The 72,089-nt window shown below is 35.0% G+C and overlaps 1 protein-coding gene and 1 long non-coding RNA gene across 2 annotated transcripts; both read left to right on the top strand.

Moving 5' to 3' along the window:
• The first annotated feature begins 4,892 nt into the window (after positions 1–4,892).
• Positions 4,893–15,463, top strand: LOC147076574 (uncharacterized). The gene is made up of 3 exons (XR_015069322.1): positions 4,893–5,111; positions 12,327–12,479; positions 13,727–15,463. It is a non-coding gene; the product is annotated as an uncharacterized LOC147076574 (long non-coding RNA).
• A 4,317-nt stretch (positions 15,464–19,780) lies between these two features.
• LOC147076575 (uncharacterized) lies at positions 19,781–31,638 on the top strand. The gene is made up of 3 exons (XM_085940340.1): positions 19,781–19,988; positions 26,746–26,898; positions 30,049–31,638. Exons 1-3 carry the CDS (start codon positions 19,827–19,829, stop codon positions 31,237–31,239), a joined length of 1,506 nt encoding a protein of 501 aa, XP_085796466.1. The 5' UTR covers positions 19,781–19,826; the 3' UTR covers positions 31,240–31,638.
• The last annotated feature ends 40,451 nt before the right edge of the window (positions 31,639–72,089 follow it).

Raw genomic sequence — 72,089 nt, forward strand, 5'->3', positions numbered from 1 at the left:
GCAAACAAACAATAATTATTTTACTAAACTTGAAATTCCTATAATAGTATGTAATCTTAATTTAACTGATAATATTTTTAATTTTTTGACCATTTCCGATCCTCTCAATTTCCGGGCCTCCACAGAATCTTGTTTTTACGAGAAATGGATGTTAACCACTTGAATACGTGTATTAAATAAGGCGCTAAGAACCAAAAAAATAAAAACTGACATTTTATAGAAAAATGTTCTACATACCAACGCCAATAACTTCAACTATACCTAGTCTAAGTGCCTCAAGCAAGTCAAAAAATACAGCAAAATAATTAAACCTATCGACATTGTAAGTCCGTTGGCGTGTTTTATTTATAATGGTGTAAGTAGCACTGCAGTGGTCAAGGGCATTCAATATAGAATAGCTGACGATGGTGTGTTGACACTTGCGAGTTCTTAATACCTAAAATTATAGAAGCTGCCGTGATTGCTTCACACTGTAAAACTACATTTTTCAAAAGGTCTGCTTCATGAAATTTTATTGCAATGACTCAATATTTTGAATCTACAGGCAATACTACTTTTTGATACCTAGAGCCTTATTTTAATACACGTATTCACTTGTTCAACCTTTTATGCTCATAATCTGGGTCAAAACACACAACAATAATAAATATTGTAGGCATGTCTAGGTGTAAAAAGAATCGAACCTGGGACCCACGACATATTAATAAGCCGATACATTAGCCGCTCGGTCATCATTTAATTAAAAAATAAATGAATTCTAAGTAATTTAGACTTAAACTAATAATATTATAAGTAATAATTCCTTTTTAAACACATTGTCATAATGCACATGACCTGTAAACTACCTACTTTTACCACTAATGATAGCTGGATTCATTCATCCAAAAGCAGTTCGATTCCGAATGAAGTAATGCGAAACATAACAAATAAGGTACATTAGGTACCTAGGTAAGTACGCGTTGGGTACATAGAAACATTCAATAGGTACTCCCAGAATGACCTTCACTGGGAACCTTTCAAACCTTTTAACTGGTGATCCAAAAACTAAAAACAAACTTGTATAATTATTTCAGAATGTCTATGATTAATATTATTGATTACACAAGATACAAATAGCATAATATTCTTTATTCTTCTTTTTCGTCCAAGTCTACTCTAAAGTTGAAGCAAATTGACACAACATGGTGCCTTCAAGAATTTATTCCTGTCGCTCGCCAGTCTTCGTACGTCGTTCCAGGTTATACCAGCATCCCGTAGCTCCGCAGTATACACTATATAGATAGTTTTAGCGGCCTTCCAGGACTCCGGAATACGTTGGTTTAAACTGGAAGGTGATACGCAGAAAGAGAGTTATGAATGGGAACTTGTTCAAAAAAATCCAAATTTCAATGTGTCAAAGAGATCCTAGATCAATTCGGTCTAGCTTCAATTTTATAAACACTATTTTCTTTTTCTTTAACGGACAAAATGTTCTAAGCTTAAAATTTTCTGTAATGAAAAAAAAACCAACTGCTAAGTAGGAATCTGTCATAGTCAGTATCAAAGTGTAAGAAGAGGCAAGAGGTCAAGGTTTCTTTGATGGTATGGAGTTCTCTATCTTTACTTTAAGTTATTTTGATTAAGTTATTAAAGATATAAAAATATTTATTATTTGCAATTTGATATTTTATGACAAATAAATAGTTGACGAGTCTGCAAGTAATATGGAATACTTAATAAAAAGAGAATCAGCAGTTGGTTTCTTTATGTAAAAATGTTTCTATGGAAAATGAAATAAAATGAAAAGGAAGCAACTGGATTATTGAATAATATCTTAAGATACATAATATAATATTACTGTATTTTATATTCTTTTACTCGTAATAGAGATATATTAATAATAGCCACAGTATTTAATACTTACCTAGTTTTAAAATGTTCCATACATTTACATAAAGTATAAAAAACATGTACAGACTAATTTGAAGTTCAATATCTCCATTCAGCAATTTTGCAGTTGGTTCTCTTATGTTTATCTTAATCCAACTAGGGATAAGTAGAGTATGAAATTACCTACCTATTCTAAAATATTATTGACAGAAGTATATATTAATCGAATCGGACAGAAGGTATCGTTCAAAATATTATATCAATATCTACGGTCCTATTTTTATTACAAACTAGCTGACCCGGCGAACTTCGTACCACCTCAGAATCAAGAAATAGCTGAATTTAATTCAATTTTTATGAATACTCAAGGCATTTGCTTTATTGAAGCGAATACATATGATTCGCGTAGCACTGTTGCACTACTTTCTGTTAAAATATTTGGTGGATGGGTTGCACTCGGGTCGATTTCCTTCATTGAAGTAACTTATGCTATACGACATTTTTCGTTTTGTTGTCAGTGCGAGAACGAACAAAGCGGATGGTTTGCCGACACGTGATCATGCTACGTGCAATTGACCGTGAGAGAAACATTCATTTTCTAGATTCAGGCCACAGACACTCAAGGATTGGCTTTGTGATTTGTTAATCGTCATGGCGAATGCAAGACGAATCGAAATTGAATTCATTTAAACTCGAATGTGCATATCGATTGGGATCATTGAAATTCTCGGAATGAGAACTTCCTCACCTTTGAACATTCCTTTGATTATCGTCGCGTGAATCACATTGCCCATGAGTTTTCTCACCACCAAACGCGTTCCGTTACATTGATAGTTTTGGTTGGTTCAGATTTCAAATAATGATGACTACCGAGCCAACCTTCAGTTGTAAATTGTGTGGTGGCAAACCAGGCAGATCCAATGAATTTAAAAATTCAGTTGGATAGTTGGTTGCTTCGTCTTCGTTTGTTACACAGTCGATAGATTTGAAGGAATGCAGTGGACCAACGATTTGATTTTGAATTTTAAGTTATCCACATCTATGTTCTTGCCGCAAGAATGCTCGTTCACTCAAGTAATTGTGATTTTTGTGATAAGCATTGATGTTTGGTAACACTTTGTTGATGAGTTCGTCCTTAGTTGAGACGAAATTGCAAAAATTCAGTGGAAACGAAATCAATCCGTTCGATTCATCGACAGGAACACGGCCGTTACCGATAGTCAGCAATTGTTTGGAGAAATCTTCGGCAGATGGATCGTTTGGCAATGCAACTTGCATGTCTATCGTCAGCTAAAGTTTCTTCACATATCGCCACAGAGTCGATGATTTGAGGCAAGCATTTATTTCATTGGCAGCGGTCGATCTTGGAATGACTGGTAGGGTTTGGCGAAAATCGCCAGATAGTAGAATCATTGCGCCTCCAAAACTTCTTGAGTCATTACGCAGATCTTTCATAGTTCGATTGAGTGCTTTCAATGCGCGTTTGTGCGCCATTGTGCATTCACCCCAGGTGATGATTTTACTTGCTAACAAAACTTTGGCCATTGCTGAGTGTTTCGCAATGTTGCATGTCGGTTTTTCAGACGTTTGCAGGTTTAACGGCAATTTCAACGTTGAATGAGGCGTTCGGCATCCTTCTAGCAATGTGGCCGCAATCCCATAAGAAGCAACTGCTACAGTATTTTCGGATCTCGTACGAACAGTAGCCAAAATCAATGACATGAGGAATGTCTTCCCAGTTCCACCGGGCGCGTCGAAGAAAAATAAGCCACCATTTCCATCATCAATTGCCTTTATTAACGTATCATACACTTCTTTCTGTTGGGGGTTCAACAGTGGTACATTCGTTTGAACTGATTGGTTCAATGCATCTCGATCATATTCACGTTCACGTTCCTATTCTCGATTGAAAGCGTCGTTCATTCCACGATGTGGCGTTGGCATTCCTAACTTGACTAACAAACTGCCGCACATGAGGTAACACATGTATTCGATCAAGAGCAAACGCTGGTTATGTATCTCCTCATTCACCTCGAGATCGGGATTCCCTGAACTGACACGAATTCGATGTAAATTGTCTTCTGACATGTCATCCTTGTACCTACTTGTTCCATAGTTCAGTGGGTCTATTCTATACTTATCGAACACTAAATTGATAAATAGTATCAAACTTAGGGTAGGTTTGTATCAAAATATTAGCACTTATTGTAACAATTACACGAAGCCGGTTTTTATTGTTGCAATAAGTGCGATATTTTAACAGCAGCAAGATAGGTGCTGTTAAAATATAGCACTTATTGCAACAATAAAAACCGGCTTCGTGTAATTGTTACAATAAGTGCTAATATTTTGATACAAACCTACCCTAAGTTTGATAATATTTTTCACTTTATCACTTTAGCGGTCGATAAGCATAGAATAGACCCACAGGTGGATTCGATGGGAAGCATGTCGAAATAATGATAGCAAATAATGTGCGTATCTGACTTGGAGATGCAGAAACAATTGCTTCAGCGATTGTCATATCCCAATGAGTATCGTTTTCAAGCAAATTGACATGAAGCACGAAATGTTGGGCACACTACACCATTGACAGTTAGACATTTCGACTAGGTATCATTCTTTCTTTTGTTTGTTTGTTTCTTGTTTAATGTTTCTGTCATGTATCAGAAATGGCGTTGTATAAGGATTAATTTTTTTTGCGATTTTCTTTTGTTTTCAAATATGTGAGCTTCATCGTTCAAATTCAACAAAAAAAGTCAAAAGCCATTCCATACAAAATATATGAGCAAATGAATTTTCTTCATAATTTATTTTTTCTGTGATTTATCCAATGTTTTAATAGTTATTCTGGTATTCGGGACGGAGACAAATCCAACAAATCAAAGATTATAAAAATCGGTCCAGCCGTTCTTGAGTTATAAATGGTGTAAATACGAGTAACTAACCCGACTTTCTTTTATATTTATATAGATAGCAACACTGCTAGTTTGTATTCATTCTTATTGAACTGTCACTCGCCGATGACAATTAATTGTTGCGCTGCCTCTGTTCGTCCAATTTACTTAAAAATTGTAAACATGGAAATTAAAAGTGAACCTGTAGACTTTGAAATTGATCCCGGAACGTCGTTCAGTGATATCTATTTACCGATTAAACGTTCGCACAGCCCTGAAGAACAAACTGAATCATATTTTAATAAGCAAATCCGTGTCGAGCATTCGTATGCCGCAATTTTGGAGGTATGTATTATCATATCAAACCTAGATTGACGTAATACCCTTTCGCAATCTAATTGTATATTGTTTGAACCGTATAAATGAAGGCGCAGAACCAATTGTTTGAAAATCAACGCGTGGAATCATTAGGTCCTATCATATTATTGATGTTTGACTGTGACGTCCCTAGACAAAATACCGCCCCTAGGCAGCGTCAAAATGCCGCCCCATTTTTTTTATATCTAAGAAATGTGTTGTATCGATGCATTAATAACAAAATATATACCACTAAAACATACAAAATTAAATTTAGATATTAAAAGCGAATAAACATAATATTAGTTAGACACTTACCCAAATCACCAGAGTCTGAGATTCTATTTGTTGATATGTCTGACAAATTTGGTTTGCAGAGTACCATTTAGTAATAATACGCAGATGTATTATTTTCACACTATTTTTCTATGCTATTATTGTACAACATGTAAACAAAATCATTTTCCTTATCATTCATTATTCATTTAATATGAACATACTTTTAATCACAAATACACTATTAATTAATTGTCTCAACACTCAACCGTTACAATAAACAAACTTTCCTGGCCTTTTTTGTAGCAAAGTCCGTAACTATGTCATCCAAATCTAATTTATATGCCATTTCTGCTTCAATAGACAATATTGCAAGTCCATTTAGCCTTTCTTCGGTCATCCTAGATCGGAGATAATTTTTAATAATTTTCAGTTTTGAAAAACTCCTCTCTGCGCTAGCCACCGTTATTGGCATTGTCAATATTATCCTAATTGAAGTGACCGTATTTGGATAGATTTCTTTCAAATTATTATCATAAATAAATTTTAATACGTCATGTGGCGAAGACTTTTCAGTCACAAGTCTACACAGTAATTTTAACTCCTCACAAAGCTCCACTGCATCGACATCAGATGTGCCGTTTGCAGTGGGTTTAATTTCTAAATTTTGACAATCTTCCAATAAATTTTCAGGAGTCATGTTTCTTAAGAGGCTAATATTATACATAAATTTGAAAAATCTTCCATGATATTTTAATTCCTCAAATCGATCTTCAATTGAATTTATAGCCTTATCTACTACCTGATTGAAAAACTCGACTTCAAATTTTTTTTCAGGGTTATGTAGAGGCGTTTCATCACAACTCTCATACTCGAAATGTTTCGGTACTCTTCGTCTTCTGCAATCTGTTTCTTTGGGAAATTCTGCGGGTATTTCGAGGGCTTCTGCTAATTGGGTGCGATTATTTTCATTTGTACTAAGCCATTTTTTCTATAATTACGCAAAAAATTTAAAACAGCTTCAATGGAATCAAGCGCGCTGGTTATATTAAATTCTATCATTTGCAACTGTTTACTGACTGGATTTATAGAACTCAAAATATCATACCAAACTATGAGACAATTTATAAATTTAAAGTTGCATATATTTTTTGATAATGCGATGGCATCATTTTTGGTCTGCAAACTATTTTCAGTGTGTGAATTGGCATGTTTCTCTTCAATATATAATAAGGCATCGTAAATTTCTACCAATTGGTATCTAATAGGCCTGATTGCTTCGATTCGGGACTCCCATCGCGTATCAAAAACTGCCTTTAATGTTAATGATAGTAAAAATTTTAAAAGTATATTCCATCTATCAGTAGATGCCGAGAAAAAAACATGAATCTTTTGGATTAACCCAAAAAATGATATCGCATCTAAGTTGCATTTTGCAGCATCATTTACCACTAAATTTAGCGTATGTGAGTTACAAGGTACATAAAATGCACGAGGATTTATGTCTCTAATATGCTTTTGGACACCATTCTTTTTCCCCGCATATTCGCACCATTATCATAACTTTGACCTCTCATGTTATGTATATTTATGTTTAAATTTTCTAGTTCTTCAACAATGCGTTTTGCTAATCCTACTCCAGTTTTATCGTCAATTTCTATAAAACCTAAAAAATGCTCACGTACTTCCTCTGAGTGTTTTCGAACAAATCGTACTATAATCGACATCTGTTCTATATGTCCTATGTCAGGTGTACAATCTAATATTAGAGAAAAATATTTTGCCTCATTTAACATATTAATAATTTCTGATTTGATTTTTTGCGACATTATGGCAATTAATTCATTTTGAATTCTTGGTCCAAGATAATGAGTAGTGCGGGGCTTACAGCTTATGGTTTTCAAATGTTCTTTAATAACATTATCAAACAGTCCAAAACATTCAATTAATTTTAAGAAATTTCCATTGTGCAGTGTGTTGATTGTGGACTTAGGTCCACGTAAAGCCATATTCTGCACCGCCATGACTCGCAAAACTGCACATAATCGAGTTAAAATTGACCGCCACCGTATAATTTCTTCATTGAAAAGTTTTTGTTGACAACAATCAATTGTTTTATTTAGCTTTAATCTGATTAGAATATCTTGCCAGATTGAAAAGTTTTCGTGGTGATTTTTTGACTTTTCGTGGGTTTGTATAGTTTGCGACAAGTTTTTCCAATTATCATAGCCAACTGATGATCCCATTCCAGTTCACATTTTTTTTTATTAAATATTATACAGCAAAAGCAATACGCAGAATCATTTTTTACAGAATACACTAACCAAGTTCTTTCATATGTTTCGCCATTTTTCAACGTACGTTCATAATATGCATTGGAAAACTTTCTATTGCACGTATTGATAGGATAATCAGCAAGTTTTTTCTGTATAGGTCCTTTTTTAATATCATTATCCTTGTACTTTCATCAAGAAAACTTGGCCAAAAATGTGGATCATCAAAATTATTGTCTTCTTCTTTGTCTAAATAATCAAAATTATCGTCGTCTGAATTATTATCGTTGGCATCGTAATTTACATTCTCTTCTAGCGTTGTAGCATCTGATTCTTGAATTATTGGTTCTTTAGTTTTAGACGATAGGTATTCTGCGCTGACTTTCTGATTTTGCTTTTCACTCTTGATAAAATAATTGTTAAGTGTACCTGTATTATTTGTAGCATTTGCCTCCTTTCGTTCTCTTATCTTTTTATACGCTGCTCCTGAAAGTCGTTGTCTTGCACTCATGTTGATGATTTAAATAAACCACAAATCCACACTATTATCAGCAAAAGATATGTTTACAGAAAACAAATTAAAATAAGGTATTGTTATTCACAGCACAATAATTACTAACAAATAGTAGTAAACAGATGATATTATAATCTAGGTAGGTATCTACTAGTGTAAATTTTTATCACAATTAGCTGGTACTTAACGTAAATACCTATTATATGCACGAATACTAGATTATGTCAAATATCAATTTTACAATAGGTACATCCAGCAACTTTTAAATCTCGCGGGTGACTGGCAAAAATGTTTGGATAAATTAAAAAATACGGATGTATATACCCATAAATCTCCACCATAATTTTTATTGTTTCGTTACCTACGTTGACATATTGGTATAAAATATTATTTTGTTTCAATAACTTCTTAGCTCATTGGCGCCATATAATTGGCTTTTGCGCAGCCACTGTTATGAAAGGAACTCTTTAATCTGAGTAAATGACATTATATTATGCATAATGTGTCTAGGTGGCAAAAGACTCGTAAAAATATTTTTTATTGGCATTTGTATTACGAACCCGAGCAGTTAAAATAATAGAAAAAATCTCTGGCTGAGAGTGGTGACATCATACTAAAATCGCCGCGAATACCTACTCACTACTGGGTAATAAATAATATAATTAAAAAACATCCGGAGCCGTGAAGTACTACAAATATTCGGTGCTCCGGCGCCGTTCCTGCTCCGGGTAAAACCCCATTACTGCTCTGCTCCTGCTCCGAGCTCCGCTCCAACGCTCTGGTTATAATGTAACTAAGATTAGGTACCTAGCTATTTATATATAATACCAAATGATCCTCCTCGATTTGCCGTCCTTCGAGTATCTGCCGCCCCCAAGCGACGCTCAATCTGCCTACCCCCAAGGGACGTCACTGATGTTTGAACAGTTCACGTCGTCGTTATTTGCACTTTTAATACCACAATGCCCCGCTTTGTTTCTTCTACCAAAAAAAGTCAACATATTCACAGTTTGTCTGTCAGTGCATTTGTATACCTACTATAATGTTTTCTGTCCGCAGTCAAATTTAATATATGTGTATATTATATCAGTTGCGAAGGATTGAGGTGCACATTAATCTTTGTTTGTCTTATGTATTTGTTTCATTGAAATATGACTACAATCTACAACACTGATGGTGTTAGTTAGTTTTTCAAACTTAATTATTAACCCTGCGAAAGCCAAGCCATAATAAATAGTCAAAAAATACTCATCTCTCGATAAAACTAAATAATGCAATTAAATCATACATAAGTTTTGATAATTATAGATAACATATTAATTTTTATTTAAGTATATTAGTTTGATTTAGGCAAAGCTTAATAAATTTAAAAAATGAACCAACATGTGTAATATGTATTCTTAATCCAACGAAAACAAAGTAGGTATTTATGAAAAAGTGTGCACAGTTTTGTCGTATCGCCTGAAGTATACAAAAACTATTATGGTTTGGTTGGCAGGGTTTAATTAATTTTTAAAAACAAAACAACACCATCTGTAAATTGTAGACTTAGTTCAATAAAAACAAATATTTACGTATGACAACAAAGTTTAATGTGCACTATTTATGGCGGATCTTTACAGCCTACCTCCACCCTTCGCTACTGATATTGATGCAGATACCTGATTTTCTGCCTAGATTTTTAATTTCAATTAAACCCTGCTAAACCAAACCATAATAGAGTATAGTCAAAAAACACTCGTTTATCTGTAAAATATTTAAAATAATACAATTAAATCATAGACAACTTTTGATATTTTATAGATGAAATAATCTAGTCTAATATATAAAAATTTATATTTGTGTGTTTGTTTGTTCGTATTGAATGCGCAGCCATACCGTTCATCCGATTACGATAAAACTTTGTAAACTTATTGCTTGCACTTGCGCGAAGAGTATAGGCTATACCAATATATAAACATGAATGTCTGTCTGTCTGTATGTCTGTCTGTCTGTGTGTCTGTCCCGTATGTGTTCCTATACCATTCATCCGATTGCGATGAAATTTTGGTAAGTGGTTGTATGTACACCCATAAAGGTTTCTGAATTAGAAAAATCATCATCTTCTTCTTCTTCTTCTTCTATTCTATATTTTTCTATTCGTATGCGTTCCTATTCTTAGAAAATCATCTTTTTCTACTATTCGTATGCGTTCCTATACCATTCATCCGATTGCGATGAAACTTTTGTCAGTTGTTGTGCGCACACCTGCGAAGGTGAAGGCGAAGGTGAAGGAAAATTATATAAAATACAAAGTTTGTTGTTTGTTTGTTCCATCTAATTTTGTTTTTTTTTTTACTACATATTAATAACATTAATAACGTTTTCATATTTTGGATTCGATTTTACTTTAGTGTTCTTATGTTTGACCTTTTCTCCTATTAGAATTATTTTCATATTGCCATATTGTATTACACAGATATTTTAATATTAAAAAAATAATTACCTTTTATTATTTTTCAAATATCTAAGATAAATATAACCACGAAGCGACCCTGTGCGAAGCCGGGTACTTCAGCTAGTATTATATAAAAGTTTGGTTGAGTATTTATTAACGAATTAAAAAAAAAACAACCATTATTCTGTATATTAATCCAACGAAAACAAATAGGTACGTGTGAATGAAAAAGTGTGCACAATTTTGTTGTAGGTATAGCCCAAAGTATACTAAAACTATTATGGTCTGGCTTAGCGCTTGGCCGTAGTCATGGGGCGTGTACGACGCGGAATAGGCGCGGGGACGGGCACGGGTAGATTGTTCGTAGTAGCCCGCGCGCGTCCAGTCGTGTTCAGCGTCAAATCAGGGATAGGAAACCGTAAACACAGAAAAGTTTTTACTGGAAAACTCCTATTTGAAATGGCAAAACTTTGCAGCAAAATATGGGGCCAATGAAATCAATATGGAAAGCACTAATTTAACAGAAGAGTTTTATAACTTATACAAGAAACTGCGGAAACAACCAGACAAGTTTTTCGAAAAAGAGTAACATGAGAAAATATTTGATTAAGTATATTCTAATTGATCTAAGTTTTTTTCTATTCTTTTTGAGTCATTTTTTGCGATCCGACTATCGCCTTTTGGCATCTTCAAACACCACCAATGGTGAATACACACTGTCATCTGATACAGTTAATTCCTGTTTATTTGGTAAATTTATATTTATGAATGTAGTGTAGAATGGTGTGAATGTAGGTGTAGAATGTACGCTTCATAACTTTGCACCCCGGCTCTAGGATGGAAATGATGAACTTAATATATTTTATTTTTATTATGTTTATATTTATTTATTAAGGAAAACAAACAGTTACATAGGCTACAAATATGTATAAAATAAACTAGAAAAAGATATTGCAACAAGCAAAGTTTCCATATAAATTATAATATTTATAGTTAATCATATTATAATTTAAATACAGAGAAATTAGATAAAGAGATAAATGAGAAAGAATATTGAATAATTATAGACAAAAAAAAACATTTTTTATGTACCTACCTTTATAAATATAAGTAAGATAAGTATACAATATTATATGAGCGTTAAGAATTATTGAAATTTAAAGATATTATTTTTACATAATATATATTTATTTAGTACTACATATTATATTAATACAAGTGAATATCATTTGATATAAATTTGTGCGACGTAATAAGGCAAAGAGGCGTGTCAGTGTAGTAAAAAGTGCAAAGTTATAAAACGTATACCTACTTTACATCACTTCGCACTATCTATGCTTTGTGAAAATAATACCACAAATACACCAGACGCGCGCGGTAAGTTCATGATGGTTTGAGACACCCGCCACTCGCTCGTTTCCCGCGTCGGCGCCCGTCCATTCAGTGCGGACACCTCTATGCGCGCAGTATGGGAGGAGCTCGCCGCATGTACGATCTTGCCTGCGTCGAGCTAGACGCGCCAAAACAACACGCGCGAACACCCGTCCCCGCGCATTGTCTACGGACACGTCGAAATATGTTCATACGTTTGAAGTGCTGACTGTCTCGCCAAGCTCATTCTTTATGCGTCGATAGCTAGATATTACGAGTAGCTTCATAATAGTGATACTGTGAAATAATATTAATATTGTTATTATTTTCAGATCAGTGAAAACGGTCTGATGAATATAAAATCTGAAAATGATGCTGAGGGAGTCGTCATCAAAGATGAATTGCTTGACAGCGCAATCCGCCAAATCAGTAATGAAAATCCTCAATCTGGCTGTTCAGATCTGCAATACAGGCCCTTAGATCAGGTACGTTCATTAGCATGTAAGAACTTTAAATTGTAAAAACTAAAAGAAGTTATTTTATCATTTTTTTTTATTGGAAAGATCGATACCTACATTGCATTATCATTTAAAAGTATATACGGGCACATGGTCACCGCAGCTGTTCTTAACGATGCAAATTCTAATTTAATCTAAAAATCCCAATTTGGAAAACTTTTTCTCGAGCACTGCAGGCCGTATATCACGAATAACGCAAACAAGGTTGGCTTTTAATATGGAAATCGTTACTGGTTTATTAGCATATACTAGTGACTTTACGAAGCCCCACAGGAAATATTTCAAGGATGTCAAATCGCACGACCTTGAAGGCCAATTCACGGTTCCTTTTTCAATAAGTCGACGGTCGAAGTTGCCATATGGAAAATAGCGCCATCCTGTCGAAACCACTTATTTGTCAGATGTATCTAATCCATGTTTTAAAAATAGTGACTGTAGTTCGGTAACAAGTTTAATTTTTCAAATGAATTAACTCATTAAGACGGTATTTCAGTGAAACGGCAAATAATTTTCAACTATAGGTGCGACGAAATTTTGGACTTGCTGGCAATCGGGGAGCAAACGTCGAGCTGTGAACACGTCAATTTGTTTCGTGATGGCGATGGGGCTAATAATTCTTAAATCGTGTTAAAATTCTAAAAAACGTTACCCATTTACTTGAAAAAGAAAACATGTCAATGAATATATTTTTATTGTTACTCTTAGAACAATAAACAGAACATTAAATAGACGCATGTGTGATTTTTATGACAAATTGTATATCGTACGGCACGCGTCATTTGCACAATCCGCGCATCGCCTAGTCACGATCTTTTTAGATTATACCTCAACTGAGCAATAGCCTTAAGCTAAACTGAGCCTCATAGATAAACGCAATTTTCCGATAAAATGCAATAAGTTGCGCGAATCGACGACTGATTTTCAAAGTAAATGTTGATAATTGTGTGGCGTTCATTCTTAACTCTATTAATAATCGTTCGCCGGAATAGGAATAATAATAATTAATGTCAAAAACTGAGCGCAGTGTCACACATCGGTTTTACAGAACCCTTTCGCAAGTTCTATCTAAGCGAAGCAACATCTATCATTTTATGACAATTAACTATCAAAAACACACATAGTATTATATTATATTAGGGAATACAATTTTATTTTAAATATTATAATATATCTAATTGAATTGAATACGTACTTCAATACTCTTCCTGTTTTAGATTTCCACCCTGCAGTGCTTCACAGTACGTCACAGTAAACCAATTGACATCATTAGAAAAGATACAGTTGACAATAACCTGGTTTACAACAAAATAGCATATGCAACCGAGAAAACCAAAAGTATGATGATACAGCATTCAGATATAACTATAGATAAACAGAATGTCAAACAAGAAGTTCAAAAATTATACTTTCCGAAGGTGGTTCGAATTAAGTTGAGAAGAGTTACATATTTTCCACGAAACTTTATTTGCCATAATTGTTATGGAGTATTTGAATCTGTAAATTATCTTAACAGTCACTACATTGTGTGCATGAAGTCTCATAAGTTATTCAAGATGCATAACGGTTTAAAACATTACGACTGTAATGTTCGATCAAATAAAATATCGCAGCTTGGTAGGCACACAAGTACTGGTGAAAAACCACACCAATGCGATGTGTGTTTCAAAAATTTTCTGCTTATTTGTCAACTCAAAAGCCATAAAATGACACATACTGGTGAAAAAGCACACCAGTGCGATGTGTGTATTAAAAAATTCTTACGAATTAGTGATCTCAAAAAACATAAAAGGACACATACTGGTGAAAAACCACACCAATGCGATGTGTGTTTCAAAAATTTTCTGCTATTCGGTAGTCTTAAAAGACATAAAATGACACATTCTGGTGAAAAACCACACCAATGCGATGTGTGTTTCAAAAATTTTCTGCTATTCGGTAGTCTTAAAAGACATAAAATGACACATTCTGGTGAAAAACCACATCAATGCGATTTATGTTTCAAGTCTTTTTTGCAATTTAGTTCTCTCAAAAGACATAAAATGACACATACAGGTGAAAAATCACACGAATGCGATGTGTGTTTTAAACGTTTTTTGCTTATTAGTCATCTCAAACGCCATAAAATGACGCATACTGGTAGAAAAGCACACCAATGCGATAAGTGTATAAAAAAATTCTTACGAATTGGTGATCTTAAAATCCATAAAATGACACATTCTGGTGTCAAACCACATCAATGCGATCTATGTTTCAAATCTTTTTTACAATCTGATTCTCTCAAAGTACATAAAATGACACATACTGGCGAAAAAGCACACCAGTGCGATGTGTGTTTTGAAAAATTCTTACGAATTGTTGATCTTAACATTCATAAAATGACACATACTGGTGAAAAACCACACCAATGCGATGTGTGTTTAAAAAATTTTCTGCTTATTGGTACACTCAAAATACATAAAATGACACATTCTGGTGAAAAACCACATCAATGCGATATATGTCTTAAATCTTTTTTTCAATTTGGTAATCTCAAAGAACATAAAATGACACATAGTGGTGAAAAATCACACGAATGCGATGTGTGTTTTAAACGTTTTTTACTTATAAAACATCTCAAAAACCATAAAATGACACATACTGGTGAAAAACCACACCAGTGCGATGTGTGCCATAGAAAATTTGTGCAGCTTGGTAATCTAAGAAGGCATAAAATAAAACACATCTGTGATTAATCACAAATAACTTTTGACTTGCAGAAATCGATAAACGGGTAAAGTTGTTGAACCATTAGAAAAATAAATTTTAATGTACTCACTTTATATCATTCCTAGTAACCAACAAAATAATTCGGAAAACTAATTTATTAATTGAAAATGGATTCATAAATTATTTAATTCTACAGTATTTTCCAACTACATTAATTATAATCTAATCTGATAGTTAAGAGAAACTATTTGAAATAAAAAAATACTTACAAACTAAGAGGATTTTTATTTTATTGGTCCCTGTTTATCTTCGTGACCATACAAAAATATATTTAATTTTGCAAAATTACCTATGACCCCGTCCTATGCAAGTCGCAGAATAAAAAATGTCTTTCTAAACAGTTGGTTGTTCGCACTTTCGAATCCTGTATCTCGCAAATTAACTTATGTCATTATCTATAATATAATACACATGTAAATAAATGTTTGTCCCGTATACATTCCTATACCATTCATCTGATTGCGATGAAACTTTGGTGAGTTGTAGTGCCGCGAAGGTTTCTAAAAAAAATCTAAAGACTAAAAAAAATTTAAGTTTAAAAAAAAACGGTTTCCTGGACTATATTGCGGTTTTTAGAAAAGTGTCATATTTTTGAGAGCATATTTGAGGGACTTATGATTTTTTTTTTAAATATATCATTGCACAGTTGTATGTAATCATACACAGGGAATATAGAAATGGAATAAAATGAAAATGGAAAAAAGTGGACATTTTTTGTTTTAATGCCAAGCTTCAATTAAATTATGTTATTAAAGATTTATACTTAGGTACAAAAATATTTATTTTCAATTTGATATTTTATGATAAATAAATAGTTGACGACTCTGCAAGTCATATGGAATAATAAAAAGAAAATCAGCAGTTGGTTTCTTTATGTAAAATTGTTTAAGTATAATATTATGTAAAATTTAATATCCTACAATGACAAAGAACCAACTGTATTATTGATTAATATCCTAAGATTTATTACTGTATTTTATATTCTTTTACTGGTAATAGAGATATATTAACAATAGCCACAGTATTTAATATCCAGTTTTAATGTTCCCAACATTTACATAAAGTATAAAAAAAACATGACGTTCCCAGACTAATCTGAAGCAGTTCTTTGCAGTTGGTTCTCTTATGTTTATCTCAATCCAACTAGGGATAAGTATAATATCGAATTACCTACCTATTCTAAAATTATAATAGACAGAAGTATTAATCCAGTGTTCCCCAGCCTTCTTCATGCCATGCCCCACCGTAGCCTTTTCAAAAGTCAAATGCCCCACCGGCATCTTTTTTTAATAAAACAGCAGGTAAATTTTCACATCATATTGTAATATGTTTGTAAATATATGAACCCCTAATGAAATAATTAAATAAAACCTATTCTAATACATATATTATAACTGAAATTATTTCAAAACACAAATTGAAAATGTAATTAAGTAGAATAAAATAAAAATTAAAACAATAATAAAACACAAATGACAATTGAAAATTAGTACAAACACACACACATATCTTGACGCCTAATTCATAGAAATTCAGTTACGATTGCTACAAAGAAATTTTATGTAAGTACGGATATAACTTAGTTAAGTTCAGTCTTAGGTCCCCTCTATTAGTTATATCCAATCGATTTCTTTTTTTAATGAGTAAATCACTTATGGCGCTAAAACCACATTCCACCAAATAAGATGAGGGAAAGGGTAATAATAATTTTCTGGCATGCAAAGTAATATTAGTATATTTTGTGTTAGCTTCTTCGCAAATAGATGCCATTATTCCTTTTATATTAAATACATTTGTAATCGAATCATCATTTTGCATTTCTGAAAGTTCCTCTTGATACAGTTGTTCATTTGAAATATCTACCAGCATTGGTTGTGTTAATCATGCTGGAAAATTTATTTCCTTTAAATCAGCAAATCGTTCTTTAACGGCCCACATGCTCGTCGTAGGTCAAAATTGAGTTTTTATTGTATTTTCAAACTATGATCTCGGACACTCCTTAAACGTTGTAGATAATCTATTTATATAATTTTGAAGCATTATTATCCTTTATAATTATTTTAAACATTTGATGACTAAGATGTTTATCACACTTGAATGATTGAAGACATAGCTTATAATAAGTATCTTTAGAATCATCTTCAAATGTGTTAATCTTGCCGATTTTTTGAATAATAAAATGCCTAATTCTTGTCAAATTTGGGATCACAGAGATTATCAATATAATTTTTTATCGTAAATATTTTACTAAAATTATCTTGTCATAAATTATACTAATGGTTTTATAAATGCGATTAAAAATTAATAAATGTAAAAAATCTTAACACCACTGCACATTCATGTACCGAAATATGACTACCCATAGGTACCTATTCTAAAACATTAGAGCGTGAGGCTTAAAAGAATACTATTTTATGTAATAAAAATGCTTTATGCAGTCATCAAATGTTTAAAATAAATATAAAGGATAATAATGCTTCATAATTATATAAATAGATTATCTACAACGTTTAAGGAGTGTCCAGGATCATGGTTTGAAAATACAATAAAAACTCAATTTTGATCTACGACGAGCATGTCCCCCCAGTTTGCAGATGGTCGAAAATAACAAGTTTAGCATTATCAGTCACTTCATATTTTTTGAGCCAGTCAAATTTGGAATGTGGAAAACAGACGTTTTTTTATTTTTGATTTTGGTTGTTCACTCATTTTGCTAAAATAATACAGGGCCTTGGCCAAACCTGTAGCCATAATATTATGAAGTAGCTGTCAAACGTCAAACTTCGATAATCAGTATTGCCAGTATGCAAAAATGTATGCATTAAAAATGCAAAAAAAGAAAAACTTACAAAATACCACAATACAATTATACTCCTGCACAGTTTGTGTTTTTAGATAATTATTGAAAATAGAATGGGTTTCATTCTATTTTAAGTACAATTTGCGTTTATTTCAATTTTGTACATCTCAGGCATTTTTTGTATGACCGATGAGTATTCCCCTTTATCCTTTTATAGGGCAAAGGCCGAAAACGGCTTATTTATCGACCACCTCATTTATGAGCTATAAGTCATACACTAAATATGGAAATATCAACCTTAGTGCGTCAAGACGTTGTCGAGAACGTTCTCTGGCTATGAAATAAGCCATCTAATATGAAGTGTACGTCAATCGCTCGCAAAACATTATTTCGACGATTGGTCGATGTATCAGCCACTGCGCGTTTGCGGTCGCGACTCGACAAATTCGCGAGTGACACTACTTGACTTTGCAAGTCATTTTGTTCCCATTTTATATTATGTGTTGTGAAAAAAGGTATGTACATAAGTATTTAATATGCATTTATTTATCGATTTACATTATATTTTTTACAAATATATTGTGATAGAGTACTTGTTTCATCATTCTATTGCCAAGCGGGAAGTACATAACCTCAAATTTGCAATTCTCACGGCTGACTTCTAGAATTATTTTAAAAATAAAAAAGCGGCTTAGGCAGCTGTGTATAGTTATGTTTTATTGTGAATATAGTATACTATCATAAATATATTTTAGTTTTACTCAAAATATTTGGGATCGGAAAAGTTTTCAAAATATCCGCGAAGAAATGGTGTTTTTTTGATAGTTGTGACATCAATTGAATGCTAAAGTACTAAATTACTATCAATATCGCAACTTTCATGGGTTTGTATTGAATTATATTTGACTGTAGAAGTAACATCATCATCAGCTGGGGTTTATCCACTACTGGATGAAGGCCTCCCCATCAGACTCCACTTTTCTCGGTCCTTTCGTAATATGGTAATGTTGTAGGTCGGTAGGTACTGTTACGATAATATGTTTTATTTTTGTTTCAGTTCATGAGTAAATCTAGGAAAAAGAGCTGTCAATGTGCTTATTGTAGTATGGCTAGAGAGCCAAAACGTATATCTTATTTTTGTAAGCAATGTAACGTACCGCTTTGCATACTACGTTTTGAAAAGTATTACGTAAATGGGTGTAAAAAATAAAAAATGAATTGTAACTTTTCTTATGATTAAATAAATAATATGTACAACCATTATTTATTTGTTTTATTTGAAAAAAATATATCAAAAAATCAAAAAAAAAACACCTTAATGGGCACTGGTTGATAAAAAAACCATTATAAATAATAGTTTTTCCAAATTTCTGATAGATATTTTTTATTTTTATATTGAAATTATCTTAAGACATTAAATATCTGATGCAAAATGATAGAGATCGGTTTGAAATGAAGAAAAAAATGCTTTGCCCTATAAAGGGTTATATGTGAAATGCCGACGTGTCTCATCTCTGAAACGTGGTGCCCCACCTCTGAGGCGTCATGCCCCACCGTGGGAAACACTGTATTAATCGAATCGGACGGAAAGTATCGTTCAAAATATTATGATATCAATACTTTTCTAAGGCCCTATTATGACAAATAGCAACACTGCTAGTTTGTATTAATTATTGAACTGTCACTCGCCGATGTCAATTAATTGTTGCGCTGCCTCTGTTCGTCCAATTTACTTAACCATTGTAAGCATGGAAATTAAAAGTGAACCTGTAGACTTTGAAATTGATCCCGGAACGTCGTTCAGTGAAATCTATTTACCGATTAAACGTTCGCACAGCCCTGAAGTACGAACGGATTCTTATTCTAATAAGCAAATCCGTGTCGAGCATTCGTATGCCGCAATTTTGGTGGTATGTATTATCATATCAAACCTAGATTGACGTAATAGCCTTTCGCAATCTAATTGTACAATGTTTGAACCGTATAAATGAAGGCGCAGAACCAATTGTTTGAAACTCAACGCTTGGAATCATTAGGTCCTATCATATTATTGATTTTTGAACGTCGTAGTAATTTACACTTTTAATACCACAATGCCACGCTTTGTTTCTTCAACTAAAAAAAGTAAACATATTCACAGTTTGTCTGTCAGTGCATTTGTATACCTATTATAATGTTTTCTGTCCGCAGTCAAATTTAATATATTTGTATATATTATATCAGTTGCGAAGGATTGACGTGCACATTAATCTAATCTGTACCTCAGAGGCAGACGGATGCAAATCCAAATACCCGATTGTTCAGGAGAGCCAAAAAACAATTTTTATTTTAAACGAATACTCATTACTTCTAAGAAAACATACATAGAATGATCATTATTTTTTTTATTCTAATTCAATTAAAGTACTTCTGGAATATGTAAGAAAGGAATAAATATAATACAATTTTATATCTAAAAAAAATAAAATAAAAAACGTAGTGTGGATTTGCATGCTTCTGCCTCTAAAGATATTTTGTTAATGTGGATTTGTACCTATCTTATTTACCTAGCCAAAATAAAAATTTATAGGTATAAATATAACAAAGCAAAACACATTTTTTTTTAAATTTTTATTATGTCATCATCATCATCACCAGCCTGAATCTATTAACTGCTGGATGAAGGCCTCGCTAATCTCCAAGCTGATTCCACTTCTCTCGTTCCTGTGCGTTGCGTTGCCAAGTTTTTCCGCAGAACTTTATCATTTCATCGATCCAGCGGCCTCTAGGTCTACCTTGCGGATGTTTTTTACCTCTTGGATACCACTGGGTGACTAAATTTGTCCAACGATTGTCCTTTCTTCGAGCCATGTTCCAGCCCATTTCCATTTGAGGTTTTTAGCAAACTCTATCACATCATTAATCCTTGTCTATTCCCTTATCCACTCATTCCTTTTTTTGTCCTTTTGCGTTATGCCCAGCATGCACCTTTCCATACCACGTTGTGCTACTCTAAGTTTCTGGATCTCTCTTTTACTTCGGCTCAATGTTTTACACGCATGTGGTTACGGGAAGTACACACTGGTTGAACACTTTGCACTTTAAGCATTTTCGAAGAAATTATTCAGCCGGCCAAAAGCACTTCAGTCTAGCTTTACTCTGCGAACAATTTCATTAAATATACATCCATCTATATAACTTATTGTGCCAGATAGATGTAGTTTTTCACCTGTTCGAGCTGAATGCCATTGATGAGGATCTTTTTTTGGCCCGCAAAGCAGTTGAACATGACTTTATTCTTTAATACATTTATTTTCAAGCCTACTTTGTTGCTTACTCCAGCGAGTTACTGCATTCTGCTTTGGAAGCCCTCTGAGTCTTGCAAACTACTATTTATTGTTATCGGCAAAGCGTAGATGACTCACGTATTCTCCATTTATGGGGACCCATGTCATTCCAGTCAAGTTGTCTAAATAAGTCTTCAAATGTAGCTGTAAATAGTTTAGGTGAGATTGTATCACCTTGTTGGACTCTTTTGCTGATAGGAAATGCGCGATGGTTTATTGAGATGTTGTTGCGCTACTGTATATATTATTGAAAATATTTATATAGCGCCCGGGGATTCCTTGATTTCTGAGTGCATCGAGTATTGAAAATTTCTTTATGGAATCGAACGCTTTCTCATAGTCTATAAAACCCATGGATAGCGGCAGCTTGTATTCCTGTTACCGCTCTGATTTCTCTGATGACTTAGATAATATGGTCCATAGTGCTGTATCCTCCTCTAAAGCTCGTTCTCCTGGCTGGTTCTCGTCTAGTACATATTGCAGACGGTTTGAGAGAATTTTATCTTAGTGGATTATTGGATTTGCATCCTTCTGCTTCTAAGGTAGGTATGGCATTTGCATTTTTATGCTACGCATATCTTGGACTAGGACTTTCATCTCTCTGTTACTAATAGATAAAGCCTTTAGCATGACGATTATTAAAAAACTCATTTTCCCCATAAACCGAGTTGCATCCGTCTGCCTCTGAGGTACAGTCTTTGTCTGTCTTATGTATTTGTTTCATTGAAATATGACTACAATCTACAGATGGTGTTTGTTAGTTTTTCAAACTCAATTATTAAACCCTGCGAAAGCCAAGCCATAATAAATAGTCAAAAAATACTCGTCTATCGATAAACCTAAATAATGCAATTAAATCATACATAACTTTTGATATTTATAGATAAAATATTATTTTTTATCTATAATAGTTTGATTTAGGCAAAGCTTAATAAATTTTAAAAAAATTAACCGACATGTGTCAAAAACTATTATGGTTTGGTAGGCAGGGTTTAATTAATTTTTAAAAACAAACCAACACCATCTGTGAATTGTAGACTTAGTTCAATAAAAACAAATATTTACGCATGACTAACAAAGTTTAATGTGCACTATTTATGGCGGATCTTAACAACCTACCTCCACCCTTCGCTACTGAAATTGATGCAGGTACCTGATTTTCTGCCTAGTTTTTAAATTTCAATGGGGTATGCCTTGATGCCAGATCAGGTGTGCTTCCATTTGAAATGCTGAGTATGTCGACTATCCATGATAGCTCTGCCAACAAATCCTACCTCTAACCTCTCCGTGGGGGTCCCTAGGCAATGCAGCATGCTGTAGCAGATAGAGGAGGGTGCAAGGCGAATCACCAGCGCCTAAAAACTGGTACATTCTGGCTACGGGAAGGAAAACCCCTACAGAAAACCAGGGCATGTTCACGGGCCCTAAGGTGGCAGCCCCACCAGTGAACTCGGGTGCTGTGGGATGATCACCTGCACACCCTAAAACAACAGATTAATCCAAGCACAGGGAAGCCTCGGACCCCCGTTTCCATCTTGACGACCTCGCCTGAATTCGGTAAACGATTTTATTTTGGAACCTACAATATCCGTACTCTAAATGTCCCTGGAAAGGCCGAGCATCTAACAGAAATACTTTCTCAATACAAGTTAGATGTTCTCGGGATCAGTGAGTGTCGACTCACTGGCATTGGCGAGAAGTTTATTCGTGGGTTTCGTCTATTGTACTCCGGACACGCCACATTGCGACGTAGTGGAGTCGGATTGCTGATGTCCAAGGAAGCTTGCAAGTGCCTCACCAGCTGGGAACCTATCTCCGAACGTCTACTCCGCGCTACTTTCAAGACCAAGTCGGGCTCCATCACTTTTCTGCAGTGCTATGCTCCCACAGAGGCTGCTAGCGATGCAGATAAGGATACATTCTACGAAAGTTTGGCGGAAGCCGCTGGAAATATCCCCAGCTGTGATCATGCAGTTATCCTTGGTGATCTTAATGCCAAAGTAGGATCTGACCCCTCGCGTGGACCCTTTGTGCTGGGAAAACATGGCCTTGGCCAAATGAACGATAATGGTTCCCGTCTGGTAGATTTTGCCTCAGTGAATGGTCTTGTGATTGGTGGTAGTCTTTTCCCTCATAAGACCATCCACAAATATACATGGACATCGCCAGACGGTAATACAAGAAACCAGATCGACCACATTTTGGTCAAAGCGAAATACCGGCATGAACTGCTAGACGTGCGGACATATAGAGGTGCAGACATCCACAGTGACCACGAACTCTTGGTCGGGAAATCCCGTATAGACCTCAAACGAGTCCCAAAACCCAAAAGGACGGTCAGACTCGATGTGGAAAAACTGAAAAGTACCCGTGTGCGTGCAACCTATGAGCTGGAGCTGCAGAAGCGCTTATATGATGCTAGAACTCTCACGTCTTCCGTCGACTCGGATCCCTTAGAAGGAAAATGGATATTATTCCGGGATGCTATAATGAGCTCCGCAACTACTGCATTAGGAGAGCGGCATACGCACAGACCGGACTGGATGTCACCTCATACATGGGAGATGATTGAGAAGAGGAAGCTCCTGAAAGAATTGCGAGACAATGGTACATACGACCCACAGCGCAGCGCGGAATACCAGACAATGGACCGCGTGGTAAAGCGTTCTGCCCGCCGCGATAAGCGCCGACGCCTGGATGACCTCATTCGGGATGCGGAATCTGCTGCCTGCAAGAATAATCCAAGTGCTCTCTTCCGCATCACCAGAGCAATTTGCGGTAAGAAACGTCCAGTGGTCACTGCATTACGCAACTCTGACGGAGTGATAGTCACCGAACCTGCAAAGGTCCAGGAGTTATGGCGCCAACATTTCAGTGATGTCCTGAATCGCCCACCTCCATTGCATCCCTTCGATATTCCGTCGGAGATCACTGCCCTCGGAATCACTACTGCATCGGGATTCTGCGAAGATCCTCCGACAACTGCTGAAGTTAAAGAGGCTGTCAAAAGACTGAAGCGCAGGAAAGCTCCTGGAGATGATGGCACCCATGCAGAATTTCTGCTCTGCGGACTGAGCGCTGTATTGCCGTCCTTGTGTGACCTTCTGCACGAGGTGTGGGAAAGGGAGCAGTGCCCCAAAGCCTGGAGGGATGGTACCGTTGTTACTCTGCACAAAAAGGGTAACCCACAAGACTGTAATAATTACAGAGGAATCACTCTCCTCAGCGTTCCCGGGAAGGTGTTGGCGCAGATTCTCCTGTACAGGATTAGAAGTCCCATGCTGGACGTTTTGCGTGCGCAGCAGAGTGGATTTGTCCCGGGGAAGTCCTGCTCAGAGCATATTTCAACTCTCCGAAGCCTTCTGCAACAGTACCAAGAGATGAATATACCTGTCGCCTGCTGCTTCGTGGACTATGAAAAGGCATTTGACAGTCCTCATCGTGAATCTCTGTGGCAAATTCTGTTAGGATATGGTGTCCCACGGAAACTGGTCGCCGTGATAAGTGCTCTCTACACCAATACAGAGTGTCGCGTGAGAGCAGCCGGAACATCCTCTGACCTTTTTGAAATCACGTCAGGAGTCAAGCAAGGATGTGTACTTGCGCCCTTTCTTTTTATCATCATGATGGATTTCATAATGCGTAAGACGGTTTGCCCCGACAGTGGGATACGCCTACATCATGATGACACAAGCGATCTATGCGAAGAAAGACTGTGCGACTTGGAGTATGCAGACGACGCAGTCGTGTTTGACTCGACGATCGAGAGGTTGGAGGTGACCGTGAACAGGCTAGCCGCGAACTCGATGCGTGTGGGTCTTCATCTGAATGCCGCTAAGACCAAATCCATGTGCAGTGCTGCTTGCATCGACGCCGACACTCCTCTGCGGGTTTCTGGTCTGCCCGTCGAGCTGGTGTCCAGATTCAAGTACTTGGGTGCCACGGTTGCCGATGATGGTGGTATTTCTAGTGAGCTTGGAATCCGCATGGGTGTGGCGGGCTCTGCGTTCAACCAACTTGGAGTCGCATGGAGGTCAAGGCTGTATTCTGTGAGGACCAAATGTCGTTTGTTTAACGCGTGCGTGCTACCTGTGCTCCTGTATGGCTGTGAGACATGGCATCTTACTAAGCTTCAAGAGTCACGGCTTTTGAGCTTTGAGAATCGATGTCTCCGCAGAATCTTAGGGGTACATTGGTACGACCGCGTTACAAATATCCGAGTTCGTGAGCAGACACAACAGCCTTCGGTGATTGAAGTTATCACGAAGAGACGATTCACGTGGCTGGGACATGTATTCCGGATGCCGCCAAAGAGTGCGGCACTTCGTACCCTTGTGGCACAGCCTCAAGGGTTCCGTCGCCGTGGCCGGCCCTCCCTCACCCTGCAGCGATGCTACAAAAGCGACCTACGTGCTGCAGGTCTGACATGGCGGGAGGCACAGGAGTTGGCGATGGACCGAGGGAAGTGGCGCCAACTTGTGCTTGCCCTATGCCCCAATGTTGGGACGTGACAGGGTGAAAGAAGAAGAAGAAGAAGAAACCAAACCATAATAGATTATAGTCAAAAAACACTCGTCTATCTGTAAAATATTTAAAATAATACAATTAAATCATAGACAACTTTGGATATTTTATAGATAGAATAATATTATCTAAAAGTTTGGTTGAGTAGTTATTAACGAATTAAAAAAAAAACAACCATCATTATGTTAATTAATCCAACGAAAACAAATAGGTACGTGTGAATGAAAAAGTGTGCACATTTTTTTTGTAGGTATAGCCCAAAGTATACCAAAACTATTATGGTCTGGCTTAAGCAGGGCAATATTGATTTTTAAAAACTAACCAACACTATCTGTGAATTGTATGTAGTCTTATTTTTTCGGGAACTACCTAGTTATATTAGTATCTATAAAGATTGACGAATGTGGTAATACAATCTTCTTGGAGAAGGGTGAAGGCGCGGACCTTTCTTTCGAAGACATTTGAGGCATCGGGTTTGGCGAGGTACCACGCTCACACGTAGGTCAATAGTCACCGGGTCTACGTATTGTAGAAAAGGGTTTTTGTACGACGGTTTTTGATTGTTTTTATTCAGTATGCCAAATTTGTGCTATGTGGTAATAACGTTTTCAGGTGAGGGCTTGCGATTATAGACCCTGTACACGTGCTATGATTTATTGGCAGTGTGTAAATTATACTATCGCGATAATAACTATTTACAGAAAAAAGTACTGACTGTCTCGCCAAGCTCATTCTTTATGCGTCGATAGCTAGATATTACGAGTTGCTTCATAATTGTGATACTGTGAAACAATATTAATATTGTTACTATTTTCAGATCAGTGAAAACGGTCTGATGAATATAAAATCTGAAAATGATGCTGAGGGAGTCGTCGTCAAAGAAGAATTGCTTGACAGCGCAATCCGCCAAATCAGTAATGAAAATCCTCAACCTGGCTGTTCAGATCTACAATACAGGCCATTAGATAAGGTAAGTTCAATTACAAACGTTAGCCTGTAAGAACTTTAATTTGAAAAAACTAAGACAAGTTAATTTAATCATTTTTTTTTTATTGAAAAGATCGATACCTACGTTGCATTATCATTTAAAAGTATATACGGGTATATGGTCACCGCAGCTGTTCTTAACGATACAAATAAAATTATGGGCGTCCAATTTGGACAACTTTTTCTCGAGCACTGCAGGCCGTATATCACGAATAACGCGAACAAGGTTGGCTTTTAATATGGAAATTGTTACTGGTTTATTAGCATATACTAGTGACTTCAAGAAGCCACACAGGAAATATTTCAAGGTTGTCAAATCGCACAAACTTGGAAGATATTCATGCGTCCTTTTTCAGTAAGTCGACGGTCGAAGTTGCCATATGGAAAATAGCGCCATCCTGTCGAAACCACTTATCTTTCAGATGAATCTCATCCATGTTTTAAAAATATTGACTGTAGTTCGGTAACAAATTTAATTTTCCTGATGAACGAACTAATTAAGTAGGTTCTTCAGTGAAACGGCAAATAATTTTCAACTATAAGTGCGACGAAATTTTGGACTCGCTCGCATTCAGTGAGAGAACGTCGATCTAGAAACACGTCACTTTGCTTCGTGATGGCGACGGGCCAATTAATTCTTAAATCGTGTAAAGATGACTAAAGACGTTACCCATTTACTTGAAAAAGAAAACGTGTCAACGAATATATTTTTATTATTACTCATAGAACAATAAACAGAACATTAAATGGACGCATCTTGAATAAAAACTCAAATTATATTTCTTTCAGCACGCGTCATTTGCACAATTCGCGCATTGCCTAGCCACGATCTTTATAGACCATGCCTCAACTGAGGTATAGCCTTACAGCTATTGAGTTTTAACTAGAAATAAATATATCTTCCCTTACTAATTACTACGAATATATAATCTAAAACCACGTCACTGTTATTTATCTGTCAAACTAATAGACTAATGATTGTCATTTGTTTTCTTTTCTGAACAGCCTATAAACAAGTTCATTTGACGTGTCAGAATTCAAATTTGGAATTTGCAGGACTAATCGAAAAAATGTGACATTTCTATTAGTACCCATAAATAAACAATTTCAATCAAGACATTTTTATTGTAAGATGAGTTTTCTATTAATTAATAATCACGGAGAATTTTATTGATTATATGGTATGATGGTATGCAATCATTCCATAGATAACGTAATTGTATTCCAAATTTGTTTTTTTTTTAAATACTTCTTTGTGGCTGTTGAATAGTTACCTAAGCTACTAATTTCTATAGATTACAATAATTAGTCATATTAAGTTGCCATTGCAAACAATGAAAGAAATTAATACTAAATGTTATAGTTAACAAAATTTGTGATATTGTATAATATCTACTTATTATTATCATCCTTATCATCATCAATTTGGACCTATCCACTGCTGGATGAACTCTTCCACTCCTTACTTACACATGAATTATTATATTTATCAAAATCAGTGATATTATACTATCTATCTATCTATAATATTTATATTGCCATTATTATCACGAGCCTCAATAAATCCACTGCTGGATGAAGGCCTCTCTACGTTGATTGTATTCTTGACAGTTATGAATTTCATCATCATCATCATCATCAATCCACTGCTGGATGAAGGGTTCCGCAACCTGATTCTACTACTATCGGTTTAACGAATTTGTGATATTATACCTATTTCTATCGTCCTTATCATCATCGACCTGATCCAATCCACTGCTGGATAAAGGCCTCCCTAGCCTGATTCTACTCCTTTATGTCATTTGAATTGCTGTATTTATCAAAATCGGTGATATTATATTATATCTATTTATAATGCCATTATCATCATGAGCCTGAATCGATCCACTGGTGGATGAAGGTCTCTCTACGTTGTTTGTATTTCTGTTGGTCATATGAATTGCTATATTTATCAAAATTGCTGATATTATATTTACCCATTCATAATATCGTCATTATCGTCATCAACCAAGATCAATACACTGCTGGATGAAGGTTATCCCTAATTCTACTCTTCTTAGTCATATAAACTGCTATATTTTTTTTTAAATTTGTGATTTTATATACCTACCCATTTATATCGTCATTATCGTCATTATCGTCATCAACCTGTATCAATCCACTGCTGGACGAAGGCCTCTTTAAGCTGATTCCACATTTTTAGGTTTTGTAAATTCCTATTCTTATCAGAATTGGTCTATTCCTCTCAGATATAATATGTATTGCTTTATTATTTATTAACATTTGTCTCAATATGAATGTCCCGCACCGGGAAACTATATTGGCTAAGGTTAATTTTGAATTCAAAATTTGATTTGTAAATATTATTCTATCTTTTACATACATTTATTTTTTAATAGACAATGAAACAAAACACATGTTAAAATTTGTTTTTTATGCTGCTAACCTTTTCCTATTATGTAAATAGGACCCGAAAGAGATTAATATTTGGATATAATGGGTCGCTTTTTATCATAATCACATAATATTGCTGTATATTCGAATGAATGAGATGTATAATTATTTATCATATTTAAATGCACATACCTACACATATATTGTATTAAAATTAATATGTCATTGGTAGCAATCGGCGATTGTCAGCTGTTCTGCTAGGCCTAGCAGCCTGAAGTGGTGTCAGGTGATATTTGAAGGCCTGACTCCAGAATAGACTACGCATATGACTCCAAATTTGTATTAGCAGTGACGAGATGCAAATCGTAAAATTGACAAATCAGCGAAATGTCAAAATGTCTGACGTAAATGAAAATCCATCCCAAAGGGAAAACTATGGCGCCGTTTATGCATACTTCACAATTATATTAATATATAATACCGCCAAGCCGTCTGCAAGACCTAGCGAGACAGACTGGCGAGAGCCAGCTGGCTCAGCTAGTAATAATTAATGTCAAAAAGTGAGCGCAGTGTCACACATCGGTTTGATAGAACCCCTTCGCAAGTTCTATCTAAGCAAAGCAACATCTATCATCTATCACTGCTATTAGACTATAATATTAGGGAAAACAATTTAATTTATATATTTTAATATACCTAATTGAATTGAATACGTACTCCAATACTCTTCCTGTTTTAGATTTCTACCTTGCAGTGTTTCACAGTACGTCGCAGCAAACCAGTTGACATCGTTAGAAAAGATGCGGTTGACAATAACCTGGTCAACAACAAAATAGCATATGCAACCAAGAAAACCAAAAGTATGATGATACAGCATTCAGAAATAACTATAGATGAACAGAATGTCAAACAAGAAGTTCAAAAGTTATACTTGCCAAAGGTGGTTCGAATTAAGTTGAGAAGAGTTACATATTTTCCACGAAACTTTATTTGCCATAATTGTTATGGAGTGTTTGAATCTGTAAATCATCTAAACAGTCACTACATTGCATGCATGAAGTCTCATAAGTTATTCAAGACACATACTGGTTTAAAACAATATGACTGTAATATTCGATCAAATAAAATATCTCAGCTTGGTAGGCACACAAGTACTGGTGAAAAACCACACCAATGCGATGTGTGTTTCAAAAAATTTCTGCTTTTTTGTCAACTCAAAAGCCATAAAATGACACATACTGGTGAAAAAGCACACCAGTGCGATGTGTGTATTAAAAAATTCTTACGAATTAGTGATCTCAAAAAACATAAAAGGACACATACTGGTGAAAAACCACATCAATGCGATCTATGTTTGAAATCTTTTTTGCAATCTGGTACTCTCAAAATACATAAAATGATACATACTGGCGAAAAATCACACCAATGCGATCTATGTTTCAAATCTTTTTTGCATTTTGGTTCTCTCAAAATACATAAAATGACACATACTGGTGAAAAACCACACCAATGCGATGTGTGTTTCAAATCTTTTTTGCAATTTGGTACTCTCAAAATACATAAAATGATACATACTGGCGAAAAATCACACCAATGCGATCTATGTTTCAAATCTTTTTTGCATTTTAGTTCTCTCAAAATTCATAAAATGAGACATACTGGTGAAAAACCACACCAATGCGATGTGTGTTTTAAAAATTTTCTGCTAATTATTCAACTCAAAAGGCATAAAATGACACACACTAGTGAAAAAGCACATCAGTGCGATGTGTGTATTAAAAAATTCTCTCGAATTGGTGATCTTAAAAAACATAAAAAGACACATACTGGTGAAGAACCACACCAATGCGATGTTTGTTTCAAAAAATTTCTGCTAATTGGTGGTCTTAAAAGACATAGAATGATACATTCTGGTGAAAAACCACATTAATGCGATCTATGTTTCAAATCTTTTTTTTTTTGCAATTTGGTTCTCTCAAAATACATACAATGACACATACTGGCAAAAAAGCACACCAGTGCGATGTATGCAATAAAAAAATCTTCAAATTGGTCATCTCCACAGGCATAAAATAAAACATAGTGGCGATTAATCACAAATAACTTCTGACTTGCAGAAATCGATAAACGAATAAGTTGTTGAACCATTAGAAAAACAAAAAATATGTTTTAACGGACTCACCTTATATCATTCCTAGTAACCAACAAAATAATTCGGTAAATTAATCTTTTAATTGCAAAATGGAATCGCCATTAATGGATTCATAAATTATTGAAATTCTACAGTATTTTCCAACTTCATTAATTATAATCTCATAGGTAAGAGAAATTATATAAAATAAAAAAAATACTCACAAACTAAGAGGATTTTTATTTTATTGGTCCCTGTTTATCTTCGTGACCATACAATTTTTTTTTTCAATTTTGCAAAATTACCTATGTATGACCCAGTCCTATGCAAGTCGCAGAAAACAAAATGACTTTCTAAACAGTTGGTTGTTCGCACTTTCGAATCCTGTATCTCGCAAATTAACTTATGTGTAATTATCTATATAACATACATTTAAATAAATATTTGTTTCTTGGTTTGTCCCGTATGCATTCCTATTCCATTCATCTGATTGCGATGAAACTTTAATGAGTTGTAGTGCGCAAACCCGCAAAGGTTTCTGAAAAAAAATCCTAAGATTAAAGCAAACTAAAAAGGGATTTCCAGTCTTGCTTCCCGTGGATCATCTGTCATATTGACAACCTGTTTCCTATCTAATCCAAAAGATATTTGGGTAAAATACAAAGACTACATGAATGAAAACATCAAACACTTTCTTTTTTTGAGTGGCATTACCGGGTAGGTACTCGCTATTATTATATAATTTCGATGTCTTTGAATAGGTATAGGGTATGGCAGTCATAGGTTGACCGATAGGCTAACATCTTTTATTTAAGAAAGAAATCAAATAAAAGCCGAAGAGGACGTGGCAAAATCCGCTACGTGTAGATCAAATAATAAAACAAACTGAAATAGTTTTGGTATTGACTTTCAATATGATACCTATTTAAATACCAAAAATATCCCAAGAGTACCTACTAATTCAGTAGAAATAATACGCCTGCCATTACTACATCGAGCTGCTTTATCTGCTAATGTAAATAATTTTATGTAGACGGTTCGAAATAATTGAATAACTGTACTGTAACCCTTTATACTTATAGGTGTGGCAAATATACATGCCACTTTAAACAAAGGTACGAATTTCCATCTAAAATGATCTCTATGTACATGTACTATAGAGCAATGTTTCTTAACCTTTTTACATCCGCAGACCATAAAAAAATCAAAAAATGTTTAGCAGACCATCAACAATGAAATAAATTAATAAATATGTATATTTACACTATTTTTGAAACCATTGTCGAAATATTATACAACCCCACTTCAAATGTTGGGTTTCTATGTAAGGTGAGTAAGGGTAAGTGTAACTTTGGGGTAAGTGTAGCTACTAAGATATCTCAGTATATACAACAAATTGGATGATGCCATCTATGGAAAGGTGATAGCAAAGTCACCGATTTATAAAAATAATCAGAAATGGTGTCGATACCATGTTTTTTGAGGTGACTACATAGATTATTCTCCAGACGACATTTTAAAGTCGACGAGTGGGATGGTAGCTATTACGAAAATAATTTTTTAAACACGGAAATCTGCACATTGTGGTTGTAAAAATTGTAAAAGTTGTTCAATTATCAAATAAAGAAGTTACCAAAAGTTTAATAGAAATACCACTGTTACAAAAGTTTCCTGCAGAAAATATAGAAAAAACTTTGTTTGAAACACTTTTGTTGAATTCTATCAGTAGTAAGGCGCATATTAAGAATAAGAGAAAAATGGTTGCCCAAGGAGCAGAAGTGATTACATATTGTTATGATGTTATAGAACGAATGAAAAATAATGTTCCAATAGAAAATAAAATAAAGCCATTGCAAGAAAAAACTAACATGCAGAAGAAGGTATTGAAACCGATAAAAGTACACCAAAACAAAAAAAAGCACTAGCCCGTGTCATCGAAAGCGAAGATAATATGCAAGACTATATTAATGATTTGCTCGGCGATGAGTAAAACGATCTTTCAATTAATATGCTTATTATATCAATGTTTGATCAGTTTGATGATACTGCAGGTGCATCTAATTAAGAAATGTTAGAGATTGGAAAATGGATTGTAGTACAATTTGCTACAAAAAAGAATGTGAAACATTTTGTCGGAGTTATAATAAAACTTGAGCAAGATGTCAGAATTCTTACAAAGTTTGATCGAAAACTTACGACGATTAAAAAAGAAAACGAAACTATGTTTTCATTTCCAAGAGTAGAAGACATTTACGAAGTCAAAGAAGAGGGTGTCATCTGCACATTGCCTCAACCATCAACTGGACGAAGAGGCGAAATAATTTTCAAAACAAAAATCTCTGGTTACAATATTCAGTAGGTCATGCAATTTCAAATATTGCTATTCGAAATAATTAAGTTAGAATAAATAGTTTTGTAAATACAATACACATCTACATTCGAGAATGAGACCCAAAACGTTACTAGAGATTTAATGTTTTTGTGTATTAATTATTATTTGTTCTTTTCTATCTTACTCTCTATTTGTATCCACATTTTATTTTTGCTGATTGTTATTTAATTTTGTAATAATACGAAAATAATCTTGTGAAGTATATTAAATTTGTTACTGTTTGTTAATGCCCACTGTTTCGAGCTAAAAAAATAATGTTTTACCCTGTTAATTCTTGGTGAAGCTATTATAACATTTCAAATTTAACTCATTCTTTCGTACACTTATTCTCACGCCGCACACAATCGACAAACCTCTTTAACGTTTTGATTTTACTGTAAGTGCTTACGTCTTTATCATGTAAGTACTGACTAATTTTAGGCTTACTCTGCATTCCTGTATTGTATACTTTGTATTTGTGCTCTTTCGAGACGAACAAAATTATAAGTTAACCAATAAAAGCCTTTGATTGATTTACCTACCAATCCTGTTGCTGAGATAACCACATTAAATAATTAAGTACCTACCTAATAAAAAACTTCATTTTTGTTACGGGACATCACTAGCTCTACATACATTAGTATGACACACTTACCCCAAAAAAATGATAGAAAGCATTTTTGTTGAAAATCTATACAAAAGTTTTAATTTAAGAATCAATATCCATTAAATGATATATTACCTTTCTATGCATGTCATACGTTATGGTTTTGAAGAACTTTTGGAATAATGGTGAATTTAGTTACACTTACCCCAATATTGGCTTAAGTGTAACAAACTGACTAGTAATCAAAAAATATTAAAATGTCGTATTATAGTAAGATATACAGTGGGTTCCTTCTGTACATATTAAATGTAATGATATTGTAGATCATATGGTAAAGTTTTCAAATGTTTAAAACATACCTATTCATCATGAACCAGTTTGAAATTCATCTCATTTAATTCTATGTCACACTTACCCCGACTCACCTTACCTAATTATTTTTGAACTGCCGAAAATTTTTGCGGCCCACCCAAAAATCTTCGCGGACCACCGGTTAAGAAACTATGCTATAGAGCAAGGTGTGCAACCTTGTTGCTACGAAGGGCGTCATACAATTGTTGAATATAGCCGGGGGTGTATAATATATTATACATTTCTTTAAAGCTGACACCTATTAAAATCTAAATAGAACTTAAAATCATGATATTATAACCCCGAAAATCACAGAAATTTGCATTAATAATAATATGGAGTTTTATAAGTTAACACCATAATAATTAATCAATTAATCAATATGTATTTAAGAAAGGATCGGTACACACCACAGAACAGATAATAACTAGAATACCGATATGCTATATTCAATACGCCGCATGGTGAAGCAGGTTTTTGAATGTGTGAGTGTCCTACGAAAATGAAGCACGCATTATGCACGTGCAATAGTGTGTGTAATACACCAACATTAAATGAGCGTAAACGCATAAACTGAGAGCAGTTTTCAGTATTCGAAGTAAAACGTATTCTAGACACGTGTGTAAGTTTAACCCGGATTCATCCTTACTCGAGTCGGTTACCTGCTATTGCCTTACCCGTTGTGTATTTCAGTTCCCATTATTTCTGAGTTCCCTGGTACACACATATCATCATAAATCCACATAAAAATATAAAACTAATACTTATATTATAAGTAATATAAAAACAATACACTTGCAATATATAAAATCAAAGAACAATATTGATGTCCCTAATCTTTGCTACTCTCTTGTTAATCATGGATAATGGCGTTAATAATTACGACTTATTGCGAGGACTTTCGATTGTAACATTTGTCATGGGACCACCCAATGAATCATGAATCACAGACCCATTTTTTCTGGTGGACAAAATCATTTTTTGTATGAAATTCAACTTGTTAGCGGAGTGACAGTTGGTGGTATCTTGAGGGCGCATTAAATATTCTCGCAGGGCGCACTGGCGCCCGCGGGCGCCGCGTTGACGATCCCTGCTATAGAGAATGAGGGCAGTATACGTGACACTTTTTGTTCAAGTTGATACATGTTGCGACTGTTGTTATGACAGAAAAACCTTAAAGTGGCATGGATAATTGCCACCGGCCATTACCGCTCGCTACTTTGCAGTATTTAGATGTAGGTAGATAGTCAAAATGTCTCACTATTTTTAAAATTGATAAATCATCTTTGGAGTGTAATACGATAAATAATATATCGGATTGTAATGTTTATAGATTACCAAAAAAATAACAAAAATTCAATTTATGTGTACTTATAGTCTGGAATAATTTATCAAAAGTATTATCCCTGTAGTGAAATTTGACAAAATTGATGTTTTTTTATTTGACATTTTGAAATTTTTTTTTTTACTTACTTACCTACCTACCTATTTTGTTTTAAAAATACAATACCTAGGTACCTACTGTATACTTAAAGATATTACAATATAATGTTTAAAACTTAATTTGAACTTCAGGAATATAGCGCTGACTTGTTATTAGATGACGAAGTCAGAATTTTTTGTGTATGAAGAGAGTTTTTATCTTTTTATTATTTACTAGCTGAAGTACCCGGCTTCGCACAGGGTCGCTTCATGGTTATATTTATCTTAGATATTTAAAAAATAATAAGAAGTAAGGTGAGTCGGAGTAAGTGTAACTTTCGGGTAAGTGTAACTTTCGGGTAAGTGTAGTTACTAAGATATCTCGGTATCTATTACAAATTTGATGATGCCATCTATGGAAAGGTGATAGCAAAGTCACCGATTTATGAAAATAATCTTAAATGGTGTCGATATCATTTTGAAGTCGACGAGAGAGATGGTAGCTGTTACTAAAATATTTTTTCAAACACGGAAATCTGCACATTGTGGTTGTTAATATTGGTGAGTTAATGTGTTTTGATACGCTGCTTCACGAAGTAATATCGTTTCACTGAATTATAAGCATTTGAAACCTTTAATCAAAAAGACACACTTCCCCACGAAAGTAAACACGTGGGGTAGTTGTGTGACGAGCCTCCGAATTCCTAGACTAGCTCTGATGGTTGGAAGTGGAGGTCCGTCATTAAAGAGTCGCAGGCCAAGGTATCATGGAAGGTGGTGACCACATAAGTCACCGAAATAAAACTCGTTGAAAAAGTCAACAGGTCCATATATTGTTCACAAGCACAAAAGTTCATAACTTTAGGTTTAATTATAGTTCGGAAAAATTTTATATATAGTTCACAGAATAATTTAGTATATGATTAGACAATTCCACATCAAATGTCAAAGTATAATAAGTTCACAAACGAGAATAATTAATATCGAAATTCACAATTATTTCAAACGTATACACGGGGTCGCCACGAATAGACTTTAGAACCAATGATCGAATAAAAATAAAAGTTTGAAAAATTTCGGGGCCTCCGTTGAAGAACCGCTGTACGAAAACTAAACTTCGCGTTCAAAATGTTTAAGTACCAGGTAGGTATTTATCTCAAAATTTTTCGCGAATCGCGCTATGTCAGGTTTAGGTATTTGTCCCAAAGAAGGAAGGGGGAGGTGGGTGGTCCACTCTGCCCGCGCAAACTTGCACAAATATATGAATTTGTATGGCGGATTCAAAGCGAGATCCTGCGTGGACCTTACGCTTAGAACGAAATAAAACTGAATACCTATTGAATTTTAGATTCCAGGGTTTTTATCTGATTTTCGCGATTTCATCCCCTAGGATCAACGTTTTGAGCAATAAAATTCTGCATAACGGTTTCATTATAAAATTCGTCCTTTATTGTCCGTTACGCAAAATCACTTAATCGAAACCCTTTCAAAATGTTTGTATAATAATATGGTGGCGACGGGCCGCGGGTACATACGGGCCGGCATAGCAACTCGCTGCAACCCCGCTATACAGTACCTGTTCATACTGTAATTATTGTAAATTGTAAAATGTATTGTTTTCTAGTATTTCCATTAACCTCGCGAAAATTTCACGTACGGAGGTTTATGAGACATCAAAATGTTCGTATTGAATACTTTGTATTTGTGCTCTTTCGAGTTGAATAAAATTATAAGTTAATCTTCAAAAGCCTTAGATTGATTTACCTACCACTCCTGTTGATGAGATAACCACATTAAATAATAAAGTACCTACCTAATAAAAAACGTTATTTTTGTTTCGGGACATCACTAGCTCTACATACATTAGTATGACACACTTACTCCAAAAAAAATGATAGAGATCATTTTTGTTGAAAATCTATACAAAAGTTTTAATTTAAGAATCAATATCCATTAAATGATATATTACCTTTATATGCATGTAGTACGTTATGGTTATGGTATAGAACTTTTGGAATAATGGTGAATTAAGTTACAGCTACCCCAATATTAGGGTAAGTGTAACAAACTGACAAGTAATCAAAAAATATTAAAATGTCGTATTATAGTAAGATATACAGTGAGTTCCTTCTATACATATTAATTGTAATGATATTGTAGATCATATGCTAAAGTTTTCAACTGTTTAAAACATACCTATTCATCATGAACCAGGTTGAAATTCATCTCATTAAATTATATGTCACACTTACCCCGACTCACCTTAATTATTTTTTTAATATTAAAATATCTGTGTAATACAATATGGCAATATGAAAATAATTCTAATAGGAGTGAAAATTAATCAAAAGACCACTTAATTATTATCGGAGCCAAAATGCAAACGTTATTAATGTTATTAATATGTAGTAAAAAAAAAATCAAAATTGGATGGACAAACAAACAACAAAGTATATAATACTAATTAAGAAACCTTTGCAGGTGAGCGCACAACAACTGACAAAAGTTTCATCGCAATCGGATGAGTGGTATAGAAACGCATACGAATAGAAGAAGGAGAAGATGGTTGTACTAATTCAGAAACCTTCGCGGGCGTGCGCACAACAACTAGTCAAAATTTCATCGCAATCGGATGAATGGTATAAGAACGCATACGAATAGAAAAAGAAAGAATAGAAGAAAAAGAAGAAGAAAATGGTCGTATCAATTCAGAAACCTTTGCGGGCGTGAGCACAATACTTGATCAAAATGTCATTGCATTCGTTGTATTCGGATGAATGGTATAGGAACGCATACGATTAGAAGAAGATGGTTGTAATAATTCAGAAACCTTCACGGGCGTGCGCACAACAACTGATCAAAATTTCATCGCAATCGTATGAATGGTAGGTATAGGAACGCATACGAATAGAAGAAGAAGATGATTTTCTAATTCAGAAACCTTCGCTTTCATGCGCACGACAACTCACCAAAATTAAATTGCAAATAGAAGAAGATAAAATAGAAGAAGAAGATGGTTGTACTAATTCAGAAACCTTTGCGGGTGTTGACACAATTACTGACGAAAGTTTTATTGCATTCGGATGAATCGAATAGGAACGCATACGAATAGAAGAAGAAGATGGTCGTAATAATTCAGAAACCCTTGCGGGTGTTACCACAACAACAACTGGCGAAGGTTCCATCGCAATCTGATGAATGGTATAGAAACCATACGAATAAAAGAAGATATAATGAAGAAGAAGATGGTTGTACTAATTCAGAAACATTCGCGGGTGTTGTTACAACCACTAACGAAAGTTTCATCGCAATCGGATGAATGGTATAAGGACCATACGAATAAAAGAAAATAGAATGAAGAAGAAGAAGATGGTTGTACTAATTCAGAAACCTTTGCGGGTGTTACCACAACAACTGACGAAGGTATCATCGTAATCGGATGAATGGTATAGGAACCATACGAATAAAAGAAGATATAATGAAGACGAAGAAGAAGATGGTTTTTCTAATTTAGAAACATTTGCGCGTGTGCGAACAATAACTGACGAAAATTTCGTCGCAATCGGATGAATCGTATAGGAACCATACTAATAAAAGAAAATAGAATGAAGGAGAAGAAGAAGATGATGATGATTTTTCTAATTCAGAAACCTTTGCGGGTGTGCATATAACCACTTACCAAAATTTCATCGCAATCGGATGAATGGTATAGGAACTCATACGGGACAGACAGAAAGACAGACTGACAGACAGGCATACAGACATTCATGTTTATATATAAGATATAGCCTATACTCTTCGCGCAAGTGCAAGCAATAAGTTGACACAGTTTATTGCAATCGGATGAACGGTATGGCAGCGCATAAAATACGAACAAACAAATATTGATTTTTATATTATAGATATTGAATTTCAAAAAACAGGATATTTTTATTTATTTTTACTTCCATTAAAAAGATGGCAGACGATTTTGAAAGACCATTGTCTTAGACAGAAAAACAACATTATATATTTTCAGCCGCTATCCCCGCGATCCCCTGCTGGATGAAGGCCTCCCCCAGCTCCCTCCTCTCTTCACGGCTCCTTGTTTTTCTTTGCCACGTACTTCCACCAAACCTGACAAGTTCATCAATCCAGCGGGTTTTAGGGTACCCCTGTGGCCGCTTAGTGCCCCTCGGGTACCACTGAATGACTGCATTCGTCCAGCGGCCGTCTGTTCGCCGTGCGATATATTCGGCCCACCGCAATTTCATCAATATGGTGACCTCTATCACAACTCTCACTCTTGTTTGCTTTCTTATCCATTGGTTTCTTCTGCGGTCCTTACGCGTTATGCCCAACATGCACCTTTCCATGTCACGTTGCGCAACTCTCAATTGTTGGATCCCTCGTTTGTTGAGAGTCCATGTTTCGCAAGCATACGTTAGCACCGGTAACACACATTTTACTTTATGCTTCAGGCAACAGTTATATAAATGAACTCAATGATAAAATGGCATATCATTTTAAAGCTGGAGGTGACTCGGATTCAGAAGCTAGGTTTGCTTAGCACCACTCGACCCTTGCGAAGCCTACTAATACAACAACATTACAGTTATTGATTATTGCCAACCATCCACATCTAGGTACTGGATTCTCACAAACATTGCAGATACGTATATTAGACTATTATAGCGATGATTCAGGTGCCATTAAAAATACCTACTTATGTTGGAAATCATCTTCCAATAATTAGCAGAATGTAGAAAAGAAGTTGTGCAGATTGCAGCATCAAGAAAGCTATTCAGCATAGGAATATAATAATATTATGCTCTTGATGTGATATAGCACTCTGCAGGTATTTTTGATGATTATAGAATTTTCGCAAAACCTAGTCTTAAACTCTGACTAGGTACAAGAGGTGAGTTGGAAATTCTGTCACCAAAGACTCGGATGAAACTATCCATACTCAGTACCTATGTGTGGCCTAATAAACTTGTTCCAAAAAACTTGTGATGATATCATCGCGAGTCGCTCGCCAGCTGGTAGACTTTCAATAGTATTGACATTAAATGCGTGCGAGCGAGATGGCACTTGAATACAGATTAGTCTATTGCATTCGAATGTATGAACAATAAGTCATAAATTTTGTGTCGCATCACAGTGGTTAGATGACGCACAGGCTCATTATGACCGCTCAAAACATGTTTAAAATATACTATAATACTGTTATTCATTTTTGTTAACAACAATATTATAACCGAACAGAAAAACAACTCATAAATTTAAAATGTGTCTAAAATTGTATCTTCTTTTCCTCTTGGTCGTGCACTCGTGGCTGAGGATCGTGACCACATTTAAATTTCGCCATCCTTTGAGCGACCAAGACTTTCCATCCTTCTCGATCTTCCACTTCTCTCAGGGCAGAATGGATGGTGCCCCCAGTCAGCTCTTTCACTTGGTCGCTCCATCTACCAGTCTCAAAATTTTATAATAAATGGCCTATTTTGAAAAGCCTAGCTCAGTGTATTTTTAGCGATTCTATTGAAGACGATATTTTAAATACTAATTTATAGTTGATTTTAGTTCCAGTTGAGTACCTATGAGACTAATTTTGCATACGCACGCCAAACGCTATATAATATAGTAAGTACCTATTCCAAATACTAGTACTTAAGTATTTTGGAACAAGTTCCGATACTAAGTATTTTTTTATACAGGTAGTAAGTATACCTAGTCTTCAAAATCGACCAATTTTCGAACTTCTACTAGGTACAGGCTCTCACAGGTATAGAGGCCCGTTAGTGAAAAGAAGATTTCGGTAATTTTAATGTATTGGAAAACATAACATGGAAAACCGCCATTGCTTCCAAAAGTTGTAATGATCGTATTCAATCCTTCATTTGCTGCCCCTAAGCACCAAATGACCTGCATATCCCCACGGGACGTCACTGGAGATGTGGTTGTCAAATAGATGACGTGACTATTTAGGTGATCGACATTATCATTATTATCGAAATGGCAGCATCGGTTTTAGGTGCCTATTGAATCCAATGAAGAAGTTGGACGGTGCATCAGCTAACCAACATGTAAGCTTACATTTAAGTACCTATATGAAAATATAGAAAGCACCCGAAGTTTTTTTAAAAGTCTTTCGGTTAGTGCACAATTTATTGGATTATACTTATATAATCAAAAGTCACGAAACTAGATATGGTTTCATACAATATTATCAAGTGGCAACATAGGCAACCTAAACTCCAAACCTGTACCATCAACGTCACTTCGTAAACATAATCATATTAGTAACCAAAATGGAAGTAAAGTGCGAACCAGATGACTTTAAATCTGACGAAAAGCGGCAGCTTTGGTTTGATGTGCCAATATTGAATCCGAACAACCCAGATGCTAACATTTATATAAAGCAAGAAACTCATGACAATGCCAGTTGCTCTTTTGAGGTTAGTTTGGTTTTAATAAGCTATTTTTTTTTATTCAACGAATGACACACAAGATTTAAGAATGTAATATTCTATATAATAATTAACATAGGTTGATAAGTACATAAGTTGAAAACTGTTGGATTCGCGCCAGTATGCTTTTCTAATTAATTTACGGACATATTACTAAATTACAACGATTTTAATTATTATTCCCGTTTCAGACGGGACACCGGTGTCGCGCTCGTATAAATAAGTTGGCCTTTGTATCATTTTTATGAACGCTCCAGAGCTAAAGAGTGAACGCGTGTCCGGACACTTTTCCGTCGGCCGCTACATTCTCAAGCCGCTGATACACTTGTTTTTATTACCGCATTACCGCCGCCAGTTTTATGTTCTAATGGCTCACATAGACTGTATGACGATCCGTCATATTAATGCCGAAAAACCCGTTTCTTATGCTAGCGTCCTGTGACACAGGATGTCACAGAGTGTAAATACGATGTCATACAATATGTATGTATAATAATGTCGGAATGGCATAGCTATGATCATATACACTAAATCGCTCTTAGCATATATGTGCCAGATCGTCGTTGTGTCTGTTTCAACCTTAATTTATAACGCAAAATTATGCGTTCACTCGTTAGCTCTGGGGCGTTCATAAACATAATACAAAGGCCCTTTTATTTGACTACAAATGCCTCCTATATTATATCGAGCGCGACACCCATGTCCCGTCTGAAACGGGCTTTAGTTGTTACGTCATGAAATGCTTATCGGATTGCGTTTAGTAGGTATTGGTTTTGATTTGCCGATTTATCGTATTGAAATCGAATGTGTCAATTTAATAGCGCGGGAAAATCAGGGATGATGATTACCAGAAGCATTTGCATAATCATTTTAATAATAGGACACGAAGGTTAGTTTTTCAAGCATGATTAAATCTATATAGTTTTTGTATCACATCAAAGCCAAGTTCACAAAATGTTAAGTTAGTCGAGTGGCGAGTAATTTATTAACTAAACGTGTCGTTCAGCCCCCACTACACCTCACTATATACAAAATAAGCCGCGAGACAAGTATGTTAATCGTCAATGACATTGAGCTACTTTACGAGCTGCTTGTTGGCGAATTTACGATCTGCCTGTAAAGTCGCACAGTGTCATCATCGAACAAGCTAACAAGCAGATTGTAAACAGTTGTACCTACCTACTTAAAACCATCACTGTTTAATAGTATGTTTCGTGGAAATTCTAAGGATAGATTGTGTGTGTATCAATGTAAGATTTATGTTAAAGATAGTCGAAAATAAATAATAATAATTACAAGACCGAAGGACCTACCAGACCACCAATGAAAACAAGCAATAAATTTTGGATCCGTCTCAAAAACATTTAACTTTGCTTCAAAAGAAATTTCATCGTTACTTTCATACAATCAATACGACTGGATTCGAAACCGTTTGCAACCAATGCCGAAATTTTTATAGAAGCGCTTAATTATGCTATTTTTTGGATTTCGGTTAATAAAGATATCCTCGTATTTCTGACAAGGCCATTAAACTAAGTAAAGTAGGGCTAAAAACTTTAACGTTTATTGAAACAAGCTCTATGTATAATAAGTGTACAAATAAATGTACAAATAAGTATCTATGTAATGTAATTTTGGTGCATGTCCCCCACAAGGTGGGGGGCTCTAGCCTGGGGGCCCAAGCTCAGGGGAGGGCGGCGTGGCAGGTCAAGCAGATGAGTGAGATAAACACAAATTTGCTCGAATGGCAAAAAACGTCGCCTGCGGCGTCGATTTACTTCATCTGACCTTAATATTTTAACACATACGATTATGGGATACAATTTATTATTATTGTGTTAATACTCGACAAATAATTTACTATTGTTAATCCGACAACTAACCATAATTCAAGTGGTTGTATTGATAAATACAAAAAATCGCTAAACATAGAATCAATACCATTAACTTTACCTATCACACTGTCTTTAACCTTAGCGATATGTAGGGGGGCACCAAAGATTCTAGCCTGGGGTCCCATGTTTTGGTGTATAAATTGTTTTACGTGTGGTGTGCCGCGAAATTCTGGGAATTTCAATTTATTTATTTTTCAATTTATTCAATTCAATTTATTTATTTTTTACATATTGTGGACATTACAAATTATAAGTTTAAGACGTTCACAACATGACATAAAAAAAGAGATAGATAGTATGTTATTAAACAATAGAAATAAATGTACATACAAAAATATTAATTATATAGGTACATGGAAATACACCGGATGAGTTAAGCAGACTCTTTTTTAAAAAATTATAAAATAACGTCCACCTATACTCATCCTCACGTAGGTGGAATATATCAACACCCGAAGCAATTTCGTTGAACATAGTTATCGCCCTCCCAATTGGCATTACTAGTGGCAGGTTGGTTCTGCACCTTGGGAGAATAAACAACTGATGTTCTCTATTTCTAAGATAGTTATCAGGGACACACAGGTCAACACTGCCCAGAATGGCAGAGTTCTCATTTATACCTTGTATAAGTCGAAAAAAATACATAGCCAAATAAAGATTTCTTCTAAATTGCAAACTGCAGTATGTAAGCATGCCTAAGAGAAAGTCAGTTGGATAAAGCCACGGATAGTATCCGTACAACCTCAAATAAAGGAGCCTCAAGAATTTCTTCTGAACCCTCTCCACCATATGGCCATACTTCAACTGATGCGGTGCCCAAACAATAGACCCACTCTCAAGTCTGCTTCGAACTAAACACTTAAATAAAAGTTTTAATACCGTAACATCCGAAAAGACCCGGGAAGTACGCATGACGAAGCCCAACATTTTAAGCGCCTTGTTACAAATGGTAACTATATGGCTAATAAATGTCAATTTACTCTCAAACGTAATGCCAAGATCCCTTACAGATGATATTCGTGACAGAACTCTGCCATGCATCGAGTATTGGAAAAACAACACTTTTGAGGCTCTGGTAAACGACAAAAGATTGCATTTATCAATATTGAATTCTAGTTTGTTACGCCTGCCCCAATCTAATATATTATCTATATCAAGTTGGAGCTGACGACAATCGTCCAAGGTGACAACTTCCAAAAAGAGTTTCAAGTCATCAGCGAACAACAAAAACATAGCATTTTTTATTACCAATGCTATGTCATTTATAAAAATCGTGAACAGCAATGGCCCTAAGTTTGAGCCCTGAGGGACACCAGAAAACGTGTAAAAGGTCTGTGACTGATAAAGGCCGTAGGATACGTATTGTTGACGGTTCCTAAAATAACTCCCGAATAGCTTCAAAAATCGATCAGACAATCCAATAAGTTGGAGTTTTTCCATCAGGACATCATGATCGACTTTGTCAAATGCTTTCGAGAAGTCATTGTAAGTAGTTAGTGTGCCGTCGGTGAGAAAAGGTTTCGGAGCACTGGCTTAAACGATCAAAACAATTTGTACTTGATAGAAATACTGAATAATGAAATGTCATTTCATGTTGATTTCCATAGTAACGCACGTATATATTAATAATTTAGTTGCTAGGACCCCAGACTCAGCAAGCAATAATGGTGTCGAATTAAGTTTTCATACAAAATATAATTAACTGAAAATGAATTCAATTCTTCTTAAAGATGGCTAAAAGTATTAAAAAATGCATCGGCATCGTGTTCTGATATATTCTAAAAGTTTCAAATGTCAAGCTAGTCGGGAAGTTAGTCAAAAATCGTTATCAAGATTTGTACCGGACAAACAACCACCGGACAAAAAAGAATACGACCTAAGAAAAAAGGTTAGAAACAATAGTTAATTCGGTATGTACTTAACAAATATACAGACGATTTGAAACTAAGAATGAAAGATAATGGCATTATGAGACTGCTTAAGGGCAGCACTTTACCTAGGGATGTCACTCGCCTATTGATAATATGGAAAATAAATAAATTTATTTACATACCTACTTATTTTTACTTTACGTTGTGCTCTATAAATCTTAACACGTCACTTACTAATGTACTATGTTCAGACTCGTTCGTTACTAAAGCATTTAGTGGTAAGTAAATCACACGCCACTCGACTAAAATCCGCATAACGCGAACTAGGCTTAACGATGCAAACAGGAGTATATCGGTGGCGAAAGTTAGAGGTGGGCTGTTAACATCCGACATAAATAGTGCATAGTAAACTTAATCAGTTAAACGTTTTTGTTTTCATCGAACTAAGACTACAAGGAGTGGTCAGAGTTTGTTAGTTTGTAAAATGCAATTAAACCCTATCTAAACTAAGCCACAATAAGTAAATAATCGCCTTAGAAGAACATTTTAAAGTTTTTCAGTAGAAAATGTCCCTCTGAGGCATACGAAACCGGTCCTAATTTATTGAATAAAAGTAGAATAAGTACTATAAAAATAATTGCGTTTTATTATATTAAACAACAATATAGTGTCTATAACTATTTGTATATTATAATATCATTCATTTTTTTAGTTTATTGCTGTAAGAACCGAAACGGCCGACAAAACGAGTCTAAATTCGTTGTGGAGAATGACAGATGGCCAAAAACCTTCCGATGAAATACAGATTGACCACCACGACATTAAAAATGAATTTGAAGAAAATAATGAAGGTTTGCACGAAAGGTCAACGACTGATAAACGTCTCAGTATCACTCAGTCTAACATAACAAGCCATGAGTTATTAATAGCTGTAATAAAAGTTGAAAAAATTAATTTTTATAAAGATAATTTTGTATGCAGTGTTTGTTTTAAGTATTTTGAATCGATAATATCACTAAATAGTCACAAAACCTTACATGATAATACAATAATAAAAACAACTAATGCTAGTGACAAGCAGTTTAAATGTGATGAATGTAGTTATTCATGTGCGCGATCTAATGGTATGAAGCAGCACAAAATGACTCATTCTGGTGAAAAACCATATACGTGTGACAAATGTAATTACTCGTGCAGTCAATCTAGTCGTTTAAAAACACATAAAATGACTCATTCTGAAGAAAAGCCATTTAAATGTGTTGACTGCAGTTATTCATGTAAATATGCTGGTGGTTTGAAAGTGCACAGAATGATTCATTCTGGAGAAAAACCATCAAAATGTAATGATTGTGATTTCGCCTGCATACGCCCTTGTGACTTGAAAAAACACCAAATGACTCATTCTGGAGAAAAGCCATTAAAATGTGATGAATGTAGTTATTCTTGTATACAATATAGTGCGATGAAATCACATAGAAGGACTCATTCTGGAGAAAAACCTCACAAATGTGATGAATGCAGTTACTCTTGTATACTATCTGGAACGATGAAAGCCCACAAGAGAACTCATTCTGGAGAAAAACCGTATAAATGTGATAAATGTAGTTATTCTTCTAAAGATTCTGGTAGCTTAAGAATCCACAAAATGATTCATTTTGAAGAAAAGCCACTTAAATGCGACGAATGTAAATACTCATGCATACGTCCTACTGATATGAAAAACCACCAAATGACTCATTCTGGAGAGAAGCCATTAAAATGCAATGAATGTAGCTATTCTTGTATTCGATATGATGCAATGAAATCACACGAAAGGACTCATTCTGGAGAAAAACCATATAAATGCGATAAGTGTAGTTATTCTTGCAAAAACACCGGTAATTTGAGAATGCACAAAATGATTCATTTTGATGAAAAGCCACATAAGTGTGATGAATGTACATTCTCGTGTATACGTCCCACTGATATGAAAAAGCACCGAATGATTCATTCAGGAGAAAGGCCATTTAAATGCGGAGAATGTAGTTATTCTTCTATTAAACATAGTTCGATGAAATCACATAAAAGACGTACTCATTAAAAGAAGAAACCGCATGCAATTATTATCGCGTCCTTATTATCCAGTGCAATGAACAGACACAAAATGACTTCATAATCACAATATTCTAAAAAAAAGGAAATTTATATGTGATGATATTCTTTACTCTTCTATACAAAATCCCTCAAGAATACTCATTTTGGGAAACCTCTTAAAATTACATAGCTTTTCATTACTCGTGCATACAGTTCGCTCCAGTGCCAGTTTTTTAAAAATATATTTTTTTTCAAAGTAAATTGCGTTTATTCCCATTAATAATCGCATACTAAACTTATCAAGTAATCATTTTTAGAAATATAGGTATATATCTAAGTGCTTCAAATGCATGTATGTTATTAAAACATGTGAGTATAATATAATTTTTTTTTTAATTTCATTTTTTTTTTGTTAACAAAGTAAATATTGCTCATAATATTGTATTTACTTATGTATAATTTCTGAAATAAAATTAAAAAGATTAATACTATTAATTGTACTTGATGGAATTTTAATTCAAATTTTAATGGTTTTAAGGTAATAAGGACGGCGATATGGCGCTCAATTCACAGAACACAAATTCTGCATAGATGCAGTCATCCCTGTGAGCTCTCGCTACAGTCTTTTGGTTGCCTTTTTAACTTTACTATTGGAGGGTGTTCGCAGATCTCCAAGGCAGCAGCGATTTCAAGGGCGGCTACTTCCGGCGGAAGTGGGTGGATCAGGATATCACTGAAATGTTTACGTCGTTGGTCTAGAACTTTTTTGCAAGTTCGGTGAGAGTCACTCCATCAAAGTTATGTAAAGCAGCAACGTAGACGTATTCTACCACAAATTGCTCTGGTCTTGCGGAAGAAAGCAATCGTATTGCTGTCGCTGGCTGCAGATTTCGCATCCCGAATGCGATCACCCGGGTGTCGGCGCTTATGGCGGGTAGCAGAACCTTTTGCCATGCAGCCCACTGACTGCCTGGTATTCTGCGCTACGGGTCATATTCACCGATGTCTCCTAATTTTTTCAGGAGTTTCCTCTTTTCGATCATTTTCCACGTGTGAAATGACATCCAGTCCGGTTTATAAGTCTGCTGCTCCCGTAATGCAGTAGTCCGTTGTGCGATCGCGTTATTGCCATTTTCCTACCACGGGATTTGAATAGTTTGAAGTCATATCAGAAAGAGTCTAAGCGTCAGTTATGCCCTCTTTCAGTTCGAACTCCTAGGTAGGACGCACTTGCGTACTTGTGAGTTTTTCCACATCGAGGTTTACCGTTAATTTGAGTTTTAAAACTCATTTAAAAACTAAGCAGAGTTTCCCCACTAAGATTTCGTGATCACTATGGTGCATGCACTTCTATATGCCCAGCATATCTGGCAGTTAATGCCGATACTCGTCTCTGTGAGAACCAAATGTTGTTTATTTAACGCGCGCGTTGTATCTGTGTTTCAGTATGCCTATGAGATATGACATACTAAATGACTTGTAAGCTTTGAGAAACCATATCTCCGCCGAATATTAGTGGTAGGTACATTGGTACGACTGAGTTCAAAATACTCGAGTTATTGGCGTACGAGACGTGACGTTCGACTGAGGGAAATGGCGCGACCTTGTAATTTCCTTATGCCCCACCACAGGGCCCTGACAGGGTGAAAAGTGTTTGGCTAATTTAAGTCTAGTTTAAGATAACAATAATATTATATTCTAAAGTTGAATTTTAAGACTTTGAGAATTATACTATATTTTAAGAATTATAAGAACAAAATTCTGTGTAATACAATTGTAAAAAACGATACGCTAGTGCACAAATTAGTATTTTAATTTGAAGGTATTTACAGTGTAATCCATCCCGATTCTACGGAACTATTTAAAAAATATTTATTTTATTATATTTTAATACCAGTCACTAACAACTGAGCTAGCTAAAGTGCCACTATGTATTATAGTAGGTATACGTTTTATAACTTTGCACTTTTTACTACACTGATACGCCTCTTTGGTTGATTGCCTCGCATAAAATTAGATGAAATGATATACAATTGTATTATTATATGTAGTAATAAATAAATAAATAGATAATAATATTATGTAAAACAAATATTTTTTAGAATATCTTACATCATTTTTACCCTAGTACTACAGTACAAAGTTTTTTTTTTTTTTTCTTTATTTGGAAGCAATTGAGCTCTTCTCTGAATGGAAGGCTATTCTGCTTTACAATGGTTTACAAAAGTATACATACATTTTTTTTTAACGACAGGCATAAATAGTTACATTATTAATGATACAGAATTACATTTTTGTTACACTATACACTAGACATTTACGTTACATTTTTGGAGAAATTCATGTACAATTTTCATAACTGAAATATTTGGTTTTGCCAGAAACGAATTAATCGTAAAAGGAGGGTATAACCTGCATAATAATGAAAATTATACCTCCTCCTCTGGCGTACGTCCTGTCTCGCCGAAGCACCATAAAACCTGGGAAGCTAATAACTATGTGAGAAATGGTGTCGTTTAACCATGTTTCCACGCCTATAAAAATATCAATTTCATCTAGCATCACTCTAAGCTCCTCTAGTCTATTAAGAATGCTTCTTGTATTCCAGAAAACAATACGTATATCAGATTGAATAAATTGGTTAACTTTGTTGCTAGAATTATGCATTATGTTATTGTTCCTCTTGTCCTTCCAACGAACTAATATCTTCACTGGAAACTTTTAATTGTGGATTACTGAGTCTTTTCTTGATCCTTGTTATGCGACTTTTAATGCTGCGTTCTTTTAAATGACTATAGATTTCTGTTAGCATGTTATTAAGAGCTTCTATATCAGTAGTAAATTCATTAGCAATCATTTCGGTATTGGGATTTCCATGTGTTTTCACAAGGAAACTGAGTAATGTTTCATAATCGATGGGAAATTTATGACGATTACTTTCAACATGTTCCTTGGCAGGTAACAAAAGTTCATTTGTATCCTCAGTGGATACTTTTTTCGATTTTTTTGGTGTCTGTTGGAGTGCAGGAATGCGTGTGATTGCATTCCTTTTCACTGTATCTTCAAATTCAAATTCTACGCTGCTGATATCAGTTGGACTGGTCAACGGCCTTTTTGAACCGGTTGGCGTATCCTTGTTGATAATAGAGTTGTCCGACTCTATATCTGCGGCTAGTTCATCCTCCTGGAGTGTATTTTCTCTCTCTAACGAAAGAGAGGTTAACACCTTTGGTACATTGAGAGAGTCAGGCAATTGTACAGTGTGAGGTTCATTATTTCCAGTTGTTTTACAATATTTGGCCAGATGGCCCTCTTCTTTGCAAATAAAGCATGTCAATTTTTCGGTGGAGAAGTAAATCCAGTACAGGGTATTATCAAAATTTATTTGCATTGACTCTGGCAGTTTTATTGTGTCTTCTGGGTTTACATAAACCTGTCTCCGGAAACTTAAAATATGTGCATAACCCGGTTCGTTAATACCAGCTCTGATGCTTGTGATACGTGAGGTAGTTTTTATCTTTAAGTCATTGAGTTTTGATTCCAAAACGCTGTGTGGGATTATAGGACATACGTTTGATATTATTATCCACTTTGATTTGGTGATCAGCGGCCTGATTTCTAGTATGTGGTTTCCAATTTTAACTGTTTCTTTATTTTCTGTTAATTTATCTGCTTGTTCTTCACTACTCAAGTAGGTATATACATATTCTTCCCTGGGAAATCCTAGATACATATCGTATATGACATGGACCTACCTTATTCCCGATCGATAACGTGTATTCTCGTATAGAGATGCCATCGATAGCATCTAGAACGATGGCTTGCTCCTTCTTCGGAAACTGCATTTTTTGAGCAACTGATGCATACGACATTGTTTGTTGGGTTTCTTTTTGGTGATCCATTGCTGGCAACGTTGTATTTTTTTGATTTTTAATAAGCGCCCCTGTAGTCAGAGACACTTAAATGTAAACAACTTTGTAACAATAATTTATTGTTACGCCGCACGCACAACTGGTTATTATTAATTTATAAACACTTGCTATCTCGTTATTGGAGACGTCCGACTGTCGTCGATCACACGGAACAACTGACAGTACAAAGTTATGAAGCATAAATACTCTACTTGGTATTATAAAATAAATTCATTTGTTGGAATTTTTAAAACCTTTATTTTTTTTTATAAAACTACAAAATAAAATATACTAAAATCAGGAAACAAAATTTATCGAAACATATTACCTATGTGCTATAAAATGTTATCTATATTATATAAAATATTATCAATATAATAATCCAATATTCGCATCTCGAGTTCTGGCGTGATTAGTAAAACATACTACTTTTGATTGACATAATAAGTCGATATATAAGCGAGAGGCATCATTATAATATAAGGCAAGGCAAGAGCTCTTGTATAGAGAATCCAATCACGAGCCAAATTTTTGATCCCGGGATGTTGGGTTTACAATTTGACGATCCCGGGTTGGCATTTTTTCGATAGTTTATATTCAATTTTTATATATACAAAAAATAATGATAAAATCTGTCAAAAATTAATAAATTTTATAAATTAATGAAAAAAAATATACTATTACATGTATTGTTAATATTGTACATGTTCAATCTTGGAAATACATAGGTGTAATGGAATAAATGTAAATAATATTGTAATATTAATAATAATGTGAGATTAAACAGTTCTATTTATTTATGAATAGATAACAAATACAATAAAAAGTTCAATTATAATAAAAAAATAGCATATTGTGTTGACAATAAAAATAGAAGCTAATATGAATTTTCGGATGTTGTTACGATTGCGTTAGGCAGCAAAAAATGATTATTTATTATTCGGTGATTCCCTCTGTGATCAGTGGGTCTTGAGAACAGCATTTTCTGGTAGAAACGTCTAACCAAATGTTTCTTGATTTATTTATTCTATTTCTCAAATTCATAACACGAAAGTGCAAAGCATTGTTTTTTTCCAATCTTTCTCATTTTTATTAATCTATGTGAAAAAATATAATGAATTAGTAGCACATTGGTAATAAATCAAACTTCATTCAAACTCAGTTTATTTCTAATGTAGTTATATGTTATTTAAAATATTTTTTCTGAATATTTTTCATTTTTATTTTATGTTCCATAAAAGTTGATGAAAAAAAAATCAATCCCGAAAGTTTCGGGATTATTTTTACCAATCCGGGATTCATAGGTATCGAAAATAGTTCGGGATCCCGGGATTGGAATCCCTACTCCTGAAGCCCTTTATATTTTGCTTGTATTATTTTAATTGGTCTCCCTATAGCACGTATAATATAATATACAAATTAATATAACTATCAGATAACTATACCCTATTATTCCGTATTATTAAATTACTATAAAATTGTTGTCGTCACCCAATTGAACTATTCAAAGTGCTACATGTCAATTCAAAATTTCCCCCACAAGAATATTATAATAATATTGTGAAGGGCCAGTCATATCTTTGGTTCGATTGAACCATTCAAACGATTTATTTCGGTGTTTTACTTATGACAAGACAATTGTATCTTATCACATTTGCCAGTTTCGGATTTAGCGTATTTAGTTAAATATTCCCGACATGAAAAATAAAATAAACCAAGGTACTTACATATTATATTATTATGATTTAGAATATTTTTTTACCTCAACTGCACCTGGATAACATTAACAATTAAATGAATACACCTTAAGTATAAGGTAACCCTCTACCCCACAATAAACAAAATAAGTGCGAGTAATTGACCAGGAATCAAAGAACGTCACTATCATAAGCTTAGTACCTGAAAGCCATCCGTCTACTCACTCTATTCCACCCAAACTCGATCATATCCAAATAGTTTTCTTATGACCAAGTTCGATCCCATTTCATATTATGGGTCTCCAAATAGTGGAGGTTTATACTATCGGGTTTTTGTGATTATAAGAAATAGATGTTTGCCACTTGCTTAATCTATTTGGTCCATACTCTGAATCCAAACACAAATTATAAAGCAATATGACAAACCAGGACATTATAAGCTGCCGCTCAAACCACTTGGCTACCGTGGCACATATCCAAATACAGTCCACTTAACATAATTTATCCACAACTCTCGATAGTGTAGTATCATGAGTCATCTCATATCAAAGCGTCGCTGATAAAAATAACAACGTTTTTGGAACGGGATATCACAATTTTTCCAGATCCAAATAATATAGTTCCATATAATTTTTTCCAGTTTTTTTTTGTTATAATTTGTTTTTAGTATAAAATTTTATGTTAAAATATCAGTAGCATATTATAAATATAAAATAAAATATAAAATATCGTATACAAATTGATTTCACCAGCATAAACCCATTATGCATATCATTTGCTGCTCATTCTGCTCTGTGTTTTCATTTAATCTAATTTAAATGGCTTTACATACCATAGAGTATTTTTATTTGACTAAGGTTATACATGAGAAACTAAATTATCCGCAACTAAATATTTCATGAATGATTTTGTGTAATTTTTATTTAAGTAGATCTTATAAAAGTGTCATTAATTGGATCAAATTTAAATGGCATTTTATGAGAATTAGTCTTTTTATGTTTTTTCATTTGGTCAGATATTAGACGTCATGAAAAACAACATCACTATATTTGAATAACTTTTTACCGGAATGAGTGTTTTTGTGTCTTTTCATTTGACCAGATGTTATACTCGAGTGATTACATTCACTGCATGCAAATGGCTTTTCACCAGAATGAGTCATCTTATGTTATTTCAAGTTATTAGATTTTATGCATGAGAAATCGCATTCACCGCATTTAAGTGGTTTTTCACCAGAATGAGTCATTTTGTGTGATTTCATTTGACTAGTTCTTATGCATGAAAATTTGCATTCATTACATGTTAATGGTTTTTCGCCGGAATGAATCATTTTGTGAAATTTCAATTTACTAAATGTTCTATATGAGTAGTTGCATTCGTCGCATTTGTATGGTTTGTCGTAAGAATGAGTCATTTTGTGTAATTTCAAGTAACTAGATGTTATACATGAGTTAGTACATTCATTGCATTTAAATGGTTTTTCACCAGAATGATTCATTTTGTGTGATTTCATCTGACTAGATGTTACGCATGAGAAATTACATTCATTGCATGCAAATGGCTTTTCACCGGAATGAATCATTTTGTGTGCTTTCATTTGACTAGATGTTATGCACGACAAATTAAATTCACTACATTTAAAGGGTTTCTCACCGGAATGAGCCATTTTCTGTGATTTCATGTGGCCAGATGATAAGGAAGAGTAATTTCAATCTTCGAATTTAAATGGTTTTTCACCAGAATGAGTCGTTTTGTGGCATTTCATTTGACTAGACGTTTTACGTGAGAAATTACATTTCCTGCATTTAAATGGCAGTTCAGCAGAATGAGCTATTTCTTGTTTTTTTCTTGTAACTAGATTTTAATTATGTGTTTTTTGAGTCATTGTTTTTAGATAGCATTAGACCACAAGATAAATTACTTCGACCACTTTTACATTGTTTTACACCTTTGTCAAACTAAAAATTTATAGCATATACTACACGAAAATTATTATTTCCAACTTTACAACAGCTACTATCTCTGGGATCGATTTAGTAACTCGTATTTTTGGAGAGATTTTGTTGTATTCCTCGAGTTCTTTTTTAATATCTAGTACTTGTCTTAATGTCATCAGTTTCCTTTATTTCAGACATACACCAGGTCGTTTTGAGATTTGCTGCGCTAGCCATTACGGTAGTAGTAGCGATCACCTAAAAACACCCATAAATTTTCAAAGCAATTTTCTGGGTAATGTAAATGGGAGAAAGTTTAGTAAGCCAGTTATTAGTTGAAATCCTTCGATCATTTTCTTTCTATATATATTAAATATACATAATGAGGCGTGTAGATTCAAAAACAACTTACTCCATTACTTGACGAAAATGAGTTATGAATGCCAAAATCTAAAGGAGAAGTTTTTGAACAAGTATTTTTTGTATATAACGACCTAATAGCATTCAATCTAGTAGAAAAATCAATTTCAAAATCGCTATTGGTTACAAAAGAAACTTATTTCAGGAGTGTCGCAAACCATTTTTCACTTATTCCAAATTGACCAAATGGAAGACTGCATTTGCAATGGCGTCTTTCAGTTAAACAGTAAACACGGTACGAAATTCCTCACCAAATTTTAGATGAAAAAACAGTGTTACAAGCCAATTAATATAATTATTAGTTGTTTAATATCATCATGGATGTGCAAGCTTCACCTGTAATACCCGAAAATGCCAGAAAACGAATACGTCACACGGAAAAATGAAAAAGAAATATAGTCAAAATTCGACAGTGAGTTCCTTATGTTACTGTCAATGTACTATAAATGAATAAGTGAGGGAAAACAGATAATTTCCAGAAAGTGAACGAATTATTGTTGAATTGTATGGAATATTTTGGGGCTTGATGAAAAGTTTTTATAAAACACGGGTAGGTACATAACAAAATTATCCACTTTGGAGAATTTTAATGCTTATTTGGCCAAGTTTTCGTGTTATTTTTGGAAGTACATAGATATTATTATAATTATTTAAGTATTATTTGCAAGCGAAAAAATTATCAATGGTACCGTGGCACTAAATTATTACTGCTTTCATTAAAATAATACTAACTAATAATTAAAAAGGGCCGCTTATTGGACCGTCGCTGGTTTAAAATTATTTTATTGCGCTATTTTGTAATTATTATTATTATTCAATATTACTATTTTAATTATCCTATTAAATTACACACTCGAGAAAATGGGCCGCTTATTGAGGTACCGCTGGTTTAAAATTATCTTGTTGCTTCATTTCGTATTTATTTATTAATATTATTTACTACTTATTACAATTTTAATTATCTTGTTAATTTACACACTCAGAAAAGGGGACGCTTATTGGAGCGTCGCTAGTTTAAAATTATTTTATTACTTCATTCCGTGATTATTAATATTATTTAAGATTACTATTTTAATTATCTTGTTAAATTACACTCAAGAAATGGGGTCGTTTATTGGAGTGCCGCTGGCTTCAAATTATCTTGTCGCTTCATTCCGTATGGTGATAGTACCACGATCACGTGATTATGTCGCACTTTCGTAACGGTGTGCGCGCGCAGCTGTCAATTATTGTACACTCTACTAAACGCGCCAAAAGAAGTATAACTTCAAAAATATTATTTTGTATCAAAACCATTTTAATAGGATGTCCCTATGCCTAAATGTCACAAAACAGTGAAATAATCTGAATGACCAATTTTATTTACCTAATTTCAAATATTTTAAAATTAGTAACCCAGAATAATCATTTTGAATGGGTACGAATATTCACGACTTTTCCTGCAACATTTAACATGACAGTTTTTTTAGTGGTTTTTACAAACACAATTTATTCCAAATGTGTTAGTTTCAAATATAACTTATTCCAAGTTTCACAAACAAAAGTAACATACTCCAAATAAAATATTGGAAAAAACCTACTTTAAGGACATTTTCATAGTTTTTAGCATTGAGATATCCATTTCAAAGTGTAAACTACAATTTTCAACAGAAATAACAAAAAAATATTTAAATCAACACCGTAAACAGTTTTTTGTTGTTTGCCAACAATTTGTAAAAGTGGAATAAGTTGTTTTTGAAACTACACCCCTCAATTATATAATTAGCTCGAAGAGGAGACAATCGTTGGACAAATCTAGTCATCCAGTGGTATCGAAGAAGTACAAAACGTCCGCAAGGTAGACCTAGAGGCCGCTGGATCGATGAAAGGATAAAGTTCTGCGGAAGTACGTGGCAATGCAATGAACAGGACCAAGAGAAGTGAAAGCAGCTTGAAGAGGCCTTCATCCAGCAGTGGATAGATTCAGGCTGATGATGATGATATAATGAAGCCGAATGATAGTAGTATAGTAAAACAGTAGTACAGTACCTAGTGGAATCATATAATTCGGAAAAACAGGATTTGAAAAATACCCATAAATATATTGATACCTTACCGGGCAGCATACCTGGAGCCCATGGTTGAGATCCCAGTGCCTTACTTATCGGACTATGACGGCCGTCCGGTCTATATAGCAGAAAAGATGGTAAAAGATGCAGGTGGATTTGTTATCGCATTAGAAGTAGCCCTCCACTGAACCAAGTATGCAGAATCCCTAGTCATCTTATTGACACGAGCATAATTAAAAAAAAAAAGACTTGTAGCTGTGTTTAAAATATAACATGGGTAACGCCATTCTGATGTTTCTCGCTTTTTCCCTAATTTCAATAACTCTTCTTGTCTGTCGTATGGCACTGAGAATTAACTGTAGGTTCACTTTTCATAATACGAAATCGATTTTAATGGTTGGTCGACCGAAGTGGGGTTCAAGTACATTAGAGTAGCTCTTTCGTTTCGTTTTACCATACATATAGAGTTGATGTGTTTGGCATCCTGCTTAACCACATATCATCAATAAAATGTGTATTATAATACTATTTGATATCAACTTCTTCGTATTGTGCCATCCCCTAGCGGAGGTCGGCCACCATCAAGGCAATCTTATCTTTGTCGTCTGCTACCCGGAACAGTTCAGTGGAGCTGCACTCGTACTAATCACGGAGGTCCTTAAGCCACGAAATGCGGCGCCGTCCTCTGCTATGCTTCCCATTGATCTTTCCTTGAATGACAAGTTGGGGAATGGTGTATTTTTGTCCATTCGTAATGTGGCCGAGGTAATGTAGTTTCCTGGTTTTGATATTACGTAGAACTTCTCGGTCCTTCCCCATTTGATTGAGAACTTCAATATTTGTCACCCGGTCAGTCCAAGGAATTTTGAGGATGCGCCTATACAGCCACATCTCGAAAGCTTCAAGTCTATGTGACATCTCTTGATATCAACTGTTATACTATAAAATATGAATCGTTTATAGTGACTCGGGATTTAATAAGTCGCTGCGTTTACAGCCATTCCAAAATGAATTACGACCATCTGACGCTCGAACGCGACTGATTTTATAGCTACTCCAAAATAAATTACGTCAGCTAGCATTTAAAGTGCCGAGAATACAATAAAAGTTATCCCAAAGTAGAAAATCTTATAGAAACCGAGTAACACGGTTAAGTTGTCGGGCTTTTTTTAAACTCACGTTTGTTTTTTATACCCACGGTGGCCGCATGGCTTAAGCGTTGGCCTATTACGCCATGGGTCCCAGGCTTGAATACTGGGTCTGGCATGTACATTATATGTATTGTTTTTCAATTTGAGTATCAGTGAGGGTATTAACCTAATAGGTTGAGCAAGTGGCACACATCCATTTATCGTAAAAACAAAAGTTGTCAATACAAACCTCCACTCTGTGGAGGTCCATATGTGACGCTAAAAAACAAACGTGGCCATCTCCATCACAAGTGAAACTGAGTAAATCAACTTTTTTGTTTTTGTGGTTAATTTGAACCCGTAAGTTAATAATTTCCTAATAATTTATGATTATATTTTATTTAAAAGATACGATTTAAACAATGCTCAATAATCGCGAATCTTTAACAAACAAGATATTTACGATTTTATGTTGGAGATGGCTATGTTTGTTTTGTATCATCTGGATTTGACCAGGTTTGAAATAAATACTATTGGAGATGGACAGTTTTGTTTTGTATTCGATTGGTTTGTTTTGTATTCTAACAAACAGGGTTGTGTTAAAATGGGTGCCGGACGAAATCCCGAATGCTGAAATCCCGAATGCCGACATCCCGAAAGCCGAATCCCGAAAGCCAAAATCCCGAATGGCCGAAATCCCGAATGGCCGGAATCCCGAAGGCTGAAATCCCGAAAAATAAAAAAATATAAACAGTATTAATTTTCAACCAGCGGTTCCCCAATAGGCGGCGCTTTTTCTTGGGTGTGTAATTTAACAAGAGAATTAAAATAGTTATATAAAAACTGTTATTAATTATGGAATGAAGCAACAAAATAGTTTTCAACCAGCGGCACCCCAAAAGGCGGTGCTTTTTCTCGATTGTATAATTTATCTAGATAATTAAAATAGTAGTATTAAAAACAATTATTAATTATGGAATGAAGCAAAAAAATAATTTTCAACCAGCGGTTCCCCAATAGGCGGCGCTTTTTCTTGAATGTGTAATTTAACAAGATAATTAAAATAGTTATAATAAAAACTATTCATAATTATGGAATCAAGCAACAAAATAATTTTTAACCAGCGGCACCCCAAAAGGCGGCGCTTTTTCTCGATTGTATAATTTATCTAGATAATTAAAATAGTAGTATTAAAAACTATTATTAATTATGGAATGAAGCAAAAAAATAATTTTCAACCAGCGGTACCCCAATAGGCGGCGTTTTTTCTTGAATGTGTAATTTAACAAGATAATTAAAATAGTTACAAAAAAAACTATTCATAATTATGGAATCAAGCAACAAAATAATTTTCAACCAGCGGCACCCCAAAAGGCGACGCTTTTTCTCGATTGTATAATTTAACAAGATAATTAAAATAGTTATATAAAAACAATTATTAATTATGAAATAATGCAAAAAAATAATTTTCAACCAGCGGTACCCCAATAGGCGGCTCTTTTTCTAGAGTGTGTAATTAAACAAGATACTTATTTTCTTACTTCATTCCATAATTAATAATAGTTCTTATATAACTATTTTAATTATCTTGTTAAATTATACAATCGAGGAAAAGCGCCGCCTATTGGGGTGCAGCTGGTTGAAAATTATTGTGTTGCTTCATTTCATAATTAATAACAGTTTTTATATAACTATTTTAATTATCTTGTTAAATTACTTACTCAAGAAAAAACGCCGCCTATTGAGGTACCGATGGTTGAAAATTATTTTCTTGCTTCATTTCATAATTAATAATAGTTTTAAATACTCCTATTTTAATTATCTAGTTAAAATATACAATCGATAAAAAGCGCCGCCTTTTGGGGTGCCGCTGGTTGAAAATTATTTTGTTGCATCATTACATAATTAATAATAGTTTTTATATAACTATTCTAATTATCTTGTTAAATTACACACTCTAGAAAAAGCGCCGCCTATTGGGGTGCCGCTGGTTGAAAATTATTTTCCTGCTTCATTTTATAATTAATAATAGTTTTTATATAACTATTTTAATTATCTTGTTAAATTATACAATCGAGGAAAAGCGCCGCCTATTGGGGTGCCGCTGGTTGAAAATTATTTTGTTGCTTCATTCCATAATTAACAATAGTTTTCATATAACTATTTTAATTATCTTGTTAAATTACTTACTCAAGAAAAAGCGCCGCCTATTGGGGAACCGCTGGTTGAAAATTATTACTGTTTATATTTTTTTATTTTTCGGGATTTCGGCCTTCGGGATTTCGTCCGGCACCCGAAAAAAACAACAATATAAATGTATAACTTATTTCATATTTACAACTAACACTTAATAATTTGAAAATTATAATTGGGTTTATGAATTTATTTTGAGTTTTATGATATTAGAATTAAATAGGTAACTAAGCAAACATAACAATATTTTTGAATAAAAATATATAAAAAAATATAGATGACTGAACCAGTTTACACGATATTATGCAGCTTTAAAGCTGAACTTAAAATATGAACAGCCAAGGCACAGTCCTGAGGTTCTAAGATGTGAACTGTCGTAAAACATTTGAAAATCAAAATTTACTTACCGTTTTTCAGTCTTCTTTGAACGTTTAATGGTATAATTTGATCTGGTAAACTTTCGTGCATTATCTGGAGACACTATTTCAAACTTTATTTGGATTATTTTCCATTCTTTGACAATTATTTCGTTGACTTGAAGAGCACATCTTATATACAGAGAAAACTTTTTGCTGATGGGAGCCATATTGATAAAATGCCACGACATGATTGGCCATTCTGAAAAAGTGCTACGTCGTGATTGGCTAAGACGAATGTGACCACGTTTGATATAAAAAGTCAATGGAGATGACTAAGTTTGAAAAAAATCACAACTTTTATTTTGATTTTTTAAGCAGAAAATAAGGAGATAGACATGTCTGAAGTGAATATTATTATATAAAACAACACAAGCAGTCATACCAACCAAAAATCTCAAAAAAGTCAGTGACTGGAGATGGCCACGTTTGTTTTTAACGTCACATATAATCTTATTAGGATCGGACATGGTCGGGGATTTGTTTTTTATGCCGATTTAAAAAATAATTACGTCACCTAACTTGTTTGCTGCCAAATGAAACGCGTTATTTGGACGTAACACAAACGTAAAACGCGATGGGACACGCGCCATCTGGACACGGTGTAATGTTTATTTTTTTATGAATAATGCTTTGCGAAAGGTAGGTTCGCGAAAACTCGATGACGTAACAGTTTTTTTGTTGACAGCGTAAGCAAATACAATACATTATTGTATCTATATTGTATAGTAGTTCAAATAAAAGTAATTACCTGTTTTACTGGCCTATACCCCGAATACGAGCAACTTGGTTGAGAATCTTTATAGATGTGTAGTAAGGGAGTGTGATGAGGTAGGTTACGAATGAACAGAAGAATTTCTTGCGTGATAAAGTAGCCCCAAATTTATTATCCCTTAACAAACAAAAAATACAAGTTCAATTACAGATCGTACAACGAGAAGTTTACAAATAATATTTATGAAGAATTGTGTTTGCAATGAAAATTATTTAACGTTGAAGCGAGAAGCGTTTAGTTAGTTTGAATGATTTGAAGGTACTAGGTAGTGTTGTATTGCGACATTTGTTTTTATATTAAAAGAAGACAAAGGAATATCAGAAACGGCGTGGGTTGACTGACCGTTGTAAGTTCCCACACTGTGGATTATTTCCTAGAAATTGTTCTGCGAAATTTTACTATGACACAAATGTTATCAATTAAATAATGGATTTCTCACTACAATGTAGCAGAAAAGCACAATTTACTTGTTAATTCTTGTAATACAACAGATGAAATTTGACACGTAAACATTCCTTCGGACTGCGGGAAATGTTTATGCGTTGGTTCGCACAGTCGAGTTTACTGATCGTAAAAATTATATTGCTGTAAGTTTTGGTTTGAAATACACTTTAAGATTAGTTATATGATGTACATATTTCTAGGTTTTTTTAACTATGACTTAAATGCTATTGACACGTTGCACGTTGTCTGCGGAATCTTCTTCCACCCTCAGTACCCCCCTTCCAGCGATATGCGGCACGCAGATCGCGATGAAAGTAGGTAGAGGTGGTCGCTTGAAGGTCTTATCACATCTGTCTCGGTGGATGCTGCGGTGGTCTGCATCCCGGGACGTCTGCTCTCATGTCTTTTATGATCCTCTTGGTGATGTGCTTTTTGCACATTGTCCATAGCAAGTACCTGATAACTGCGGCAATGATGATGATTGCCTAGGCAAGCGTTGCCCATGACAGTTGGCCTGTCGACGTGTCGTTGGCAATCGCGCCCCCTGACGCAGTTTGTGCGACAATGATTTCTTCCTTCGTCTGTTTTGCACCCATTTTTGTATGCTGGTGTCTCTTTGAGTGATCTGGATTGTAAAATACTGAATAATCCAGTTGTGTTCTCAGTATTTATTATGTTCGAATTGTTTATGCCTGCGTTTTCTGTGTTGCATTCGCACACTGACCTACATTTTCGGTCTTTGTATGCCCTTGCAATCGTTGCGTTGCTGTTTTGAAATTGGATACTCAGCATGCTTTTGTTGTTTTGCAACACGACACTCATCGCATTGTTCGGCGCGTGACTGGTGTCGTTGGCCAATATTTGTCCTACTGACCTAGACGGACTGGAAAGTGTACGTGCCTGCGGCTCTGGAAACACGATTTCTCACGGTGTCAGGATCTTTCTCATGCTTATCCATTGTTTTATTTTCCTTGAGTAAATAAAGTTGTCTTGAAGAGTGGTCTTGAGTTGAAACGTGAAACTTGCTTCGGTTCGCTTTAGATTTTTCCTTGTTTTTCGTTTTGTGTAAATACTGAATGAACAAGTACATGGCACTTTAATGAATTGGGGCAAATGAATGTAGGTGTGTACATTTATGGTAGAATCAATGTTGAGACTTATATTTGATATGGATCCGGGTAAACTTGAGGAGTCAATGGAAACATTTTGCGTTTGCGTTTTCCAACTTGCGATGTCCGCAGAAGTGAGAAAAAGAGCGTCTTAGCTGTGAGTGAGTTTCACAGGGCCAAGAGGGCTGCTCTGTTAGAATATATCTTCTGTATGTGCGTAACAGGAAACAGTGGGGGTAGTTCAAGAAAGAGCAAAAATTGAACTACTGAGAGGTTTGCAAAAATGTTTGATTGAATGAGAAGTCTAGGGTTGTGGAAATATCAAAAGTCGCCTAAGCCAATTACTCATTATCAGAAAACTATCTATTGTTTAGAATAGTTTCTTTGAGTAAAATTGCCTTAGGGATGAAAGTCGGGTTGGATTTTATGTTTGCCAATGAATTTAAATGCGTGGGTTTGTACTATGTTAATTGCGTATGTACGTGTGTAGGAAAAACCTTAAACTTGCCTGGGCGAAGTTACCACCTCGTCTGCGTACACCAACCGGCGGGAGACGGTGGCCAAAGCGGGCTGCCTTGGGCTCTCCGACGTGACGCTGGTGGTGTTTGGTCCAGCTGCTGGCTGCACCGGAACTGCCTCCTCCTGATTTGCTGAGGAGTCCACAGAGCTCCGGTGATTCGGCTGCGCTGGAGGCTGGATGAATGTGGCTGACGGGCACAAGGATGTGAATCCTTGGCGGCTTGGTGTGTGCCGTCTTGTGTGGCTACACGTCGAAGTCCGGCGAGCAGTCGTTCCATCCTGGTGATCATCACCTGGTTGAAGTTGACAGCTCCTGATGACGGCCAGGTTGGGATGTCGGAGTCATCTGGCGAGCTGGGTCTGATGAGGCTGCAGTCAGGACTCTCCGGGGCTCCTGATGGGGCCGCTGTCGGAACTGTCCTGTGACGTTGTTGAGCAGCTGTCATCGAGTCAATGTGATGATGAACTTCGTGATGTGACTGGTGAGTCTTGGTGCGCTGTCGTCGTCGATGTTTGGTATCCAGATGCGTCGTCCTCCTCCATGGTGCGGGATGTGGCTGCGGATGCCCTGGTACTGTACATCGCGACGTTGACAGGTCACGGAGTGATGTGAAGATCGAACTCGGTGACTGAACGCAAAGACGGCGTTGTGGTTAAACGCGGCGGGCTCTCGCTCCAACGAAAAGTAATTCTCTCTAAACACAGTAAAATGTTTACTAATAAAAAATGAAACGAAGCCTGTAAAATGAAAATGATTGAATTGAATTTTACTTTACGGGTCACCACTGTAGGTAAGGGAATGACGTAAAGTTGGTTTATTGAATGTTTGACCACCAAAGATTCAATATTGGGTACGAATTGACAGAAGGGTTGTCATATTAGAAAAAAATGGGTAAAGGTGTATAAATGTATATAGTTAAAGAAGTTTAATAATTGTAATGCACAATTATCAAACATAGAGTGCCAACTAATTCAATCAATAAAACATGAAATATTTAATAGTTTTAATCTCACAGCTTATAAGATTCGGCTTTCTGCCAACTTAACCCTGTGTAAAGAATGCTTTATAAATCATTTATCTACCTCAAATAAAATGTCATTTGTAAACTCGTTGAAATATTAAATTATAATTTTTTGGGCGCCTTGAAAGATGTGTAATTACAAATTAAATATAACAGTATAAAAATAAGAACACAGCTAATCGTTAAAAGTGTCATTTAATTACACAAACCATTGAAATTTAAAAATGATACAAAAAAAAAATACAATTTGAGAAGCGTTACTTGGTATGGACATAGAGCATTTCTTGGAAGATGGTAAAAATTACTTAGCTTTATGTTTAAATTGTGATGGCTGGAACTTCATCTTGGCTGGAATTATGAACTACGAATCCTTCCTCCTGTCCGAAAGGAAGTAACTACAAATGGCGTTGAAACTGTATCTATACTTTAACCGGTGACACCCGTTCGGCACTGAATCTAAACTTGGAGTGAAATATTCTGGGCGGAAATAAGTTATATGTTGATGTGACGCTTTCAAAAAGGCGGGAAGAAACCTGATTGGCCTGTCATTGTTTTAGAAACAAGGTTGACACATACTTTTAACAAGGTTGTGCCAAATTTATTGTTAATTAAATTAACATTTTTTTTATTTTATATCTGCGTTTTAAATGTAGCCATGTTACGTAAAATGTAACATGACAGGGTTTTATGCGTTGGTTCGCACAGTCGAGTTTACTGATCGTAAAAATTATATTGTTGTAAATTTTGGTTTGAAATACACTTTAAGATTAGTTATATGATGTACATATTTCTAGGTTTTTTTAACTATGACTTAAATGCTATTGACACGTTGCACGTTGTCTGCGGAATCTTCTTCCACCATCAGATGAATGGGGGCGATGTATCTTCAGTAAACTCTTTCTTGACGTCAACCTGATGAGAATCGGTCTCCAATTTTATATTTGTCACGTCTATTGTTTGAAGACTCTGAAATAAACAATATATTATGTTGTAAACTCAAGCATATTTAAAGGTTAAGCTTATTTTCTATGTTTCACACTTGAAACAGAGTTGTCTTTTGGTACCAACATCCATCGCGGAAGCATTCTTTTCCAGGTGTAATAATACTGATCAAAAAGTTGGAAACTGTGAAATAACGGTTCGCTCTCGACTCCATTCCGATGAATCGGAATATATATAATGCATAAACAATATTTTTCCACGCTTGTGTGTGTCCCCTAAAATAAAGATGTTTAAGAACTTTTTTCTAAATACGCTCTTAAACAAGCTTATAGGAAAAGGGACTCCAGATAATGGACCCATACTAACCTCAAAATCGCAACTGGAATCTTCGGCATTCTCTTGCTTTATATAAGTATTAATCTCCGGGTTATAACGATGGTGTAGTGGCATCTGCCCTTTTGCATCTGATTCCAATTCATCCGATTCGCATTTCACTTCCATTTTCTAATTCAAAGCGTATGTTAATTAAAGATTATTGTATCAGAATAAAATATGCCACGTGCAACTGCCAGACAGCTATGATCATAGACAAATATTATTCTCAGTGTTGCCATCTTTTTGTCATTGCGTGGGATGTAAATGTATACGTTTTTTGTTACTCACTAATGATGAACGGGAATTTTGGGTTATACTTCCGAGATAGATTTATGTAATACGGTCCAAAAAAAAAAGAATTATCGGCCAATCCGAAAAAATCTGTTTCATTTACACTGGACCTTTATTTACCTCTCAAACAATCTTTTTCCGGCTCGCCAGGTTTTACAAACCTAGTACTTCGCACAAAATTTAGATATGAGTCGGATAGTATCAAAAGTAGAACTGTCGCAAATATATCGAAATTTAGCTAAGTATGCCAAATTATTCTTCTGACCATAATGTCCGACTAGCAATAATATTCGAATCAAAATCATATACATATGTGTGGTGTAAAATTGTGATGGAAAATAGAGCTTGGTATCAGAATTAGAACTGTTCAATACTTTGGAAACAAAAGTAGAACTGTTGAATTTCTAATTTCGAAATGTCGCTTAGAATCATAACAATCATATTCCAAAATCTAGTTTTGAGATAATCGCTAAAAACCAACAGAGCACTATTTTTTGTAATTAGAAAAACAGTATTGAACTCCCTAGAATATTAATGAGTGAGAGAGTCGAATAACTTACTATGAGAAATAGAGATCCCCTATTGGTTAGGAAGGCGTTGGTGACAAAACTCTATTCTTTGAAATATACAACATAATATTACACCAACAATGAACTTTGTCAACGATTTTCACATGGTTTAAATTGACTTTTAATACTCAACTATTTTTCGGTATATAGATTAATTCATTTAGAATCACTTTGGCATATTTAACTAAAAAACGACAAAATTGCAATATGTGAGTTATGATTCAAAGCGACTCAAATGTAGAAACATATTTCATGCTATTATAACACTAAAAACCCATCAAAACGTTTTTCGTCATTTTCTCGAAATGTTGAGTGACGCACAGATCTACTTTTGATACTATACGACTCATATGGTAGGTACCTACGCAAACTTCAATTTTATGGTACCTACTTTTGTTGTATTTTTCAATGTATAAAAATACTGAACTCCTTAAATTATAGTATTTTAGACGTAGGTAGGCAGGTACCTAATATATCTTTTTTATATTGTACATTGTAGGTACGCGGAACATAATTAGTTATTATAGTAACTACTTCATGGCCCCCACATATTGAAGCGGGCCCCAGGCTAGGATCTTTGGCCGGCCCCCCTACCTATCTCTAAGGATAAAGGCAGTGTGACACTCTACAGTAGCGTTTTTCAAATTTAATGATGTACGCGGTACAATTAATGTGTAAATTTAGTGTTATTTTGTTTTATGTAATAATATTAAATATTAATTAATTTGAATTATGGTGTTGTCGAGTATCGATACACAATTGTATCGTACCGTACAACCACATAATTTTAAATAATAACATTGCTGTAGGAACATAGCGACTTTTTATTTACTTTAAACCAAATTTGTGATGTGTTTATCTCACGTGTCTGGTCGACTCGCCTCATCGGGCCCCCAGGCTAGAGCCCTGTTAGCCCCCCCCCCTCTGTGGGGGCCATGAACTACCTAGTTACCTACAATAAGACTATAGTAAAGTTATAGAACGATACCACACAGTTAAATCGATACGGCATAGTGCTACTAAAGTGTATGTGTGCCTTTATTCAATGCTAATAAATTGTCTATGGCGAATAGGTTATGGCAACATGGTCACATCTGTCAAAATATTTAGCATTAAATGATAAAGCTGTCTCCCGCAATCACCTGTCTGACGTAAATGCGCAAAATGGACATAAAGCGCGAACCTGATGAATTCGAATCTGATACAGAAGATCACATTTGGTTAGATGTGCCCGTAATACATCCAAACAATCCAGACGGCAACACCTACATAAAGAAAGAGAATGTGGATCAAGCCAATTTAAGTTTTGAGGTTAGTTTTTTAAAGCTTTTTTCTCTGTTGTATTGTTTTTTCCGACAGCCATTATACCCGTGGGTCGTCTCAACTTAGACCCTTAGTAACGTTTCCGAAATTCGTGTCTAATGATTGTTTGAATTTCAATTCTTCTTTATTTCGATACCCAATTATTGTAACACAGCTAGGGTTACAGTGGCGAAGGGTGGAAGTACGCGGGTTAAATGTGACATTTTTTATACGCCCCTCAGCTGTAGAATATGGACACCACGCGGCGTCTCCAAGTATCCTTGTTGCTAGCCAGTCTTTTCACGTCATTTCATGTCATTCCAGCATATCGTAAATCTTTTAGATAATATTTAGCGGCCGTCCCAGACGCCGGAATACGGTTGGCTCGAACAACAGGCAAGCCAGTTTGAGGTTCTCTTCTGGCATCCGCAGTACATGGCTGAGCCAAGTCTGACGTCTATTCTTCACTATCGACGTAATAAGAGGCAGCTTAGTTTGTTCTCTATCGTCTCATTACTCCTAATGTCGTACCACTGCACACACAGTGTACATTGCAAACATCTCTTCTTGAAGCTCAGTATACGGTTGCTCTGAGTCTTCGTAAGGTGTTATGTTTCGCTACCGTAAAGCAACACCGTCATAATACACTTGTCGAAAAGGCGGCATTTGGTTTGGCGATACAGAACAATCGTGGTTCCAGACACCCCGCATCGATTTGAATGTTGCTCCAATTTCCATTTGGATAGCGATCTCTCCCTGCAAAATGCCATTGTCAGAATTAGAACACGTAAGAGCTTTTCACACGATTTTGTTTGTGAGCTTCCGTTAGCATTTTGGGCACCCAATGAGCACACCTTTGCATAGGTACCTACCCCAATTATCCCCTCAAAATCAATTGTATGGTAGACTGACGTTTGGCATTAAAAATTCGAGCTCACGGACAATCAGACGGCGATCTTCATGGACTTTATCATTGACTTTCTTCAACAAAACGTCTCCATTGAGGACCACTTTCCTCTCCCCTCCTCATCATGAGGCATCAACGCCTAACCCAATAACTCTGCAAAGACACAAACCCGTAATGTGTGTGAAAATGTTTTTTTGACAAATTGTATTGTTTTCAGAACCCTGTAACAGTAATGTCTAATATAAAATTAGAGTATAATTCTCAGCCTGTTGACATCAACGAAGAGTTTATCAAAAATACAACGCTCACTTCAAGTTATGAAAGTTCTCAGCCTGGTTGCTCTAATACAGAATGGAGACCAGTAAATAATCAGGTACTTACCTAATTTATTTTATCTGGAATGCTGTTGATGAATTGTTGACGGTTGTTAAGTGGACCATTTATCTTATTGTTTTATTGTATAAAAATAACGTCATTCACTCGAGACTGTTTTTTTCGACTCATATACGCTTTTTTACTGTAACTAACCTTGTCCAGATGAATGTACCAAAAATGTACTGCGCTCATAATATGTCGCATTTCATTTGGCAGTAGGTATATACACTAGGTAACATAATACATTTTTTAATCGGCATAAAAAAGCTCGAGTGCAAGAAGAAAGCCTAATAACTCAATTATTGTGATAAACGGTATCTTTGAGATTTAATATGTATTGTACGAAGTCTATCAGTCACAGATATTCATTACATTTTCTGGTGTCCCCCAGGGCTCAAACTTGGGGCCCCTTTGGGTCTCAAATTGCTGTTAACGATTTTTATTAATGACATAGCAATGGTCATTAAAAATGCTATGTATTTGTTGTACACTGATGACTTGAAACTTTTCATGGGAATTGTCACCGTGGACGATTGTCGTCAACTCCGACTTGATATAGATAATAAACTGGACTTCAATATTGAAAAATGCAATATTTTATCGTTTACCAGAGCCTCGCAAGTATTATTTAACAAATATTCGATGCATGACAGAGTTATTTTGCGAATCCCATCTGTAAGAGATCTTGGCATCACGTTTGACAGTAAACTATCATTTAGTGGCCTTCATTTGTAAAAAGACGCTACAAAATGTTGGGTCTCGTCTTACGCACTTCATGGGCCTTTTCGGATGTAACGGTATTAAAACTTTTGTTTATTTCTTTAGTTTGAAGCAGGCTTGAGAGTGGGTCTATTGTTAGGGCACCGCATCAGTTGAAGTATAGCCTTATGGTCGAGAGAGTTCAGAAGAAATTCCTGAGACTCCTTTACTTGAGGTTTTACGGATACTATTCGTGGCTTTATCCAACTGACTTTCTCTTAGGTATGCTTAATTTGCAGTCTGCAATTTAGAAGAGATCTTTATTTAGCTACGTATTTTTTTCATCTTATACGAGGTATAAATGAGAACTCTGCCATTCTGGGTAGTGTTGACCTGTGTGTCCCTGATAACTATCTTAGAAATAGAGAGCATCAGTTGTTTATTCTGCCAAGGTGCAGAACCAACCTAACACTGGTAATGCCAATTGGGAGATCGGTAACTATGTTCAACCAAATTGCTTCGGGTCGTG

This window comes from Rhyacophila brunnea, unplaced genomic scaffold (assembly GCF_057557595.1).
Source record: "Rhyacophila brunnea isolate RB1 unplaced genomic scaffold, BYU_Rbru_1.0 scaffold_13, whole genome shotgun sequence".
NCBI lineage: Eukaryota > Metazoa > Arthropoda > Insecta > Trichoptera > Rhyacophilidae > Rhyacophila > Rhyacophila brunnea.

What these genes read in the sequence shown, in the direction of transcription:
- LOC147076575 (XM_085940340.1), top strand. Translation starts at nt 19,827, where the DNA reads ATGGAAATTAAAAGTGAACCTGTAGACTTTGAAATTGATCCCGGAACG. An exon ending in CGTATGCCGCAATTTTGGTG is followed by an intron (nt 19,989 to 26,745) that starts GTATGTATTATC and finishes TACTATTTTCAG; the next exon opens with ATCAGTGAAAACGGTCTGAT. An exon ending in AATACAGGCCATTAGATAAG is followed by an intron (nt 26,899 to 30,048) that starts GTAAGTTCAATT and finishes TTCCTGTTTTAG; the next exon opens with ATTTCTACCTTGCAGTGTTT.